The sequence below is a fragment of the Miscanthus floridulus genome, chromosome 7 (assembly GCF_019320115.1).
Source record: "Miscanthus floridulus cultivar M001 chromosome 7, ASM1932011v1, whole genome shotgun sequence".
NCBI lineage: Eukaryota > Viridiplantae > Streptophyta > Magnoliopsida > Poales > Poaceae > Miscanthus > Miscanthus floridulus.
Window position 1 is genome coordinate 129555535 of NC_089586.1, and position 70246 is coordinate 129625780.

Here is a 70246-nt window from a genome sequence, read left to right on the forward strand (position 1 = left end):
AGCACAGGAAATTGCCTTGAAACAGGTAAACCGATCAACCTATCTGATTTTACAATACTCATACTTACCCCTGATCGATCTCCTTGTCTTTCTTTCAGGAACAAGACTCCCCGAACAGCCTATTTTCCTTTGCCATTGACATTTCTGACGACGATGGAGAGGAAACAAGTTCTTCCCTTGCACTGGGAACAATATCGGCAGAGACTAAATCCAAGTTGGAAACCCTCCTGAACTTGCTACAGCAAAGCACTGCCCAACTGGTAGATGACTCGGACCCCGCAAAGGCAATTTTCAAAACAATTCGTGGCCAGGTCCCTGCCGATGTTGAAGAAATACTCTTCCCAGCAGCTCACTTAGAAAGCCGTCAACTGCAATATCAACGGGCTGCCCAGCGCATTGCCGATAGAGCAGCTCAAGCTCAACTTAAAGAAGAGATGCTACAACTGAAACAAATCGCTGATGAGAAGCACAAGGGCATCGTCAACTTGCAGACTTCGGGTGCTGCACTTAAACAGAAAATCTTGGATCTATCGGCAAGGAAGGCAGCTTTATTGGCCGAATTGAAAGACATCGATGCAGCCTTAACTCATGCTCAACAAGAAGAAAGCCAGCTACCCAATGCCGTCAAAGCCCTTCAGCAAGAAAGAGATATCCAAGCTCGCAAAGCTTTAGCCATGAAGAAGAAACTCAAACCTGTGGAGGGTGCTGCCGATGATGATATCAAAGAAATGGAAGAAGCCGACCAGATTCGCCTGCGCGCGATATTAGCTATCCAATCCTTGCTGAACGTGTGATCTTATTTATTGTATCGGCACTTTATGAGACATTGATACCTTTGCATAATTCTAGCCGATAGCATTGTTATCGGCACTTATACTTTTATGCATCTGTCCAGATACTAGGGTAATATTTCTTTAGATATTTTCCATTTAACGCTCTGGGAAACACAACCCCTTCGAGGGTTTCTAAAATATATGCATTACCAGGAATAGACTGATTTATCCGATATGGACCTTCCCAATTAGGAGACCACTTTCCAAACTTTGAACTTTTAGTCCCAATCGGTAAAATCAATTTCCAGACCAGATCTCCATCGGCAAACTCTTTTACTTTCACCTTCTTGTCATACCATCTAGCTACTCTTTTCTTATTTTCTTCAATACTAACTAAAGCCCTTAACCGATGACCTGCCACATCTTCCAACTCATCTTTCATAAGAGTATTATACTCATCGGCTGTCAGCTGATTTTGAGAACGTATTCGTCTAGAGCCAACCTTAATTTCCCAAGGCAACACTGCATCGTGTCCATATACTAACTGATAAGGCGTTACTCTGGTTGCACCATGGCATGACATCCGATACGACCACAAGGCTTCATTTAATACTGTATGCCACCTCCTAGGATTCTCTTCAATTTTGCGCTTAATGAGTTTGATGATCCCTTTGTTAGAAGCCTCAGCTTGACCATTAGCTTGAGCATAATATGGAGAAGAATTTAAAATTTTAATTCCCATACCTACAGCAAACTCATCAAATTCTCCCGATGTAAACATAGTACCCTGATCGGTAGTGATAGTCTGAGGAATACCAAATCGGTAAACAATATGCTCTTTCACAAAATCAATCATATTGACCGATGTCACCTTCTTTAAAGGAATTGCCTCAACCCACTTTGTGAAATAATCGGTAGCAACCAGAATAAATTTATGCCCTTTACTCGATGGCGGATAAATCTGACCAATGAGATCAATAGCCCATCCCCGGAACGGCCATGGTTTGATTATAGGATTCATAGCCGATGCAGGCGCTCTTTGAATATTACCAAACTTTTGACACCCCTGGCATCCCTTAAAATATTTAAAACAATCTTCAAGAATAGTCGGCCAATAGTACCCATTCCTTCTGATCATCCATTTCATCTTGAAAGCCGATTGATGTGCCCCACATACTCCTTCATGAATTTCACCCATCAAGTTTTTCGATTCATCATTGCTAACACACCTGAGTAAAACTCCATCTATAGTTCGATAATATAATTCATCATCGAGGAGCACATATTTGGTAGCTTGGAACCTTATACGTCTCTCAACCTTTCTACCTGGATCCTTTAAATAATCAACAATCTCTTTCCTCCAGTCATCGGTATCAACTGCCGATGTTAGCACTTCCTGAATGATCTGATACCCTGAAGCATGCTGAGCTAGTCGATTAGCTTCCTCATTATGCAATCGAGAGATATGCTCAAGATGAAAATCTCTAAATCCTTTCAATAATTACAAACACCTTTCATAATACGAAACCAAGGCTTCACTTCGGCATTCATAAATTCCAGTCAATTGATTTATAACTAGCATAGAGTCACCAAAGATTTCAACAACATCGGCACGTATCTCCTTCAGCAATTCTAACCCCTTTATCAAGGCTTGGTATTCAGCTTGATTATTTGTCGCTGTAGCAACAATCGGCAATGAAAACTCATATTTCTTTCCTTGAGGTGAAATTAACACAATGCCGATACCTGCTCCTTCACCACATGTGGACCCATCGAAGAAAAGTGTCCAGGGAGCAATCCCCAGAGAATCCACCGTGTTACAATGCTGAGTGACAAAATCAGCCATCACTTGCCCTTTAACTGCCTTAGCTGATTTGTAGCGTAGCTCAAATTCTGATAATGCTAAAATCCACTTGCCGATTCTACCACTTAATATCGGCATCGACAACATATACTTGACCACATCGTCTTTGCATATGACCGTATATTCGGCAGATAACAAATAATGCCTTAATTTGATACAAGAAAAGTATAAGCACAGACACAATTTCTCGATAGCCGAATACCTCGTCTCAGCATCCACTAATCTTCTGCTCAAATAATAAATAACACGTTCTTTCCCTTCAAATTCTTGAATAAGAGCTGAACCGATAACTGTATCATCAGCTGACAAATATAACCTGAAAGGCTTCCCATGTTGAGGTGGAACTAGCACTGGAGGATTTGATAAATATTTCTTAATTTCATCAAGGGCTAATTGCTGTTCAACTCCCCATACAAAGTCCTGATCAGCTTTTAATTTAAGTAGTGGGCTGAAAGCCTTGATCTTACCCGACAGGTTAGATATGAATCTTCTAATGAAATTAATCTTACCGATCAAAGATTGCAATTCAGTCTTATTGGCAGGAGCAATCACCTTGTTAATTGCATCAATAGACTTCCTACTGATTTCAATGCCCCGTTGATGCACCATAAAACCCAAGAATTGTCCTGCCGATACACCAAATGCACATTTATTAGGATTCATCTTCAATCCATGCCTCCTTGTGCACTCCAGTATTTTTCGCAGATCGGCTAAATGTGCTGTGATATCTCCAGACTTAATCACTACATCATCAATGTAGATCTCCACTAATGTGCCGATGTACTCATGAAAAATAAAGTTCATAGCCCTTTGATAAGTAGCACCGGCATTTTTCAAACCAAACGTCATGACTATCCACTCGAACAACCCCACATGTCCTGGACATCTGAAAGCAGTCTTGGGAATATCCTCCTCAGCCATGAATATTTGATTGTAACCTGCATTACCATCCATGAAGCTAATAATTTGATGTCCAGCCGCAGCATCAATCAACAAATCAGCAATCGGCATTGGATAGCCATCCATCGGTGTGGCTTTGTTGAGATTCCTGAAATCAATACAAACACGAAGTTTTCCATTTTTCTTATAAACAGGAACCACATTAGAGATCCACTCTGCGTATCGACATTGCCGAATAAACTTTGCTTCAATTAATTTAGTTATTTCGGCCTTAATGTCAGGAAGTACATTAGGGTTGCATCGGCGCGCTGGCTGCTGATGTGGCCGAAATCCAGATTTGATAGGTAACCGATGTTCAACTATCGATCGGTCTAACCCAGGCATCTCAGTATAATCCCAAGCAAAACAATCTTTATATTCTTTTAACAAATCTGTTATTCGCTGCTTACACTTAGAATCTAACTTAGCACTAATAAAAGTAGGCCTCGACCTATCACCATCACCGATATCTACTTCTATTAAATCATCTGCCGATGTAAACCCTTGACCTAATTTTCCATCATCGGCAAACCTATCCATTAAAACTTCTCTTCAGAACCGACTGCTTGGATCGGTGGAATTTCATAATCAGCAACTCTAAGGAACTCTTTTTTCCCAAGCTTCTCCTGATATGCATTTAGTTCGCTCATAAGTATCTGATTCTGCCGATGCGATGATATAAGAAGAATCACCAGGGACGACTTCAATCTTATCTCCAATCCATTGTACGAGGCATTGATGCATTGTAGAAGGAACACAGCAATTAGCATGAATCCAATCCCTCCCTAGAAGCAGATTATATGCACCCTTGCCGTTGATAACAAAGAACGTCGTCGGCAAGGTTTTGCTGCCGATGGTCAATTCAACGCATACTGCCCCTTTAGCCGGTGACACATTGCCTTCGAAATCTTTCAACATCATATCGGTTTTGGTCAAGTCTTGATCTCCCTTACCAAGTTTCCGATACATCACGTAAGGCATAATATTAATCGCAGCCCCTCCATCAATAAGTACCTTAGACACAGGCTGCCCATCAACTCTGCCCTTCACAAATAAAGCCTTAAGATGCTGTCTCTCGTCATCGGTAGGTTTCTCAAAAACAGCCATCATTGGATCTAGCGTTAGCTGAGCTACTTGATCAGAGAAAACAACTTCTTCCTCATTATCAGATAGTGCCAGAAACTCCATCGGCAACATGAATACCATATTAACATCTGCCGATGGACCCTTATTTTTGTGTTTTACCTGCCACTGCTGATGACCAGGCCTTTCACTGGAGGAATTTTCCTCCTGGTATAAATCCTCCTGACGCTCACGTTGCATCCTCCTTCTCTGTGTCTTTGTCAGACCCTCTGGGCACCATCGAGGAAACTTGGTTTTCCAAACCGGCTGATAACAAGTCCTAGTTAGTTCTACACGACGTATATTAGGGTCCCTGTAGAATATCTCCTCATCGGGAACTCTTGCGTTTGCCATTTCCTCAAGCTCCTCTTGATTCCTTGGAAAATATCCAGCGCGTTTACCAAGCCTCTCATGTACACTAAGTCTGCCCCCCAGCCGATCATGCACTGATACCCTGCCTCTGATCGGCTCGTCGATAGACAAACCCTGATTACTACGTTGAAACCTCCTTTCTGAACGATTGACTCTGTAATAACCATTACACTCAGGGCAATTTTCAACAGTTGGCAATTTAATACCTTCTTCCCAGCAATGGATGAAAAACGGACATCTCCAATGATCTTTATGTCGATTCCACTCTTCTTGATGTCTCATTTCTTGCTGTTGCCGATATCGGTCATTACGTTGACGCCAACCCTCCTGCTGCCTTCGATGAGTAATCACAATGCCAGGTCGAGGAGGTTTTTTGGAACTACTGCTTTCCCCTAGCAAACCCTTACTCTTTGCATCATCGGTAGTTATCCGATGTTGGGGGTCTACTGACGCGTTTTTCTCAGCAGCCTCTGACGTCAATACCTTGGTCTTTCCTTTGGCATCCAACATATTTGCCGGAAAAGGGTGTTGATCAATCTTCATCGGCTTCTGGGTCTTGGAAGTACCAAACTTAATTCTCCCAGATTCAATAGCCGATTGTAACTGTTGCCTGAATACCTTGCACTCATTTGTACTGTGTGAAGTTGCATTGTGCCATTTGCAGTACAAAATCTTCTTCAACTCTTCTGCCGATGGGATCACGTGATTAGGTGACAGCTTAATTTGGCCCTCTTGAAGCAGAAGATCAAATATTTTATCGGCCTTGGTGATATCAAAAGTAAACTTTTCTGGCTCTTTTTTACCAAAGGGACATGATATCGGCTTTTTATTCTTAACCCACTCAGCTAAGCCGATAACTGGTTCTTCATCAGAGTCAGAATCTCCTACTTCTTCAACAAATGATACCTTTTTACTCCAGTTCTTTTTAGGTTCAAAAACCCTAGTATCTTGATCAGAGATCCTTTGCACAAGATGACTGAGGCTTTCAAACTCCTGAGAAGCATATCTGTCCTTAAGATGTGGCAGTAACCCTTGGAAAGCCAAATCGGCAAGCTGCCGATCATCCAGCACCAGGCTGTAGCACTTATTTTTTACATCTCGTAGCCTTTGTACAAAGCTCTCTACCGATTCATCATTACGCTGCCTTAATTTTACTAAATCGGTAAGCTTCTTTTCATGGATTCCAGCAAAGAAATATTTGTGGAATTGTTTTTCTAGATCAACCCAGGTAATAATAGAATTTGGTGGCAATGAAATGAACCATGTAAATGCTGATCCAGACAAAGATGATGAAAATAATCGAACTCTTAATTCATCTCTGTTAGCTGCCTCTCCACATTGAATAATGAAGCGATTGACATGTTCCATTGTCGATGTATCATCTTGCCCAGAGAATTTAGTGAAATCTGGTACCTTGTACCGATTTGGGAGAGGAATTAAATCGTATGCAGGAGGGTATGGGGTCCGATAAGAATAAGTATTGACCTTGGGCTTTATCCCAAACTGATCCTTCATAATCTCTGCTATCTTATCGGCCCAAAAAGCATCAGCCTTCTGCTGACGAACTGGTTGAATTTCTACAGGAGGTGCCTGCTGATATCCTTCCACATATCTTTGTGGCCCACGATCTCCAGCAATCGGCATATTTGCCGCTACTTGTGGTCCATTAACCTGTTGGAAAGGATTCATCGGCTGGGCTGCCGATGCTTGATTCTGGAAACCAGCTTGCACATGACCTTGTTGAATCCCTGCAACCTGCTGATTCCGCTGAACTGTATGTTGAACAGGTAACTGTCCTGACCAATCATTATTAGAACTCATCGGCACAAAACTTACCGATGGCTGGTAATTTGCTGATATTGTTGGATAATTATAACTGGTTTGAGGCATGAACTGAACCCCAGTTTGACTCATAGCAGGGGCTTTCTGCTGCATCGGCAGTACGCTCGCCGATGGACTTGAATTGAATGTTTGAATCATAGGCATCTGGAAACCTCCTGGATTTGGTTGTACAGAAGTAGTTGCGGCATATTGAGGCATTTGAGCCATCGGCGAAACAGCCGATGATATAGGCGCTCTTCCTGCTGCATCAAATACTTGAGGTAATCTAGGATTGAAAGCAGATGACTCTGGAGGCATGCCATATCCCCACCAATTAGTAGGAATCTGGTTATTCTGAGACACAGGGCCTGACATAGCTGATGCCGATAGATCTGTATTAAGCTGAACTCGCCCTCCTGGTAACACCTGATCTGATTGTATCGGTGTAGATTGTATATTAGGTGAACCTGCCAATACTGGAGGGGAAGTAACTTCTGTACCCACAACGGCCGAAGGAGCCGATGGAGTTTTGACAGATGCCGGCTCTGGTTGATGATAGGCAGGCCCAACGTAATGTGGTGCCGCTTGTCCTTCTTTGAGAGTTCGAACCACAGCATTATGAACAGTATTGGACAGCACATTGGAATGATTAATCAAAGCATGATTTACTGCAGAATTAACCATCTCTTGAAGTTTACCAGGATTGGAGTCAAAGGTAACCTGCCGAGGCAACGGCAAATCTTGCTTCTGGATGACTTGTCCACTCTTGTTCAAGCTAAACGATCTCAGACAAAGCTGCTTGTATTCTTCTACAGCCTTTTCCATAGCCTGCCTCTGTTCTTCCTTAAGATCTTCTTCTGATACTGCGATAATGTTCCCTGGATCGATCTCGGAGTTGAACATATTGGTTGAAGTGTCCCACTGGGCGTGCCAAAAGATGTGTTGATGCAAAAGTGATCTGCAAACACAAAGGGCTAATACCCGAATCGATATCCAAAGCGTGCCAGTCGATTTGACCTGTTAATCGACAAGGATGAAGAAACGAACACTTTGGTCCTGACAACAGCGATACGCCCGGAAGCCACGGCCAAGAGGTGCTCACGCGGAACTCGAGAATCGCCGAAGATCGCACTGAAGCGATGCAGCTCGCCGAATCAATGAGAACTCGTAAAAAGAAAAATATGCAAATTGACGAAGTCGCCGAAAAGTAGATGCAAATAGGAGTAAAAGTTGGTTTTGATATTGATTGATATTCCTCCTATTACATTGCTCCTTACTCCATATTTATACCCTGATCTAAAGAGACACAACCAAACACAACTAGGACACCAATCCCATATCTAAGGAAACACGTGACTCTTACACGAATCATAACCTAACAAATACAGAAAAGGAAATTAACTCCTATCTATTTCCCTGTCCGCCTCTATTACGATGGAAATCTCACCGTCCTTTCCATCGGCATACTCCCTATTTCATCGGCAGTAGGCTTCAAGTCTTCCTTCATCGGCAGACTCCCTGCTTCATCGGCAATAGTCTTCAAGTCTTCCTTCATTGGCAGACTCCCTGCTTCATCGGCAATAGTCTTCAAGTCTTCCTTCATCGGCATCGACAACAACTCCTCCAACCTCATCGGCAACGCCCGAGTCCAAATCAACCTTTCCATCGATCATCACCAACTATCGGCAACCATTTTTACAAACTGGCTTTCATTGGCTATCAAAGTATTCAATAACTTTCCCCTTGCCGATTGGTCCACTCCGATTATTCTGACATGTGCAAAAAACGGTGTCAACAAAAACGCCGTAAAATTCACCTCCGTTCACTCTTTTTTTTAAGTAAAATGCATGGTTAGTCCATTAATTTGTCAGCATGTGCCGCTTTAGTCCAAAAGTGCATTTCTAGATTTAAAACCTTGTTAAATGATACGTAAATAGTTCACACCCCTTCATTTTATGATTTTCATCCGACGTGGCAAGCAAATGTGGCTGTGAAGTGGACAGTAGCTCACGTCAAAGCAGAGGTAGGCGCCATAGGTCGCCTGCTGCCACTCTGCCTTACCCAGTTTGGGGCCACCCCAATCCACCTCCGCCGCTTTCATCGGCGGCCGCTCCAGCCACATCTCCGGGCTAAGGGCCCCACACGCCATGCGCTCTGGGCTCAGCTTCGTCGGCCGCGCCATGTGCAAGTGCAACGCCCACTCATCCGCCAGCCGACGCAATCCACGATAAACGCGCTTGCCATCGAGGAATGCGCCGAGCTAGTGCATGTTGTTGTCGTCCTGGATGAAGCAGAGTCGACGGCCGGCGGTGGGCGCGCGGTAGTGAAAGCCTACTGGCCAGAGGGCTGAACAGTCTATTAAAAAAATTCTATAACAACATTAAAACAAGTGATTTGTCAATAAGATGATGAAGCAAATTTTGCGCTAGCACTATACTTTGGGTTGAAAGCCACCTACCAAATTCTAATTTCTATGACCTCTAATATGTCACACAAGAGCTATGTCGCTAAATTACACTTATGTGAACAAAACTAGCTAGATAACTACAACTAAAGAGCTCCACAAGTTACAAGCACTACACAAGGTGAATACAAAGTAATGAGGGAGAAGGGTAGAAGTGATATACTGTCGTGGCAAGTGATCAATCAATGAATATCAATGAATATCGAGAAGACAATCAAGACACAATGATTTTTCCTCCGAGGCTCACTTGCTTGCCGGCAAGCTAGTCCCCGTTGTGGCGATTCACTCACTTGGAGGTTCACGCGCTAATTGACATCACACGCCAAACCCGCAATCGGGTGCTGCACAACCAACACAATATGAGGATCCACAAGCCACGCTCAATCCACTAGAGTTGTATTTGGCGCTTCGTCGGGAAAGACACAAGAACCCCTCACGATCACAATGATCGAAGCCGAAGACAATCACCTTCCTCCGCTCGACGATCCACCAATCACCAGGACGTCTAGGTGTCGACAAACACCAAGAGTAACAAGAACTCCATCAGCCCAAATCACCCCAGCTGGTGCCACAAGATACAAGAACACTAAGCAATGCACTAAAGACTCTCCAATCTCTCTCAAGATAATGAAATCAAGTGTGCAAGTGAGTGGAATGGTGTGCTCAGCTCTCAAAAGGGTGTATGTAGCTGTTAGAAGTGCCAAGAGAGTGGCCAAGGCTAGCCACTAGCTCTATTTATAAGCCCACAAGTAAATAGAGCGGTTACCCCTTTGGAGCAGCTTTCTGCGAGGGCACCGGACATGGCGGTGCCCAGCAGCCCTTCCCCTACTCTCTGGATAAAAGAGGCGGTGCCACCGCTCCACCAACAACGATGACCAGGCGGTGCACCGCCCTCTCCATGGCGGTGAACACCGGACACACCGGTGCTCGTGTCTCCACTGCTGCTCTTGGCCAGAGTCTAGGTAGGCGCCGCCCTAGAAGTGGCGGTGCCACCAGATAGGGTGGCGGTGCCCCCCCAAGGCCAACCCGTTGCTCTCGGCCTCTAGCCGGTCACTGCCACAAGGGTGGCGGTGCCCCAGTGGCAGTACCCTAAGCCGAGTTTCGCCTCCGTTTCTTCACTTTTCTCACCATCTTTGTAAATGTGCTAACACTCTATGTGTTTCACCATCGCGTGCAAGTGTGTTAGCATTTTCACAGTCATTTTTAAAGGTTAAACACTTCTCACCGATTGTGCACTAGGCCTAAAATGCATATGCATGTTTTTCAACACCTAGTGGCACTAGATAATCGAGTTGTCCAATAAAAGCTCCTCTCTTAATAGTACGACCATCTATCCTAAATGTGATCACACTCGCTAAGTATCTCGATCACCAAACTAAAAAACTCCTATTAAGTTTCATCATTGTCTTGAGCTTTTTGTTTTTCTCTTTCTTTTTTTCCAAGTCAAGCACTTATCATCATGATCACCACACCATCATCATGATCTTCACCATTGCTACATCATTTAAAATAGGGGTTAATTGGATTCATGCCATTATAATTTTCGATGTTCGGAGAAACGCCATTACTATTCGTCTATTTTGATTTTTACCATTACAATTTTTCGATTCTTTGAAATACGCCATGGTGTACGCTTACGAAGGACTTAGGCCCACCGGCAGCATACACGACGTCATCTTATTTTTGTATGGACAAAATTACCCTTCCATCTTCCTCCCTCTATGTGCCAATGACATGTGGACCCCACTAGTCATCTCTTTCCTCTCTTCTCCATCTTCTCCGGCAACTGACTCGAGCACGCGCTGGCGCTGGCTGCTTGTCGTGCTCCCGCAGGTGCGCAGGCGAGCAGCTGCCGCATCGCAGGCGCGCGGGCGAGCTGTGCCACCTCCGCTGACGAGCAGCCGCGGCCACGGCCGCCGCCGCCATGAGAAGGCGACCCCCACCTCCCGGTGCCCATCCTTCTCGCCCTCCTCCCTCAAGGACCTCCAGGTGCTGCTCCTGTCCGACGCCGCGACGCCCTGCTCCCCCTCGTCTTCCGTCTGCATCTTCCATTGGGTCCGCGTCACCGTCGACGAGCGCGACCTCGCCATGGACTCGCGCTACCTCTAGGAGCTCGCGGCGCTCCTCCCGCACCTCGCGTCCTCGCGGCGCCTCACGCTGCCTGAGGTCTTCGTCTTGGGGCGCGGCGGCGTGCCGCGTTGCGCGGCCGGCGGCGAGGGAGAGTCTGCATGGCGGGCCAGGGCGGGTCTGGGGGCACAGCGTGCCGGGGTGCGCGGCTGTGGCGCTCCCGTCGCCGGCTGCTCGCCCGCGGCGTGCGGGGTCACGACAGCGGCTCATCGGCTCACCCGCAAGCCCGCAGCAGCCACCGCCGGCAGCGCCCGCCGTGGCCGCGTCGGGAAGGAGAGAGAGCCGAAGAGAGAGATGAGGAGAGGAGGAAGAAGGAGATGACATGTGGGGTCCGCATGTCAGTGACAGATTAGATGAAGTATACGTCTTCGTATATGCCTGCAGCTGGTCCATACGTATTCAGTGGCATTTTTGTGGGAAACAAAGAATTGTAATGACATGGTTCGAAATAGACGAATAGTAATGGCGTTTCTTCGAACATCGAAAATTATAATGGCATAAATCCAATTAACCCCCTTAAAATAGTGCTACCTATCTCATAATATTTTAATAAACTAGGTTAAGCTTTCAGGTAGCACCAGCCGAACTCGTCGGGACGGCAGACGAGGACGCGGGAGCCGCCGAGGCAGAGCGCGACGCCGCGGGCCGGGTTGGTGTGGTCGGACGCGCTGAAGCCCCTGGGGCTGTGCCAGGCGCTCCTCGAGGAGTCCAGGGCGAGGGGTTCACATCCGCGCAGCGCAACGAGGCCGGCGTCGAGGGTGGCGTGCAGGCGAGGGACGTGGCCTTGCGGAGCCAGGCACCCGTGACGTAGTCGCTGTGGGATAGGGTCATCTCGATGACGTCCAGGCTGCCAGACGCCATAGCACTTCTCGCACGCATCCGAGCACCATTGCCGTCACCGTGCACAGCTCACCCCCTCTGCCTCTCGAATTCAACCAAACCAGAGCCTCCCAATCCAATTCCTCGCAACTTGGGCTTCCCAGGGAAGTAAATTAGTAGACCGTGGGTTCTCTCATGGACGCCGGCCGCGGGACCGGCCGGAATTGAAGCTTCACCGACGCCGGTCATTTTCCGGGCAGAAACAGAGAGTCGCTTAAACTAGTTATATATCGTCTCTTGCTTGTAATTACCAACCAGTACTTTTTTTCCCACACGCCCGAGAAGTCCGAAATTGGGTACCAAAGCAACGAAGAAATTACAAAAGCAACGAGAGCGGAGTTTTAGTTGAAGGACGGCCGCCGCTAGAGTAGAGCGGAATGGAATGGAGGAGAGTGGCTGGGCCCGGCCCTGGTTGCATTCGCACGGCGTGTGGGGCAGCGGGGCCCGGCCCAGTCCATCCTTGTTGGCTGTTGCAGTCGCAGGCTCTGATGGCCGGCACTGTGCCAGTGGTGGAAACATGATGCATGAGTATAGTGAGGTAGGAGGAGGAGTATTTGCGTTTGCATGGCCATGGCCACGGCGTGTGCGCCAGCCAGCCAGCACGACGGAGACGAAGAAGAAAGAAAAGCGAGGAGAGCCTGTCTTTATTTGTATGGTTGGATCAGTTGAGTTGAGCCTTTTGGAGAGTGCATGCAGGGAGGGCAGAGAAGTGGCCTGGGGCACGGCGGCTTGGCAGCGTGCCTGCTCTCTGCTGCAGCCACGGCCGGCCATGGCAGAGGCAGAGAGGCTCCCAAGTCCCAAGTCCGTCCGGTCCGTTCCCAACGACGACCACCAGTTCACACCACCACGACCGAGTGCAAGGCCGGTCAATGGCGAGTAGGACCGAGGGGAGGTACTGGAACGACCGTTCCAACGAGACTGGCTGGCCTGCCCCTCGAAAAGGACAAGTTCAGAGCCAGAGCAGCACAGCCGAGCTGCATGCAACAAGCACAATTCCATACACAAGACAACAGAGACGCTGCCCTGCCAGCCAAATGAACACACGCCAGGAGCAGAGTGGAGGGAGAGGCGACGCGGGGCGAGCGGGGCACAACAATCCACCGGTGGCCTTGCGCAGGCGGCGGCACAGCCTCTCCGGGTCCGCCGTGGCCACCACCGCCCGCTCGCCCTTGGTGCTCAGGGCCGACTGGTCCAGCGACAGGATGCCGTCGCACCGGAGCGTCAGGCCCTCGACGGCGGCGCGGATCTTGTCGCCCCGCACCCGTCGTAGCGGCAGTGCATCGGCACCTTCAGCAGCAACGCCGTCGCCTCGGGCACGTCGGCGCCGCGGTTGCTTGGTCAGTCAACTCAGCCATTGAGCTTGGCCGCTTCTCCATGAAGCGCTGCCGCGATGCCTTCCTCGCCATGGGCGCACGCCTCCAGCTCGGGCTCCTCCTGCATGGAGGCACGGAAGTCTGTACCAGGCATCAGAGGGAGTACCGCTGATCTTCACGAATAGGCCCAACGGTCTATTGGGTATTTGGATCTACGTTTTGATCGGGGGCGTTCAACTCTAATATGGTTGGTGAGCCCCTGTCGCACAACACTATAAAGAGAGGTGTGAGGACCAGGGCTCTAATGACGAGGTTGACCTGAGCCGCCGTAACCACCTACAGAGAAACACTAATCCGATCTAAAGAAGGGTGCTGGCAGTGACGGGAAGCCCCACCGACTCCGCCGTCACCTCTGCAGTGCCACCACCGAGACGCTGTACCTCGCGTCGCCGTAGGGACTGCAACTGCACTTCATCTTCGATCGCTGTGGGCGCACTAGCTACCAAGGTACATCAACAAATGTTCTTTACCCGCTAGATCTACACCTAGAGTTTAGAACTTTCTAACAATGATACCAGAGCTAAGGTTGCCAATGTGTAGATCTAGTATGGGGTAGAGAATTAAAAAGAAATCAAAGAGTAACAGTGGGTTCGATCCGATTCGGATTGAAACCTTAACCCTGACTGGGTAAAAGAAAATGAAAAGAGATCGAGGGGTGGCGGACGTCACTCAACTCCCGGTCACCACCGCCACCGAGTGGAGAAAGATGTCGCACCGCCGTCTTCGCCGGTGCGTGGCAAGAAAAGAACAGAGCCGAGGTGACAAATTCTGTTTTCGGATCTAAAAGAGGGTCGCTGAACCCCAACCCTAACATGGTGAAGGAAAGGAGTAAGAAGAAGAAGGACTCGACTTCAAGAAGAACCCGAATCCGAGCTTAAACCCACGAAGAACTCGCTGGGGAAGATGAATAGTGACTCCAGTGAGTCAAACCCTAACCCTAACCCGCGCAAACAGCTCGGGGAAGAAGAACAGTACGCAACCTTAACCCTAATCTCCAATCGGCAAAGCTCCAAGAAGAAAAGAAAGAAGATCCAAAAGAAAAGAAGGGGAAAGGGGAAGAGCTAGCAAGGCGGCTTACCTAACGAAACCCTAACTCGCGACAAGAAAGGGAAAGAGAGTGAACGGACAATGGGACAGGGGCCCCTACCTGGGGTCCACCCGCTCCGTCTCCACCGCCGGCAGTCGCGTGGACACCGCGCGGGAAGACAACCTCAGCCGTCAGGGCAGGAGAAGCGTCGTCGCACGATCTCTGCCTCGGGCTCGGACCAAAGGGCACCACCGTGGTGCCGCTCGACGGTGCCACACGCGTGCGCCGACGAGGGGTGCCACGGTGGAGCCGCCATCCCCGCGTTACATCTCGCTCTCGATCGCTCGCTGTGGCTACGCTGAGAGGGAAGAGGAGAGCGGCGAAGAGAGAGCGAAGAGAGAGAAGCAGAGAATGCGAAATGGAATTAGGGTTTCGGGGTACCGGCCGCAGCGCGTTTTTGATCTCCCAAGACACACGGACGACCGTCGATCTTGATCGAGCGGCTGCGAACGGTCGGGCCAGCTTTCGGCTCAGGCGAGCGCGAGCGCTGGGCCACTTTCCTGGCCCAGGCCCAGGTTGCGGCCTGGGCGCGGGGGAGCGCGAGGGAGAGCGCGCGCGCAGTCGTGGGTCGTGGGCCGTTTTGTCAGTTGGGCCAAAAACAGTGAAAGAAATGAATCAGTTTTCTTTTTTTTTCTTTTTCCAGTAAATGTTTATTTCCTAAAAATTGATTAATGGCTTAAAGAAAATGGAAAAGAGATTTTTTCTGTGGACAAAATTCATTAAATTGAATTAGTTTTTCCACTGCTAAAGAAATTGTTTATTCTCCAGTTATTTTGAACCAACGTGATATTTGATTGGAGAAAAAGAGATTTTGACATGATTATGATGTTGTTATTCTCTGACCAACGTTGTTAATAATAATATCATAATTTTAATGATTTTATGCATTAATTCTATTTCTGCCCAACGGTGATGTAGAATTAGTGATTTTGACATGATTATGATGTTGTTATTTTCTGACCAACATTATTAATAATAATATCGTAATTTTAATGATTTTATGCATTAATTCTATTTCTGCCCAACGGTGATGTAGAATTAGTATATAAAAACAGTTATATGTTTTAATTTTAACCAACGTTGGAATCAAGACATTCAATTGTTTGCGATCCCCACTCTCAAAGGTGACAACTATACGGAGTGAAAGAAAAAGATTGACCTGGCCTTCATCTTGCCTGAGGTGGATTAGGTAGTCACCTCACCGTGTCCCACTAAACCTGTGGCACCGGTGAGGAAGACAAACGAGGCTGATGCCGCTTAGGCAACTAAAGAGAGGGATTTTAAATCCTAAAAGATGTCCTATGACTTTGAGCATAGGAAGTGGGTCACTGCTAACAAGAATTGTTTGGCTGTGATAAAGAATATGATTGAGCCTGCAATTGTGGGCTCAATCCTAGAACGTGACACGGTCACCGAGTACCTCGATAGAATAAAGAGTCAGTTCACTGACTCTTCAAAGACATGCTACACAGCTGATAAAGCAGCTGGTGACAGAGAGGTACTCTGAAAATGGTGGCATAAGAGAGCACATACTATTTGTTATCACTATGTGATAATGTGAATGTTGTATGCGATGATGGGAACATTGCGTGCGACAATGAGAATATATCCTCATATGCGGATGTAAACAGAAAACAAAAGAGAGCTCACGATGCGTCATCGAAATTATGGCACTATTGTTTAGGCCATATTTCGAGGAGGAATAGAAAGACTAGTTAAGAATGATATTCTTCCTCCATTAGAGTTCTCAGATTTAGAACAATGCAGAGAATGCATAAAAGAAAAGTATGTAAAGAAAATTAAGAAAGATGACAAACGAAGCGCATGAATTTTATAGATTATTCACACAGACATTTGTGGTCCGTTTCCTGTAAAGAGTGTGGATGGTTATGATTCGTTCATAACATTCACAGATGATTACTCCCGTTATGGCTACATTTATCCAATCAAAGAAAAAACAGAAGCATTGGATAAATTTAAGATATTTAAGGTAGAAGTTAAAAACCAACACAATTTAAAGATTAATATAGTCAGGTCCGACCGTGGGGGAGAGTACTATGATCGGCATATCCCATATGGCTAAGTTCCTGAACCCTTTACAAGGTTCTTACAGGAGAATGGCATAGTAGCCCAGTATTCTACACCGGACGAACCTTAGCAGAATGGAGTAGCAGAAAAACGCAATCGTACCCTGATGGATATGGTACGCAGTATGATAAGTTACTTCACCTTACCGTTGAGCCTGTGGATAGAGGCATTAAAAACCGTCATTTATATTCTCAATAGAGTACCAAGTAAGTCGGTGCCTAAAACACCGTATGAGTTGTGGATAGGAAGAGTACCCTCACTAAACTACTTACGCGTGTGGGGGAGTCCTGCAGAGGCTAAAGTATTCAACCCAAACATTAGGAAGCTGGATCCCAAAATAGTAAGTTGCCATTTTATTGGCTACCCAGAAAAGTCAAAAGGTTTTCGTTTCTACTGTTCGGACAGACATACAAGATTTGTGGAAATGAGACACGCTGTCTTCCTAGAGGACGAAATGATGAGGGAGAGCATGGTAGCTCGAGAAATTGACCTTGAAGAGAAGCGGATATATGCGCCCACTCCGATGATTCATGAGCTATTTTTCTCACTACCTGCTGTCGCTGCACCAACAGTGCAAGATACTGTGGTGCCAGTACCTATTATTATTCCGCCTGTGGCAACAATAAATGACGATGAGGAACCTGTTCTTCAAGAACCTGTATAACCTATTGCCACACATAAGGGGGAGCAACAACAACCTCAAACAGAAGATGTGCCAAATGTGGAGGCCCCTAAAAGGTCTCAAAGAGTTAGAAAATCAACTATTCCTGCTGACTATGAATTATACAACACTAAGGAATTTCAAATAGAGAATGATCCCACCTCATTTGAAGAAGCCATGAGAAGTGATCATTCATCAAAGTGGTTTAAGGCCATGGAAGATGAAATGAAATCTATGAATGCCAATAAAGTTTGGGACTTGGAAATAATTCCTAAAGGAGCCAAAACAGTAGGTTGTAAATGGGTCTACAAAATAAAACTTAACTCTCAAGGGAATATAGAGGGATATAAAGCGTGACTTGTGGCAAAAGGCTTTACGCAAAGAGAATGTGTTGATTACAATGAGACCTTTTCTCCAGTCTCATATAAAGATTCCTTTAAAATCATAATGGCATTAGTAGCACATTATGATTTAGAATTACATCAGATGGATGTAAAGACGACATTTCTCAATGGGGACTTGGAGGAAAATATTTACATGGCACAACCGAAAGGTTTTGTCATTGAAGGAAAAGAATGAATGAGATGTCGCCTAAAAAAATCCATTTATGGATTAAAACAAGCTTCAAGACAGTGGTACTTGAAGTTTGATCAGACAATAAGGAATTTTGGGTTTAAAGAGAATGTAGAGGACAATTATGTCTATATAAAGTTTAAGAATGAAAAGTTTATCTTCCTTATCCTGTATGTGGATGATATCTTACTTGCTAGTAGTGATGTCAGTCTACTACTAGAGACAAAGAAGTTTTTGTCCTCAAAATTTGATATGAAAGATCTTGGTGAAGCTTCGTTCGTTCTAGGGATCGAGATTCACCGAGATAGAAGTAAAGGGGTATTAGGACTGTCACAAAAGACATACATACAAAAGATCTTAAAAAAATTCAGTATGCACAAATATAGTCCCTCACCTGCTCCTGTAGTCAAGAGCGACAGATATGGGGATTTTTAATGCCCCAGAAATCAATATGAGATTGATCAAATGAAAGCGTTTCCATATGCTTTAGTTATCGGAAGCTTACAATAGGCTTAAGTATGTACGCGTCCTGACTTGGCATTTGTTACCAAAATACTTGATAGATTATAGAGCAATCCTAGAACAGAATACTGAAAATTAGTAAAAAAAGTCTTGCATTATTTGCAAGGAACGAAAAGCCTCATGATGACATATAGAAGATCTGATTCACTCCATATAGTGGGATATTCATATTCTGATTATGCGAGAGATGATAGAAAATCCACGTCTGGATATGTATTCACTCTCGCAGGGGGGCTATTTCATGAAAAAGCTCAAAGCAAATCGTCACTACATTGTCCACAATGTATGCCAAGTTTGTAGCATGTTATAAGGCAACGGGACAGGTGAACTGGCTAAAGAAGTTCATACCCGGTTTGAAGGTGGTTGACGACATCTATAGACCACTTAAGTTACACTACGATAATAATCCGACAGTACAGTATGCTCACAACAATAAGTCAAGTGGTGCTACCAAACACATTAACATAAAGTATTATGTTGTGAAAGATAAAGTCCGGGATCATGTCATAAGTCTTGAGCATATAAGTATCGAAAAGATGCTCGTGGATCCGCTTATAAAAGGCTTACCACCCAACGTGTTCAGAGAACATGTAGCTAGCATGGGTTTAAGGGAAAGCCTATAATTCTTGGACAAAAGAAGGCCCAAAGTTAAGTATCTATTTCAGAACAGAGTGGTATGTTGTAGCTATTAAATCTATCGGCAATTGACTGTGATGATGAAACATGCTCTATACGCTAATCTATAATGGAATGAACAAAAGTAAATGATATGAAATTGAAAGATGGTAGTGAGATCAAGAGGGAGAATATTAGTTGATCTCCACCAATAGGCCCAACGGTCTATTGGGCCCTTGGATTTGCGCCCTGATCAGGAGTGCCCAACCCTAATATGGTTGATGGGCCCCTGTCGCACAACACTATAAAGAGAGGTGTGAGGACCAGAGCTCTAATGACGAGGTTGACCTGAGCCGCCATAACCACCTACAGATAAACACTAATCCGATCTAAAGAAGGGTGTTGCCAGCGACGGGAAACCCCACCGACTCCATCGTCGCCTCTGCAATGCCACTACCGAGACACTGTACCTCGCGTCGCCGTAGGGACTACGACTGCACTCCATCTCTGGTCGCTACGAGCGCACTAGCTATCAAGGTACACCAACCGATGTTCTTTACCCGCGCCTCTACTGCTTGTACAGTGTACTACACTTCACTGTTGTACGCACATGCACATGGCATTTCTTCTTTAGTTTTCTACGATCGAAAATGGCCACCAGACCAAACCCAATGAGGCATGCATGTCCGCACCGCACCGCATGTGTTGTTTTTGCAGTAGAAGAGAGGAGAGGAGACGTACTGCGTGCGCAAGGATGACGACGACCCATTCTTTGGGACAACTTGTTTGACACGACTTCGCTTTTATTTACTAGTACTAGTAAATGGCCCCCCTTAAAATGAAGGAATATTGGCAAAGGAGCTCTAATAAAGGATTCAGATTGCTAAGAAATTTTTACTGCACACCTCTTTTTAGTTCACAGGGCACAATAAGAAACATTTCATAGGATTGTATTCCTTCGACTTGATCTCATAGGAAAGTAAGCTAAGCAACAGGTTAGACCTCTTGGAATTTTTTCATGCGGGAAAGCTTGACTCCTCATGCACGGGTTGTTGGCTCTCCCGTCTTTGCTGCCCATGTGTGTTCCGTTTGGTGGGAAAGCTGACCATTATGCAAGCAACTCGTTCAAAATCAAAAGTTGAGAGAATCATGATCCTCTTTTTTTCTTTTCCTATAGTGCTACCAAAGACCATCTCATCTCAATTCCTGTGTTTTCTATTCTTATAGGGTTGGATAGAATAAACATGTCACCTCAATCCCTATGTTTTCTATATCCTGTGTTCCAAAGGGGACCAAAGCAGGGTTTTTTTTACTTTTGCTCCATGAGCAGCTTTAACGGTGGAGCTAAAGTTGTTTTGGTGAACCATTTGGCAAAAAATAGGTCTACATGTGAATTTCTTTTGAAACATGCTCTCGCAAATCCAGCTGGGGGCCACCAAAACAAGTTGAAGCTATGAGAAGCAACTATTCTCGGCTTGAACCCACACCAATCTCTTTTTGAGAGCATGTTTTAAGGAGCTTCACATGTGAAGTTGTTTGACCAAATACCTATTTGGTACAAAACAACTCGTGAAAATTGCTTGAGAAGCTACCAAACGGGGACTCATTATCCTATTGGTACCGTCAGGTATAGATGCTCAAACAACCCAAGGTCCACGGGTTAGTCTACAACCCAATGTTCTGGTCTAGCTCAGTACATACCGGTCGGCTCAACACCTTACATGCTTAGGCCACCTTTTGTTTGGGTCATGTATGGGACAGTCCCCCTGTCCTAGACCGATTACTAGGAGGCATACTAAGAGCTCATCTATGCCATGTCCACCCCATATATAAAGTGCCTTTATTTTTTTCACTAAAGCCATCGACTTCATCCACTACATCCACTATCTCTTCCACCTACCTGCTCCCCTCCATCCTCAACTTCAATTCCCTCTTCTTCCTTTCCTCTTTGCGGCCCTTTCTTCCCATCCCATCTCTATTAGAGCCACCGACGGCGGCCCAACAACGTAGAGGTGTGGACCTAAGACCATCTCGGGCAGTAACATGTGGACACGACCTTAGATGGCTCATGCAGTGGCGTAGGGCTATGGCGGGCTCACTAGGCTTGCCTGGCACATACAATACAGTCAAAATAGTTCTTCAATCTGAATACATATTTACATAAAATTATCTATATGTGTGGTATCATCGAATAATTATCATTAAGTAGGTTCATCTTAGAATACATATTTATTGTATACCTGTTTAGAATCATATGTAGTGGTTGACATTATTTTTTATAAACTTAGTCAAGTTTTAAATAGATCGATCTAAAAGTACATTCTTTTTAGAACTGAACCCTCTCTCTCTCTTTTGGAAGACACTAAGATCCAAACCCCAACCACCTGCAACTGCCAGCAATGCAAGAGCACGAGTGTAGGACCAAGAGTAGACCAGATCGGGGACCAGGTAGCAGCCAACTGCCGAAGACTCAAGACTACACAAACTGGCCTTTTGCTCGGCGTTTTTCCCCTTTGCCTTGCGTGGTTGACACGCTACACCCAGCTTCCGTGTCACTTCACCCTTCACGGCTTCACCCCACTTTGCACTATATAATACCATTGTTTTCTTGGCGCCAGTCCAATGGACTGCGGATCACTGAAGTACTAGTTTAGTTAGTTACACACGCGGAGGGTGAAGCAAAACATAACCAATCTAGACGTGTTTGGTATCTCCGGACTCCATCGTGTGATAAATAGGTTAAATATAGAATAATTATAGTTTTTAAAGCTACCTATTAGTCTTATTAGTTCATTCATTCATGATTAGTCCATGTTATAAGACGTCCTGTTTGGCATCTAAAATCCAGGACTAATTTTTAGTCCTAGGATCCAAACACGTCCAAAACTTCAAACACGCATCTAAGTCTAATGAAATGGTAATACTCTCCTCAGGGCGTCCGACCCTCAGGACACCGCGCTTCGTGGTCCATGCCGTTCGCTCCTGCTCGTCACGTGCCCCAACTGCGACACTCGCTCCCGTCTGCGCCCACGACGCTCGCTCCTGCCCACGACACCCTATCCCCTTCCTCTGCGGCCTTTCTCTAGCGCAGGGGCGCCACGCTGCGGGCACCGCACCCACCCGCCGCGGCCTTCTCTAGTGTGGGGGTCGCTCGCAATGGGCACTGCACCCCGCCCACCCCCACTGCACCCTCCCCTACTTCGCGCCGATGTCGATATCCGCACCGGCATCGAGCTCTGTGAGACGACTAGCCTCATTTCGTCCAAGCAGTAAGGTGCCATTGTGCTGATAGCGTATGTTGCAAGTGTATGTTTCAAGTATTTTAGATGTTTATGTTGCAAATGTTTTATATCGATGTTGTAAAAGCATATCAGGATGTTGCACATGTTGCAATGGCTATATATGTATGTTTCAAGTGTATGTTCCAAATGTTTTATCTGTTTCAGACGTATGTTGCAAGTGTTTCATTTGGATGTTGCAAAAGCAGATCTGGATGTTGCATATATATGCAAATGTTTCAGATACGTTGCAAGTGTTTCATCTGGATGTTTGCATATATTCGCAATGGCTACACACGTGTTTTCAAGTTTTTTTTTGTGTTTTTGCAAGTGTTTCAGAAATATGCTACGAGTGTTTCAACCGTTTCGGATGTATGTTGCAAAAATAGATCGAATGTTGCACATGTTGTAATGGGACCCACCTATCGCAACTGCCTGTTGCAGCTGCTGGGGTGCCACCATGGGTCATCGTGCGGGCGTCTGAGGCCAGCAAACGCATCACAGCGCAGCATCCACATGTAGGGGTTGGTGACTCAGATCCATGTGAGTTTCTGCATGTGGGGCGTGGTGGTCAGGCGAAATAGCAGCGTGAAGTCCACGCGGTGGGGTGCGTAAAAACATACTGTGTGCTTTTTTCACGTGCGGCGTGGCCTCCCGCGCAAAGGACGGAGGCGTCCAATATTTTAGGCGGCTCTGGACGTCTGGGGTTGCCAGTAACGCCCCTAATAAAAAGGCTCAGACACTCAGTCTTATTATTATTGTTGTTATTATTATTGTTGTTGTTATTATTATTGTTGTTGTTGTTATTTTGAGATAAAGGCTTTTATATTAGTTGGTGTATATAGTATATTGTACTAGGAGAGCAAACTACATAGGCATCTATCAACGGCATCCGCTTCGTTTGACAACATGGGTGGGTTTCACAGCTCGTACATGGCCAATGTCCCGGTGATCTCTGACGCGGCCCACACGCCGAGCGTGCTACCAGGCGCCGCCCATCGGTACCGGCACCGTCGTCTCACTCCATGCATCCTCCTCCTCCGGCACCGGCAGCAGCGGGGCGGTTGCGGGGAAGGTGCTCGTGTCGTGTCGCCGCCACCCAGCAGAATCCGAAGCCACCCAGTCCGACGGCACCTGAAAGTAACGTTCGTTCATTCGGTTTGCGAAATTACATACTCAACCTGTTTACAAAGAAAGATGTATTATAGGATTTTCTATGAGACATTAGTGATGAGGCAAAGTGACCTAGATACCCTTCAAAAGCATCGATGAACAATGTCAAACATTGCGCATTAAACCGATACATTACTATATAGAATGTGAATGTCCTCCTTAATTGGTTAGATAAATTTGAATCTTATTACAAATATAAGTCTTATTTCATGGGATGGAGGGAGTATATTCAGGCCATGGAGATAGATACGGTAGCAGGTGTCTTACCAGCCTGCCTAAGGGAGTTCAAGTTAGTAAGAACCAAATGAGTGGCGTTGGCAGCTTATCTAATCTAACCAATTCGGTACCTTAACTTAATAAGTAATGCCAAAACTTTTCATGGCCTACGTATATTATATACAAATAAATAAAAAGGACAAGGAAGAAGAAGAGAAAAGTGCACAGAGAGTAGCGTGGAACCGTGCCAATAGTACGTAGTAACACAGCACAATCTGTTTCAGGACAAAAATCTTTGAGCCTGACCAGCAGTACTACTTGGCTCGTTGCAACTTGCAAGGCGTATCTGACCAGACATAGAGGTTTGCCCAGGCCTTCCAATGCGTCGTGGTCCTGGCGATGGGACGCTCTCTTCTTCGAGCACTATCCTCACACACTTCTTCTTGGTTGCCTAGCTTCTCTGGGTCCATGTCCATTCCACCTGTAGCTTCTCTCCAAGACATGCAATGCAGCACTTAGTACACAATACATGCAATCGCAATGCACAACTTGTGCTTGACGAAAAGATGCTTCAGAATCTACCGTACATACCTTGTGAAATGCCGATCTCCTTCACCCCGTCCTTGATGTTCTTGACACAGCCGTTGCATTGGCAGTGCATGTCCAGCTTCAGAACGTAAGTCTTTGAAGAGCCACCAGCCTTGCATTGTCCCTGCTACAGAGCACTCCTACTTCTAAGAACCGTTCACCACATTTTTTTTACTACACGAAGAACCAAAATGATTACGCTATATGCAGAGATGAGCTTTCAGATGCTCCAAGAGAAGCTACCTTTCCCATGATCACTTATGCCCTGCCTGCCTTTGAGGTTGGTCTTCAACTCTAGCTTGGCACTTCATTTAAGTAGCCAGGAAGGATGCCACCATATTTTATACTGAGAGCAAAAGGTGGAGGAACTGATAAACAAAAAAGGTTAGCTTCCCAGTGGTTGGCCACCACACCACCTCCCATGACATCCTGTACAGGTGAATGCAAAGCTTCTAATAAAAAATTCAGCAGAAATCATGCATGCTTCACCTGACTTCGGATGCAACTGTTGCACTCATTTAGGTTTGAATTTGTGTAGCTACCTTGATCGTATGTATGGGTTTGTTTCTCATGTATATTTTAAAATGTAATCGATAAAAAAAATGCTGGGCTTCGCTAATGTGATTACCAACTTATAAGCCTGTTCCTGCTCTTACATTTCTGTTGTTTAACAGATCGTTCACTCTGAAAAACGAGATGGGAACAAATATATTCAAACAGTAACTGAAAAACGTTGAAAAAGCATTGCTCTTCCAATTTTAACGGCAAAAAGAAGGTCATTTAAACGGTTTACAGCACAAGGGGGTATCGATAATATCCCGTACAATTCCAAGCAATAAAATAAAAATAAAACAACTAACTACAGACTCTGAAACTAATAACAGTAACCTCAATGCTCCACACCGGAAACAACCACCCGAACCTGACGAACCACCTGCTTGGAGCCTTTCTTTCCAGCTAGTTACCTTGACCGTCTCAAGGAGGAGAGACCTCAACCGGATCCTCTAAGCCCATACAACTAGCCAAAGGAGGGGCACAAGCAAGTATCGAGTCACCACCCCCTGCAACCAGTAACTAACCCACATCACAGCTCACCAGCTGATTCTTTCTGGTATGCTGGCCACCTGCCTCAAATCTAAAACCTTTTGTTCCAACAGATGTCTCCTCTCCACTGAACATATATATTTTTTCTTTTGCACTAGCCCTGCTATCTTCTGTAGCAAAATCGCCATATCCCTCGAAGCTACATTCTGAAAGCATAATAGATTCATTAGTTTCCAAATACCCCAAAGGACGGCCTAAATAAGCATATCTGTTACTAACAACTTATTTTTACAATTTTACTAAGCCATAAATTACCAACAGAACATGATCAGAACCACAAACAGTACCCACGACCTGAAAAACACTAAGGCAGATCCGTTGGGCTACTATACACTGAAAAAATAGGTGATGGATGGTTTCTCTCAGAACAAAAGAGACAAGAAACATCATCTATCTTTCTTCTTTTAGCTAAATTATCTCTAGTCAAAACTTTATTTTGAAAGCAAACTAAAGAAAAAAAATGAACTCTAGGGGGGATTTTGAGAACCATAATCTGACCTGTAAACTGGAATTATACCCCTGAAGTTAATACTCCTATATAAAGATTGAGACGAGTACATTCCATTAGAAGTAAATTGTGAAATCATAGTGTCCTCTTCAGCTGAAAAATTAATGGTTGAAGCTAGCTGAACTATTTCCATCCACATCTGCCGCATAGATTAATCTACTGTTCTTCTAAATGAGCATCTCAAAACTTCCACATCCCAGAGCTTATAGCTCTTTCACCAGCCATTCCCTATCTGCCATCTCATTCCCAAACATTCCATCCACATCTGCCGCATAGATTCATACTGTTCTTCTAAATGAGCATCTCAAAACTTCCACATCCCAGAGCTTATAGCTCTTTCACCAGTCTTTCTCTGTTCTGTCATCACATTCCCAAACATAAGATCAGTTGGCACAAGCGACTGATTAATTGTAATCCTTGCAGCGAATTGAAGACAAAACTAGGTAAGCAGCTGCGCCAGGAAAACAGAGATTAACCTACCATTTCAGAATTTGACTACCAGAGCTTGCACACAAGATTTGAAAATGCATCACCACTGCTCTTTGCAAGGGCAATCCTTTGTTTCCTTTCAAAACTTATCCTAACATTGGAACTAACACCCCTACTTCATATTCTCAGCAAATACTCAGATTGATGAATGGAACCACCACATATACAATTGTTCGTGACTTCTGTTGGGGTTTCAGGAACTGGGTTTATCAAGGGAAATGCTGGAGCAGCTGTCTCTCGATATTCCAAGCAGTCTTCTCCCAAAGCATCATGAAAAAAAAAATGCCTTGGGCATCTTCAGGTATCCAATCAATCACCTTTGCCTGAGGGTGAAGCGGGGAAGCATCAGTAATTGCAATCTGATAAACATTACCATTCGGTGTGACTCCTACTGTGTACGCTTGTGCTCAGATTTGTGCCTTATAGCATTTCTCACCCTCGCAGATAGCTCTTTCCTCTTCTTATCAGAAACGCTTGTGCTCAGATTTGTGCCTTATAGCATTTCTCACCCTCGCAGATAGCTCTTTCCTCTTCTTATCAGAAAATAAGCCAGATAAGGTTAGCTTTTCAGGCTTGTATGTAGCATCTAACCTGAGAATTTGCCTCTCTACAAGATTCTTAATCTTGTTATTTCCATGGATCTTGCATGCTGTCAGAAGAGATGACCATACCACAAGATTTGCTTGGAAAGGCATATTCTGGATAAAGCTGTAAGCGTCGTCGATCCGTCCAGCTCTTCCAAGGAGATCAGCCATGCAAGTGTGATGCTTGACATTTGGTTTGACACCGTACTTGTCCGACATTGATGAGAACATCTTACACCCTTGTTCGACCAAGTTACTGCGACTGCATGCGCACAGGACTCCCACAAATGTGATGTCATCAGGTTGGAGCCCCAGGGTTTCCATTTCATCAAAAAGTGAGATAGCTTTCTCACCATGACCATGGTGAGCGAGTCCATGTATCATAGCATTAAACAACTCCACAGTCTTGAATTCATCAGCGACTCCACGAAACACATCCATAGCTGTCTGTATGCACCCATGCTTTGCATATATGTGCACGAAGCTGGTGGCAACTGTTGCATTTCGGCTAACCAATCCATTCTGGTTCACACGACGATGGAGCGTCTTTGCTAGACCAATCGCACCATGCTGGACACAAGCTGAAAGCACGGTGACGACTGTCACCTCATCAGCCTCAAGTCCTGTTGCTTCCATCTCCTCAAACAACAGAAGTGCCTCCTTGTATCTACCTGCCTGCACATATCCACCGATCAAAACTGTCCACGCAACCAAATCCTTATTGGGCAACTCATCAAACAACTTCCGAGCCATGCCGATATCACCAGCCCTTGCATACCCTGACACTATCACACTCCAAACCCTTGCGTCCTTCGCCTTCTCCCCAGACAAATTAAACACCTTCCTGGCGAGCTGCACTGCACCACACTTAACATACATGTCCACTAACCCAATTACCACCTCTGCAGAGTCGAACAATGTATGCCTCAATGCCCTGCTGGCAAACCCATGCGCAGCTTTGGCCACCATCAAATCACCTAGCCCAGCACAGGCGCCCAGCAACGCCGTGATGGTCCACTCATCCAGCCGGAACCCTCCCTCTACCATGTTCCTGAACATCCCCAACGCGCGTTCAACGCATCCCGACTGCACGTACGAAGCGATCAGGGTGTTGAACGACACGGTGTCCCTCGCCGGCATTTCGTCGAACAGCTTGCGCGCGAGGGCGTGGAGACCGAAGGAGGCGTAGAAATGGAGGAGCGAGTTCGCGGCGAAGATGTCGGAGGCGAATCCCGACTTGAGGAGGAAGGCGTGGGTGCAGAAGCCAGCGGAAGGGAACTCGAGGCGGGAGCAGGCCGCGAGAGCCGCGGAGAGGGAGCGGGAGTCGGGGACGGTCTCCTCCTCTTGGGAAGCGGTGCGGACGGTTGGGGCGGGCTGGTGGTCGCGGAGCATGCGGAGGAAGAGGCGGAGCGAGGCGAGCGGGTGGCCGGCGCGGAGGTGCGGGCGGAGGAGGCGGGAGGCCGCGGCGGGGGGCAGCGGGAGGCCCAGGAGCAGGAGTTGCGCGTGCGCCTGGAGAGAGGGGCGGCGGCGGAGGGAGGCGAGCAGGGAGAGGTGGAGGAAGCCGCCTGGCGCGGCGGCGATGGCGCGGCCGGCACGGCGGCGCAAGGGCATGGCATGGGCAGGCGACGGGAAGGCCTCGCGGTGTCTTTCCGACGTTTGAATCGGCGGAAGCGTTGACGTGCGACGAAGGCGTAAACAGGGAGTACGTATCCGATGAGCTTGAGGAGATACAACGAGGCCCAGCCCATCGACCTAGAGCTGTTGATGGGCTCCGGGGCGGACAGGCCGACACCAATACCAACACCACGGTGTAATTGCTCTCCTCCGAGAACCCTCGCCGCCGCCGCCCGCCGGACCTCCGGTGTGTCAGTTCGCCGCCGAAGGCCATGGACCACGACAGGTAATTGCGCTGACGCCGTTTCCTCCTGCAGCATCAACTCCCCACCTCCTTCCCAATAGTTTAAGCGCCAAAGAGCAAATTACATGGTGAATTGCTACTTGTTAGCAACTGGCGTGAGTGATGGTGGTAGTGATTGCAACTTTTTTCTTTTAGTTTCATGTACGGTTCATGCTGATTACAGGTTGAATTCGCCGAGCACGTCGGCTATTTCGCTGGAGGTGATGGGCCACCGGCTACATATTGCACAGGTGAGGAGAACTGGAGTAGCACCGAATGAATCTAGCTTCTTAAAGAGGTTTTTCTTTTAAGAAAAAGAATCGGGCTTTGCATCACAAGGTGGATCAACTTTAACTTCTGTTCAGGCTGTAGACCTGTAGTGGTGAACTGGTGATACTGAATGGTGGGTGATCTGAATTTTCTTTTGCTTTTGGACTGACAGGATCCAAACTCCAAGCACCTTGGCACCACAGTCTGGGATGCATCAATGGTGTTTGTCAAGTTCTTGGTAATTTCTTTGAGTTCTAGGCCTTCCTGCACAAGTTGATGTGGATAAATATAATCATATGAGCAAAAATATATTTTTTGAAACTGTGTCTGTCACATCCACCGTACATAGACTTTGGGTTGTGGGCACCTTCGAAGCTAGTACTAGGATTTGCTTCTAACGAAAATGCCAGCTTACTTTTATTACCATCATCATGACTGGCATTTTATGGTTGATCTGTACAGGAAAAGAATAGCAGAAAAGGTCGGTTTTGTCCATCCAAGTTAAAAGGAAAGAGAGTGATTGAATTAGGAGCTGGCTGTGGTCTAGCTGGGTTCGGTAAACTCAATTCAACTGCCCATCAGATGTATTTCTGGATCCTAGTCCTACTGGCTTTTCTCTTTTAAAATTGTTTGCTTCTCCTTTAGGAATGGCCTTGTTGGGTTGTGATGTTACAACAACTGACCAAGTCGAGGTGCTCCCACTGCTTATGAGAAATGTTGAACGCAACAGATCTTGGATTTCACAATCGAACTCCGACTCAGGTTTGTTAAGAAAAGATGCCATTCCTAGTTCAGTTTCAGTAGTTCTCATAGCTGTAGTTTCGGATATAGTCATATGGTATTGTAGTTTTTGAAATAATCAAGACGTAATTATTACATTGGTGACTGTAAATGCATAGGGATCATGTTAAGTAAATTGTTCTTTAGTTCTGACAAATATAAATTGGCAAACACAAAACAGATTCCATCGGCTCAATTACAGTTGCAGAATTGGACTGGGGGAACAAAGAACATATCAAGGCCGTTGAGCCTCCATTTGATTACATCATTGGAACTGACGTTGTAAGTCTTTGTGCAGCGTCTTGAATCATTTCTGAACTCTTCCTCTCAAATAGCAGATCCTTCTTACTTCTGGTCATGCAAGCTTTCACGCAACATGCCATTTCACTATTTTCAATTATTATTTGGTACATTATTTAGTGAAAGTTTACTGTCATGGCAAATACATAGTTACACACGTAACCTTGCTCTGAAACATTCGTTTTAATTCGAAATTTATTTTTAATCTTGTCATATTTTTTATACTCGTCAAATTCAGTTATAATCCTGCATCATTGTTACACAGTAGACAAAGCAGCAATGCAATATGTTTTCAAGATTTCATAAATTAGTGGCATACCAAACAGTTTCAAATCTAGATCCAGGGAGCAGATGTTTAGTGGAATAGCCTTTAGTTGAGTGTAGCAGGATCGATGATTCAGTGATAACAAAGTGACTTACTTTCTCCTTCATCTGTGCATGTTCAAGGTTTATTCGGAGCATCTGTTGCAACCTCTAATGGAGACAATTACTGCATTATCTGGTCCCAAAACAAAAATATTGGTAGCTCATGTCCTCTTTTTCAGAAGTTATTTCTGCAAAGCAGTTGTTTGGGAACTACTGAACTGTTGCCTGCTATCCAGCTAGGATACGAGATCCGTTCGACCACAGTCCATGAGAAGATGATGGAAATGTGGAAAAGCAATTTCATTGTGAAAACAGTCTCTAAATCAAAGGTATGGAAATGTGGAAAAGTAATTTCAGATAACCCAAATCTTATATTCATGTTTGCGTCAGTTCCGGGACTTATATATATATGCTTATGATGTGTATTCTGAGACAGATGGATGTGAAATATCAACATCCTAGCATACATCTCTACATGATGGACCTGAAAGCACCATTGATCCCTGAGGTTGAGGCTACCGATAATGGGAACGACGAGGAAGAGGTTGTTTCGAATCCAGGGGAAGACGAAGATCCTGGAGTGAAGAGCGAATCTTGTTCCGGCTCGTCACCAGAGGCTAAGAGCGTCGGTCTGGATGATTGGGAAATCAGAAGGTGTGGGGCTATGGCTGCAAGGCTTCTGAAGGATGTGAAACTGTAACACGAATTCGAAGCACGCTTTTTGCCCCCCTGTTTTCATTTCAGTCAAGGAGAACCCTAGAGCTCGTTTTTTCCTTGGCGGAGAACTCTAGAGCTCCTTTATGTTGTTGTCCTTGATCATTTTTCGCTTTGACATTGTTGTACTGGCCATGGCAGTCTACGTTATTTTGCCTTGTTCCATCAGTGGATATTGATATCCTTTCAGAAAAAAAGAAATTGCCCTTTCTTGCTCGCTCCCTGACATGTGGCCGGCAATACCCCCCCCCCCCCCCCCCCCCCCCCCCCCCCCCCCCCCCCCCCCCCCCCCCCCCCTTCGTAGATGTGAGGGGTGCTACCAGTCGGTTGGAGTTTGGACGGTAACGAGTTGAATTGTTCTGAAGCTGGGATCTCTAGTTGTCTTACATATAAATAAAAACTTTTTTTTGAGAGGATAAAAACAATATTTTTGTTACAGATAAGGGGGGCTCTTGCTTGCGCCGGCGCCGGCGGTAGAAACAAGGTAAATGAGTGGGTGAAGAAACAAGGCCGTCGCTCTGGTTGGTTGTGTTCACGACAGGAATCGGAGGCTTTCACTTTTCACCGCTGTCGACGCGAGGATAAAAAAGAAAAAAGAAAACCCCGCCGTCTCTGGCTTGGGTTTTCGCGGCAAGAACGTACTCCTACACAAGATGCGGAGATGAGCGATGATAGCTAGCCGGATGACTGTGCTGTGCTGTGGCTGCGTCTGCTCGGATGCCAAAAATGACGGAGATGAGCGATGATAGTGGCCATGGACATGGACATCACAAACCATTCCCCTAGCATGCTGGCCTCCTTGACCGTTGTTTCCTCGAATGCCAATAGGTTGAAGAGGACGATCACGTCATCTATGCCTGCTTCTGGTTGGGCTGCGAGATTGCTGCTGCTACTGGTGGTGACGGGAATGGAGTGAAAGATGCCGTCGACTAGGGGAGACAGATTCCGTCAGAGGAGCCAAACGGACGGCATCCTTCCGGCCTCCGTCCTCCGCGCAGTGCTCTCGGCTCGGTTTCGTCGTGTCGTGTCCCGCCCCCACCCGGAACGCAACAAACGGGGGGAGCACCAAACCCCACGTGGCCACCTTCTCCCGCTTGGCCGCTTCTTCAGTTCTTCCCACCTCAAGCTTCTTCCATTCCCACCGCTTCCTTTTCTCCTTTCCTTTGTCCCCGCACTTTCCATGTCACTGCACCACTGCCGCGCTGCCACGACGCCCGCCATGCCCGCCGCCGCCAGCGCCACCGGGCTCTCGTCCCCGGGCGCTGCCCCGTTCCGCCTCCCCGCCTCCGGCTGCGCCCACCAGGGCCACCTCCGCCTCCCTCCTCCTGCTGCTGCCGCCGCCTGCCGCCGCCGCTTGCTTCTCCGCTGCGCCGCCTCGTCTGGCGGTGGCGATGGCGCCGGAGGCGGCGGCGGCTCCGATCCGGACCTCGAGGAGCAGCGGCGCCGCCAGGCCGAGCTCACCGCGCGCATTGCGTCCGGCGAGTTCACCGTGCAAGGCCCCGGGTCAGCTGCCGCCCCTGCTACTCATTTCTTTGCGTTTATCTATTTCCGGTATTGATTGATTGTTTGATTCTGTTTCGAATTTGGGTTTCAATTCATCAAGGTGGATTGCGCCTCTCGTGGGGAAGCTCTCCAAGCTGGGCCCGCCGGGGGAGCTCGCCGCCGCGCTGCTCACAAGGGTGGCGGCGCGCGGCGGCCCGGAGATCCCGCAGGCAGTGGGGTCGATCAACGCCGTCGTGGGGCAGGCCTTCTTCGTGCCCCTGTACGACCTCTTCCTCACCTACGGCGGCATCTTTCGCCTCAACTTTGGCCCTAAGGTGAACGCAGAACGCCGGCACGCGATCAATTAATCAACCAGAGCTTGCTCCACAACCCTCTAGTACTATTAGCGTGCTCCGTATGATGGTTTAAAATTTTAAATTTTGTGTTCCTTCCAGTCGTTTCTTATTGTCTCCGATCCGGCTATCGCTAAGCACATCCTGAGGGAGAACTCCAAAGCTTATTCCAAGGTATGGTTATCAGTATCAATCTGGGCATACACGTTTTCCAGCCCTCGGAAGAAAGGTTTTCGATCAATGAACTGAAGTGAACATGTCGTTGTGGTTGATGCAGGGAATTCTTGCAGAGATACTGGAGTTCGTGATGGGTACGGGTTTAATCCCTGCTGACGGGGAGATTTGGCGTGTTCGGAGGCGTGCTATTATTCCCGCATTTCATCAGAAGGTCTGACCTATCTGCTGCCTACTGTGTTCTACTGTATTGGTTTCTTTGTTTACTCACCTCAAGTTTGCTCGTTCTACAGTATGTGACTGCAATGATTGGTCTCTTTGGAGAAGCTTCAGATCGTCTCTGTGAGAAATTGGACAAGGCAGCAGTGGATGGGGAGGACGTGGAGATGGAGTCGTTGTTCTCTCGACTCACGCTGGATGTCATCGGGAAGGCAGTGTTCAATTATGACTTTGACTCGTTATCTGACGATAACGGGATAGTCGAGGTTATTGATTCAAGTTTCCCTCTCTTTCCAGTTTCATTTATCTACGGTTCTTCGCGCCTGAAACCTTTTTCCATTGTGGAACCATGATCAGGCAGTGTATGTAACACTAAGGGAAGCAGAGATGCGTAGCACTTCTCCTATACCAACCTGGGAAATACCCATATGGAAGGACATTTCCCCACGGCAGAAGAAGGTCAACGAAGCTCTCAAGTTGATAAATAGTACTCTCGATGAACTAATTGCCATATGCAAGGTAAATCGTTCTATCGTTTCTAATACTTTCACACATTGTTGGCCTGTTCGCTTGTCTGAATTCTGGAGGAATCTGGATGGTTTGGAGAAATGCTGGATGAATTTGTGAGAGAAAAACACTATTCCGGATGAAAAAATAAGCGGATCAAGCCGGGTTTAAGGGCACGCGAACGGGGCTCGCTTGTCTGAATTCTGGAGGAATCTGGATGGTTTGGAGGAATGCTGGATGAATTTGTGAGAGAAAAACACTATTCCGCGTGCCCTTAAACCCGGCTTGATCCGCTTATTTTTTCATCCGGAATAGTGTTTTTCTCTCACAAATTCATCCAGCATTCCTCCAAACCATCCAGATTCCTCCAGAATTCAGACAAGCGAACAGGCCATTGTGATGTCGTACATGTTTGGGTTTAGAAAAATCATGACAGTGCTATTGCCTATTGTTATTAACGCAGAGACTGGTAGAGCAAGAAGATCTTCAGTTTCATGAGGAATACATGAACGAGCAAGATCCTAGTATTCTTCACTTTCTTTTGGCATCTGGAGATGATGTATGATGTAACATGCAAAAAATTATTTTGTCTATTTCAGCTTCCTCATCCTCACACAGCTTCATTCCATCTGTCATAGGTATCCAGCAAGCAACTCCGTGATGATTTGATGACCATGCTCATAGCTGGTCATGAGACTTCTGCGGCAGTCTTGACATGGACGTTTTATCTTCTATCTAAGGTATATGCTATATCAGTATCGAAAACTCACTTCTGTATTAACTTATAATATCAAATGCAGTAGTGTTTTTTTTTAGATTGTCTTTGTAGCTTATAACCATTAATATCAAGCTACTTACCTTTTCTATCCAATTGGTACCCTGCAGTATCCAAAAGTAATGGCCAAGTTACAAGATGAGGTACACTCATGTTTTTCACTTATATAGATGTTTTTTTCTTCACTGCTTCTGAAATTTCATGAATGCCTCTATTTTCACACAACTATCCACAGGTTGATAGTGTTCTAGGTGATGGTTTGCCTACAATTGAGGATGTGAAGAAACTAAAGTACACGACTCGGGTTATTAATGAAGTAAGAAACTAACAATGCTGGTGCATGAAACAATGATTGATCATCTCAAAAGAACATGACCAAATCATTTTTGTTGCAGTCATTGAGACTATATCCACAGCCGCCGGTTTTAATTCGTAGGTCACTTGAGGATGATATGCTCGGAGGGTACCCAATTGGCCGGTAAAGTTTTCTAGCAGAATTTAATATATTTCAGACACCGATGTCTGCAAATACTCTTTAGCATTAAGTTTATGCAACTCCTGTTGTCGGAGTTATATGAAAAAGGTAGTTTTATTCTCGAATGACGCAGGAGAGTTGCATGCCATTTCATTAAGGAAAAAAGCTAGCTTTTGTATCATGTCAGTTGTTGTAGATGCTGTTTAGCACCATAGGGGTAGCTTAGTTACCTTAGATTTCTTCTACTTTTTTTGCGACATTTGTTATATTTTTTTGAACTCCTCAACGTTAATAGCTATATTAGTTTAAACAGCTATGTATAATATGCAAGCCTACTGCTTCTTTCCAATCTTATGTGGTCTATTTAATGCAAAGTTTTTTTCCTGCTTTCCAAATTCCATTGCTTGTATAAGTAATTTGATTTATTGGTTGCCCTAGGATATTTGGATAGTGATAGCATTTATTCGTTTGGTGTTACCATCTGAAACATTTTTTTTCTTTATTTGTTTCAGAGGAGAAGATATTTTTATTTCTGTCTGGAATCTTCACCACTGCCCAAAGCACTGGGATGATGCAGAAGTTTTCAACCCAGAAAGATGGCCTTTGGATGGACCAAATCCGAATGAGATAAACCAAAATTTCAGGTTCCCTCTCTATCACTGCAAAATGCAGTTATAGTTACACTTTCTTGTCCCGTCAAGTTGTCCATATGTGAATTGTTTTGATTGCAAGAAGCCAAGAACAGGGGAGACATTTGTTGACAGGAGATTGTTCTCTGAAGAAAACTTTGATTCTTTTTAATACTGCAAAGCCATTATCATTCTAGAAAGATAACCAAAGCACAGCTAATTCCTATTTTTAACTTCTTTTTTTTCGGGGCATGAATTGAACTTTGCATATGCAATTCCTATTATTTGTGGAGTTCTTAAATAGCACATAACAAAAGCCTATTGTAAACTGGCGTACCAGAAACATAATAAGATCAATTAAATGGATAAAATTTTAATTATAGGCTTAACTGACTCTGCTGATTGAGATTTCGTGTCTCTCTATTGTGTTAGCCTAGGTTAACAAGATGGAATATTTTATATTTCCTTTCAACTGTGTATCTTTCAAATAAACAACAAAAATAAAGATTGCATTCAAGGTAGTGGCAGATACGTTCTTACTACCTCCATCCTGCAAAGAGTGACATTTTGGTTTTGTCCTAAGTCAAAGCACCTTATGTCTGACCAAGTTTATAGAGAAGATTATCAAAATTTATGACACCAAATAGGTTTACTATGAAAATATATTTCATGAATCTAGTGATATTTATTTGGTATTATGAATATTGTGGGACGGTGGTAGTATTGTACTTGTGCCTACCTCTGTCATTAATTAACGCAGTGGGATTCAAATAATCTGTTGAATTTTCAGTTACTTACCATTTGGTGGCGGACCAAGGAAATGTGTAGGTGACATGTTTGCCACTTTTGAGGTAACCTTTTTATACAATTTATATATATGGCTCTTTTTCGATTTTGGGCTTTTACAAGACCAATATCTCATTTCATTTGATTAGCAATAAAGTGATCACTATAGAAAATGCTAGATTTCAAACTCAAGTAACATAGGCATACTGTGTCACTGCAGACGGTGGTGGCAACAGCAATGCTTGTCAAGCGATTTGACTTTCAGATGGCTCCAGGAGCACCCCCGGTATGTTTCAACCAGATTCTGATTCATTATAGTTAATAGCCATGCCCCATTATTTATATGCAATATAATAGGTTGACATGACAACTGGAGCAACAATTCACACGACTGAGGGATTAAAAATGACTGTTACTCGAAGGACAAGGGCACCAGTAATTCCAAACCTGGAGATGAAAATTATTTCTGATTCACAAGAACCCACACTCTCTACCCCATCGATGGTTGTTAGTGCTGCTTCTGTTGCTTCAGGAGAAGATCAAGGGGGCGTCTCCTGATTTAAGCTGTTTCAAGCTGCGACAACATACAGAACAAGTATGTTCTTTTCATTCTGCTTGGTGTTATAATTCAATTGCTTGTCTGTTTGAATTATTTCCATGCAGTATGTGCATTTACTGGTATTTTCTCATGTCTCTTCCAAAACATTGTTTTAGGCATATCCATTTATATTGCTCTGGAAGTATTTGGCTAGTTTACAGCATTTGGTTGCGCAAGCAATACAAAACAGAGATGGAGTCTCCTGCCGTGCTACTTTTATTTACAACGAAAAACTCTCAACCCTTTCGGACTTATTGTTACTGATGGCACAGCACACTCCTATAGACTATAGATCTCCATGCTGCTACTCAAAACACCATGGACACATCTACATATTTACAAGAAGTTCTGACTTGCAAGCATGGATTGCTGCGCTCCTCAATCTTCAGCATGCCTTCCAACACACGGAGAACATCAGCACGGGTAACTATACCTGTTGATAGTGTTTAGAACCCCATTAGGCTTGTAACCTACTCTGTGTTGTCAATGTTAAGGATAATACAAATCAAGTGTATACATGCAGTTTTTTTTTATCTCTGGCTTGTCGGCATTCTGATACTCACCTATTACTTGTTCGTCCTGATTTACAACTGGTAATCTGTGGATCTTCATCTTGAGCATCAGAACCGCAGCATCTGTAGACGTTAGGCATGTACTGTTAGATTTAACTTATCGTAAAAAAAAGCATACATGAAAAGAAAAGGTGATATGAAAGCAAAGATTACCCATCACAGTTTTGTCAGAAGATAGTGTGATGGCTGGAGAGGTCATCACTTCTGAGACCTTTGTTTTTTACTGTTACAAGTAATAGATCAGCAAACAAAATGGATGTGCTCCTTTCCTGTTGTATTAAACTAGCAACTTGATGTGTGTGCGTGTGTGTTATTTGTGTGTGAGAAAGAGGGGAAGAGAGAGCTGACCCCATGAGCAGCTCTGGCCCGGCCATTCTTGACGACCACCCCAACACATCTGAGGCTGCTGTCTACAACTGGAAGCCCTGACACGGCCTCAAAGTGGCATTCAACCTCCTCCAGTGTCTGATCTGCTGTGGCCACTAGCACAGGTGTTGACATGGTCTCACCCAAGAGCGCCACGTGCTGTATTCACATCACACACACACACAAAAAGTACAGAGTTCAGCAAGAGCTGAAGGAGTTGAAGAGAGGTGGAAGGAGATGAAAGAGAGCCAGAGAGGTAGTAATAATGATAGTAAGAAGAAACCGAGATCAAGTACCTGATCATCTTCTACATGGGCCGTCTTCTGTGACTCGAGGTAGGCGCGGAGATCGTCGTAGCTCAGAAGGGAGACGTTCTCAGGCCACACCCTCGAGATGATTGCCTCAGGGTTCTCGTCGAGCTCAAGCCATAGGCTGGCGTCCACGAAAGTCGACGCCCTGCACTGAAAGGTCGGTGACCCCTTCCCCCCCACTACTGCCCTACTAGCCCTTGTGCTGATCTTTGCTCCTCTGGCAATGGAGCAACTCTGGAAGGTGCTGTTGATGCATGCCATGGATGGATGGATGGATGGAAGGGGACTGTTGGTGATCACTCTCCTGTGGGCGTCTGTCTCACTGGTTTCTGTATCTCCTTGCACTTGCAGAGGAGGGGGTTTATAATAACAAGACGACTGTCAGGGAGCTGAGCTGAGCTGAGCCGAGGTGGATAGGAATGCATGGATAGCATGTCCCACCAGTGACTGGCACTACTGATGGACTCTGACTGGATGCTTCTGATTTTCATCTTCTGAAGGTTAGGCTGCTCACTGCAGGTTGGCTGATACTTGGGAGTTACTTACAGTAACTGTTATGCTGAGCCTAATAAGTGGCTCTGACTTGCTGTTAACAAAACCAACGTGGAATTACTGGAGGTAATGATGATGATAATGCAGCTTCATTTACCCTGGGGGCTGGGGCAAGTAAGAATTTTGATCTGGATACGTGCCCAACTCTGAGGGCGACATGGGTGAAGGACGCTTGGTTTGATTTCTGTCGTTGCTCTGAATCAATCTGCCCCGTTTCGGATGTGGATTGACGTGGAAATTTGGATGAGCTGCCTGCCTGCCTGCTGGAATTGGAGCTTCCCCTCCAAGCTCCAATGATGGGTGGGTTCTTTTGTACAGGGACAGGGACGGGGGCGGCCGACGTGGTGTGCCACCACTGGCCGCCGAGATTCCTGCGGGCCCCTGTCACGTGGCAGCGGATAAGGTGACGTGTCTCTTGGTACACTTTTTGAGTTGGTGAATTTTGGAGTTGCAGATTTTTCCACTAGCTAGTTTCGTGATCTGTGGCCTGTGAATTTGTCCTGGATAGGTTGGCCTCTGTTTTGGTAACAAAGTGATACACTTGCAGAGCTCATGGTTTCCACGGAAGCCGCGGCCGCGGTGGAGGTGATCACTGATCATAGTGGTCCCCTGGGTTTTGGGAAAATTGCTGCTGTAGCAGTTGTAGCAGATGTATGTTTTGGTCCATTGCTGTGGTAACTGGTATGCCAGGGATGCTAATTTCTCCTGCTCTCCCCTCTACTGTCGCCACGCAGAAACAGGTGAATTTTTATTTCAAAACCTATTTCGCTAGTTGGTTTCTGAGCTGATTAAGTCCGGCTGGTGCTGGTTTTTTTGAGAGGAAAACATTATTGGCTGGCTGATAAGGCCTGGCTGAAACCAACAAGCGAACAGGCCGATAGTATATTAGTATAGTCATGTACACATGTACATATAGAACGTGATTGGTACCATGCTTCTGCTCCAAGTGCTAGGTCATGCTCATGCATGTACCTCGCCTATATCTTCATCCTCAAACCAATCAAGCTCACCTGTAAAAGATTGAGTCGAAAGATATTAAGATTGACGAAGTGCGCCCGCTGTCCATAGGGACGTTTTGGTTTTCAAAGACTTACAAAAGTTATTGACTTAAGATAACCCTTGTGAAAACAACTTTTTTTTGTGACAGAGTGATCTGTAATGCTTTTTTTTCATCTTCGTGTAAAGAGAATTTCCAAAACATGGATTGAGTTGATTGATTTTTCTACAAATTTATCTGCAAAATCTGGAGTCGCCATCAGAATGCACACGTACTTCGGTGGGCCTTTACCTCATTTATTGGCTCTTTTTGCTACTTGTTCTCAAAAATTTTGAAAAAGAAAAACTTACTAGGAAAGCTGCGTAAATAAATAACAAAGTAAAAGCACGGTCTGGTTCACCTTTTACTTTTTCATATAATTGAGGACAGTGGCGATGTCAGGGGAAGCTACATAAAAACTTGATATTTTCTCGTGCTTCCTCGACTGTTGTCACCACAAAGAAACAGATGATTTTTTTTTTCAAAACATGGACACGTGCGCACGCTCATCCTTATAAACATGTACATATAGATATAGGGCGTAATACCCTGCTTTTTCTCTGACCTGGCCTGCCGGCCTCGCCAGCTGCATGCACGAGGCTTGCTGGAAACACAGTTGGAATCTTTTTTTTTATTATTGCCTGGCTCGTGCGAGTGTGCGCTGTCTCCCATCTGAGAGAGAGCGAGTGTACAAATAGGCAAACAAACAAGCAATAAAGCAACCAAACATGGGTGTGTCTCATCTCCCGTCCGAGAGAAAGCGTGAGTGCACTAATAGGCTAAGGCTGGGTTTAGTTCTAAAAACTTTTCCAAAAAGTGTTACAGTAGCCATCATATCAAATCTTATGATATGTGTATGGAATATTAAATGTAGACGAAAAAAAAAACTAATTATATAGTTTGGTTGAAAATCGCGAGACAAACGTTTTGAGCCTAATTAGTCCATAATTAAACATTAATTATTAAATAAAAATGAAAATGCTACGGTAGTCAAATTTTTAAATTTCGCGAACTAAACCCAGCTATCAAATAAGCAACGAAGCAACCAAACAAGTGGTGGGCCTTGCATGTACCTTGCCTGTCCCATCTCAGCCTGGATGCAGGAACGAGCCAGGCTCTCTTCATCATCAAATCAATCACGCTAAGAGGTAGGCTCAAAAAAAAAATCACGCTAAGAGGTTGAGCCACAGGGTATTAATATTGACGAAGGGCGCCCGCCAGGGATGTTTTGGTTATCCAAAGACTTACGAAGTTATTCGGCCTGTTGGCTCGTTGGTTTCAGCCAGCCCAAACCAGCCAGTCAATAGTGTTTTTCTCTCACAATAAACCAGCACCAACCAGCCCAAACCAACCCAGAAACCAACCAGCGAACAGGCCGATTGATATATGATAGCCCTTGTGAAATCAACTTTTTCGTGACAGAGTGATTTATAGTGCTTTTTCATGTTCGTGTAAAGAAAATTTCCAAAACGATGGATTGAATTGATTGATTTTTCTACAATTTTATCTGCAAAATTTGTAGCCGTCACTATAATGCACGTGTGCTTCGGTGGTCATTTATTACCTCGTTGTTATAGGCTCTTTTTGCTACTTCTTGTCTATAAATTTTGTCGATTGAAAAAGAAAAACTTACTAGGAAAGCTACGTAAATAAAGTAAAAGCACGGTCTGGTCCATCTTTTACTTTTTCATATAAACTAGGTAGTATGTTCGTGTGTTGCTACGGAACAACTAAATCTTTTATACTAAAAACATACGGATCGCACGATAAAATAACAATACTGTTAAATTAAATACCGACGTCAAAGTGAAATTAACATGGTCATGAAGAGCGCGATGTCGCAGGCTCACAAACTCTACTGTATAGACTTTTTCGTGATACGGCTAAGATAATATTTTATATCGGCAAAAAGAATTCTACGATATTCATTTCTTTCATGCGCCAATAAATCCATGAATAAGTTCCGTTGTATCTCCATATAATCATGTACACACAGGTTCGAGTATATATACAAATAGGTTTGTGCCCGTATGTTGCTACGGGACAGCTAAACTTTTATACTAAAAACACACGGATCGCACGATAAGATAACAATACTGTAAAAATATATGACCGACGTTAAAGTTACATTTAATCCAAAAAGCTAAGTTCGTGAAATTTACATAGTCACAGAGAGCGTGGCGTCGCAGACTTATAAACTCTACTGTGTAAATCTTTCCGTGATGCGGCTAAGATCATTCTTTATACCGGCAGGAAGAGATTTCCGATATCCATTTTTTTCGTGCGTCAACAAATCCACGAATAAGTTCCACCACATCTCCATAGTATCCTGTACACGGCGCTGGCAAGCGAATTAGCTACAACTTATGTAATTAGTTTTATAATTAGCGCATGTTTAGTCCTCCTAATTGATATCTAAAAATTCAGTGTGACAGGGACTAAAGTTTAGTCCTGGGGTCCAAACACTCCCTAACTCTCAACTTCTGCTGGCTGCTCACTTGCACCACTATGCCTATATGCCTGCACGTATATACTCTAATGTCAGAACGTCTAAGATAGTCTTTATTGTCTATCATTTGAAAATATCATAACTTTAAGGTTGTCATTTATGTATGCTGTAGGATTAGAATGTTTTGCACTGATCTATGAGGGTATCCATGAGAGTCGAAATTTTTGATGCCATTATGATGTCTAAGGTTACCAATCAGACCGAGACGAACTTGATTGTTAAAATATTTTCAACACTGCTTTCATATACTCTATCTGTCCCAAAATAGAATTCATTCTCGCTTTCCGAGAAGTCAACTTTTTTTTAACTTCGACCAATTATATATAAAAGAATATTAATATTTATAATACATAATTAGTATCATTACATAGACAATTGAATATATTTTCATAATAAACTTATTTGGAGATATAAATGTTGCACATATTTTTTACAAACCTAGTTAAAGTTGAGAAAGTTTGACCTGCACGCATCCCATAACGACTTATATTTTAGGGCAGAGGAAGTATATGCTAATGGGAGTAGTCAACTGGAAGTCGTGATGAACACAACAATACTTTTATATTATATGCTAATGGGTGCACGAAGAAATGCAGGGGAATGGACCTATGTACTAATGGTAGGAATATTTGTTTAGGAAATTACAGAAGGTTCACCAGTCTCACCATGTATAACCTGCACATCTTTTATTTGGCACCATTGATGTTCTCAAGGAGCAGCCACTTTTTAATTTCAGGTCTGCATGCTGGAAACACTAAAATTAAGGGCCAACTTCAGTGAGTCGTCTTGCTTGATCTTTGCTAATTGTCTTGCTTGAGCTTTGCGAACAAATTATACCATTGGCAAAGACCAACACATAAAGAGGTAGAAGTTACAAGAATAAAGCTAGGTGGTCTACTATGCACCTAGCATAAATTTAATACCCTCCAAATTATGGACAATACCATATGATCTAGTTTACGTGGAGATGAAAGATATCTGACTGAGCGAGAGAGGGGCACCACATGATTGTTTCATTTCATGTATGATTATTGTTTCCTTCCATGCATGTGGCCTCAGGGGATCGATTTGTTTCCTTCAAAGCAGGCGGGGATCGTAGGGATGGCAGTTTCTTTTTCTATCGCGCGGTGCATGATTATTGTTTTCTTCCATGCATGTGGCCTCTGGTGATCGATTTGTTTCCTTCAAAGCAGGCGGGGATCGTAGGCTTGGGCAGACGGACGAATCAAAATAAATATCGCACCAAAAAATATCCACACTTTGTTCTTTTTTATTGTAGCAGATAAGGACAGTGGTGATGTCAAGGGAAGCCGCAGAAAAGCTTGCTATCTAGTTGTTAGTTTCATCTTATTTTAATTTTAGCCATAAACAGTTTATAATTATAGGTTGTACCAAACAAACCTATATTGGCCCTGTTCGTCTCCCTAAGACTTGGCTGATGCCACTGCTGATGATGATTTTTTTAAGAGAAAAACATTGTTTCTTTGTTAAAAAGTACTGCTGAGGTGGTGCTCAAAAACTGGATGATAGACTAGTGACCGGCGTGCATCCTTATTCCCTGAGCATGTCTGCATGTGAGACAACATGTTAAAATCTGAGCTAATAATAGGAGTCCATCGCTGAAGTTACATAGGTGGCTTTATTTTTTTTAAGCCACGTAGTTTGAAAATATATTATACAATCATACACGCAAGCACGTGAGATGAAATTATTATATAATCATAAGCGGATTAATAATATGGTGAAGCGGCAAAGAGAGTGAAATGAAAGGAGATGGGAGTAAACAAATAAGTTTAACATTCCAAGCACGGCCTGGTTATATTGGTTCTCAGTTATCTTGGCGGAGGTTCAAGTTTAAATCTATAACAAAAACAGTAACATGGTATTGATAAAAATGAGGGAGCAATTGTGTATCAAACAGTACATGTTGTATGGTCAAGTATGAATATATACATTCAGTTGAATGTATGACCGAAGAATATGGTGATAAAATCAATATGGCATAGGAAAAGGTGGACATGTTTGATTCCTCTGAGTTCTAAGAGGTGACATATAAGTTGGCACATAGGTTTAACAAAGTATAGGTAGGAAAATAATTAGAGCAACTCCAACAGCTCGGCTATTCTTGTTTTGTGGGTTATTTTAAATTTTTATTTAGCAAAAAGTAAGCTCCAATAGATATGCTATAAAATAGGAGCTGGCTATCCCTTAATTTTCAGTGGCCTTATAAAGCCAACCATAGGAGATAGCTATCTAAAGATGAGAAATGAGAAATAGTAAGATTGTGGTGGGCTCCTTCTTTTTTTATGAGTTTCCTATTTTATAAAATGGCTTAACTATTGAGTTTGACTACTAATTTTAGCGAAGCGATTAGATAGTATAGGAAAGGCAACCAAGAACGCCACGACACCCGTCGAGCGAACATCAGGTGTTGCATATTTTGTTCCGCAGCAATATGACCGTGAGCATCCAAAACCCTTTGCATAGATTTGAGGTGTGATGGGCCGTACAACACTCGATGGAGTAGTGGGCTTCCGTGGGCCTCCATGGAGCCCAACAAAGGAAGGGAGCCAGGCCATGGGAATTTTTTATCTTTTAGCCTTTTTTGAAAAAAAAATCACAAATATGTCCTTAAAGGAAAGATTTTAAAATCTAGACCCTTAGCTTAGCGCCATCGTTACTGGCGCCGAGCTCATGGGCTCGACGCTGACGTGGCGATGATTTAACAGGCAGCTCGACGTCGTGGTTACTGACGCCAAGCCTGTGTTGGTTTGTACGAGTAAGGGGGTGTTTGGTTCTCTAGTCACTCCTAAAATTTATGTCACATCGAATGTTTAGATACTAATAATGAGCATTACTTACAAAACTAATTATATAGATGGAGGCTAATTTTTGAGATGAAATTTTTAAGCCTAATTAATCTGGTGTTAGCATATGTTTACTGTAGCACTAAGTTGTCAAATAATGGACTATTAGGCTTAAAAGATTTGTCTCAGTTTCATAATTAGTCTATATTTAATACTTCATGCATGTGTCCAAATATTTGATGTGACAGAAATTTTAGAGAACCAAACATGGTCTAAAACGCTACACTCACTGCCGTCTTCGATCAGACTGTTCAGGAAAAACACGCACCATCGTGTGGCGTCGCGTCCACTGTCCACGGCGGGCATCGCTGCCGTGGGCGCCCATACCGCCGGACACCTGTCGTGACCCTGACCGTAGCCTCTATGTGCCGTGCGGCCAAGCAAAAGCAAAAAGGCATCCTGCCGCATAGCTGCCGGCCTGCTTTTGACGTCTGCCACTCTGTCCTGCCCTCGTGTCGTGGGTGCGTCATCCCTTGTTAATATTTTTTATTGTTATTGGAAACATCCACGCTATCACTTACTCCCTCCGTCCAATAATATTTGCACGTCTAGCCCTGGACACGCAAACCAATATGTATGCAAAATTACAGAAATGCCCTTGTGAATATCAGCCCCAATACATCCTCCCATGACCCGTCCCACCACACCACTCCCTCGCGCTCTCGCACAGCTCTCTATTTCTCTGGCCGCCGTCGGCGCGTCGGCTCTGCCCCCTAGCCACCGTGGGTGTGACAGAACCGCCCAATTTATACAAGATCAAGTACGGTTGTCCCCGCTAACACGTTGACACACCTATACTTTCACTCATATAAACCCGGTAGTCCGCCGAGTGTCCCGAAAGACCTCGGTAAATCAACATCACAACCAAAATCGTATGATTAAGCAAATACACATCACATACACAGGGTTGCAGCGAAAATAATATTACAAATGGATTCATAAATAATAGTACAAGTTTGGGCTTCAAAACCATTTAGTGAAAACAACATAGCTTTCAAATGAATACATTAATATAAGTTCTAAATATATGGCTAGCATAAGTGACATCATCCGATAAAAGCATATAGATGAGAAGTAAGTATAGAATCACCGAGCCCACCGGTGGTTAGCCACCATCATCAACAGGTCGAGAACTTCACCTGCAACAAGGTGGGATAAACCCTGAGTACTCGAATGTACTCAGCCAGACTTACCCGTCTTAAACCAAAATAAAACGACACCAAGGATTATGCAAGGCTTTCTTTAGTGGGCTAGCTGACTCGTTTGCGAAAAGCATAAGCTATCATGAAGAAATCATTTTAAGTACTTTGCATCATCTTTATTATGACCTATCCATCTAGGTAAGCACCTGTACTATAGCAATCACTTGATTAACCAATAACATTCAGTTACCAATTTAGATTTAGCATATCCCATACCATCCAGATAACCATCATTATTTCATAATAATTACTATGATGCCGTAACTCGAGTCAAGTGCTCACTATCCAGGAGCGATGGCGATTCGAATCGATTCCTAACCAGCTGGTGATTTATTCCTTACACAAACCTCACTCACCCGCTAAAGTGAGGTATCGGTCACTGAGTCAACTATCTAGGAATCTTGAGTTTGCCAGGAACCACATGTACCCGAAGGCCGATCGATTGCCCTTTGGTCTTATCATCGCGCCCCCATGTCCTACCACACCTGCTCCGGTACAGTGCGCTGCGGGCAATCTACTCGGCTCGAATAATCTCCCAGCTTCGTGGTCGAATGGTACTTTCTTCGGCCAGCTAAATATAAGGCATGCGTTCAACATGACAAGAGGTACGAGCAACGGTCGGTCCTTAATCGACACAGACGGAAACTAACAGCACCCCAGAACCCTGTCTGGTTGCCTCCAACTTTTTTTTCGTCCGGTCTCCAATTATCCATCACACATGGTTAATTCCAGGATATCATTCTTTCCATAGCTAAACTCTTCCAATAACCACCTATAATGTAGGTGACCGGATATCACCGATCGCTACCGGTCTAAGCAAGGCTAAGCAGTTATTCGATCATGACCTAACAGGGTAATAAGGTAATAAGGTAGACAAGGATAGTAATAAATGCATCAACGGTTTCAATCAACTCCTATAACTTAATGCAACAATATATAACTCATATATAGAAAGAATTGCTTTTATAAAGTAGGAGACTTAGAATGCTCCGGGGCTTGCCTGGGATCCGACACAAGTCAATTCAGTTAGCTTGCACCGTCCTGGTGATGTCTCGGGTCCTTGCACTCGCTTAGTCCTTCCATCTTCGGGATAGATCCTCCATACACCGTCTTCGGGTTCGGCTCCAACATCACGTCCTTCATGTGGTTCATCTAGCATACCTAGATGAGATGCAATATGCAAGTGCATAAATATGAAGAATAGTACCATGAGACGCATCACAAAATAGCAAGCAAGACAAGCATAGTTTACACTAACACACTTAAGTACTTTACGATGTTTAACTTAAACATCACACAATCTATCATGCTAAGATGGCAAAGAAGAAGACAACACCAAGCATGACACAAGTTTCCCAAGATCTCAAGTGCTCTAACTCAGTCATCATTCAAGGCATACGTCACACTTAACAATATACAAGCAAGCACTATAATTAGAATCTGCCAATTTCTGGACATGCAAACAGCAGCTACAAGATTTAGCTATAACTGGAGTTACATAAATCCAAATGACTTGCAAGAAGACATTATGGAAAGCTTATGAAATTTTATACAATTCATCTTTAATCATATTAGCATAATTCTCAAGTTAACTAAGTCAAATATATCCATTTATAGAAACTGGTCCACAATTGACAGAAAGCAGTCATTTCTGAAACCCAACTTCAAACAGTTGTAACTCTTAAACTACTTGGCCAAATAACACCAAATTTTAATAGAAGCTAGATACATGGATTATCTACAACTTTTGTATAAACAAGTTTCACAACAAAGCACATTATCATGAAGAACTTTGCTAAGTTCCTAGATCTGTTCATAAACCACATCGGCAAGAAAATAATTATTAACTTATGTTGCAAATACATAATTGGGCAAAACCAACTTTACCAACATTTCACACATGACTAAAGAACACCAGAAAACCTAGTGTCCATGACCAAATAAATTCTTTTAATGCATTTCTTAATTTATTTTAGATAACAAGGTGACTTAATGAACATATATCAAAAGTGCACAATAACTTCTACAAAAATTACAGTGGCTCACATATACTCTCAATAGTCTAATGTACAAATTTTACTCCATTTAAATATGTATAGCAACCTCTATGAAAAGGACAAGTTGATAAAGCAAAAAATCATGTGAGAGCAAGATAAACCAATAACTCACTCATGCAGCAACCAATGACCATGAAATTTTTACCACACATCAAACATCATATGAGTAGCATGCCACAAAAATTTCACTTCATTTGGAGCCCTAGATCTGTAGTGGTGGAAAATAACAAATTCAACTAGCATTACAACCTTACTGCACAAATCTATTTTTACCGCAAAATATTTAAACTAAAACATGCCATATTATAGATCTAATGCATAGACAATTTCTCAAGGATTCCAAAAAGTCCTTATTTGATATTTTACGAATTTCCTATGATTTATTATGATTTTCCAAACTTTCAGCCGATTTAAAACAAATAGGTCCCTAATGGCACTATTCACCTGAGTCACGGCTTCGCAAAACGACCCCTGCCCTTCTTCGAATTGCTGTAGGAGGTCCTTGACGCGAACATGAACAGAGGAGGCATTGGAGCTTGTCGATGTCGGCCAGAGGAGGCTTGTCGGCGGCGGGGGAGTGATGGGGAAGCACCAAGGGCCTAGCGCGCATCCATAGGGCTGCCCAGCTTGGCCCGAGGCAGCTTGTGGTGGTGCGGCCACGGCAGCCAACGGCGGCGATAGCAGCGGCTCCGAGGACGAGTAGCACGGCGAGGGAGGGAGGTGGCTAAGGGGTTCGACGTGCACGGCAGGTGAAGGCGAGGGCACTGAGGCTCATGGCTCTGGCCGAGGAAGGGTGGAGTGGCAGAACACGGTGGCGGCAGAGCTCGGCCGGCCGGCCATGGCGGATGCGGCTACGTGCGACGTCATAGTGCGAGAGAGGGAGAGATTGTGACTGGAGAGAAGCTTGGCGAGCGCTCTGATGCTCCAACATTGACGAGCAGGCTCAGGGCACGGCAGGTGAAGGCAGACCATGCGGCAGTGAGCAGGGCACATGGCGGCCATGTCCACAGCACGTGTCGCCGTTCGGGCAATTCCCCGAGCACGTGGCGGGCGTCGGTGAGGGCGACGTGGGGAGCCGATTTGGGCCGCTTTCGGGCCGAATCAGACAGTGGGCTAAAAATAAAGTTTGCTCAACTCTGATTACTCTCCAACTTTTATTAAGGCCACATAGTCATTAGAGCTCTTCAACAGTGGTTAATTAAGCCACAAACTGCTAGTGTCAGCGTATTGACAGCGACAAGCAAACGTTCAAATTGATGGTGAAAACAAGGTCAAACTGGTGCCATCTTTTTACATGCCCTTCTCCATGAACTTAGCTCCAACTTCCATTTTGGTGTCAAGTCAAGTTACTTAACGAAATTTGGAGAACGCGAGACGTCAATGCCGATGGCGATGAATTGCTAGACTTAGAATATTTCTAAGTGCTGAAATCAGCAGCAAATTTGATCTTGTGACCTCGATTTGACTTACTTCCAAGATGATCTAGCTCTTTGTCCAAAAACAAAGTTTGTTCTACATGATATGGACTACAACTTTCATTTAATGTCCAACCTCAAAACTGGTATAGATCCTGCTGTTCTACTTTAACCAAAGTAGGATCACGATGAAGCTTAAATTATCCTTTTTGATCCATTGGAGCATTTTCTTGGCATTTGCCCAACATGAACCTTCCATGACTTTTGTTGTAGAGCTCATCTAGAGTCATTTGGGCATGGTTGCAAGATTTGGTTGATAATCGAGAATTCCATTCACTTTATAAAATAATTCAAGCAAGGACATAACTCGTCATTTCATATGACTTCTTGATTCCAAACTTCACGAAACTTTTCCATGGATTAATATAGATGGGTATTGATGTGAGACACACGAAGATATCTCAATCACACCACCCAAGCATATATCTTGAAAAGGGGTCTATAGGCGAGCAAAGGTGCAATATCCAAGTTTAGGTTGGGGCTCGTTTTTATAGGTTTGACCTTGACATCTTCATCATCACTTAATATGCCATGTTTGAGCTCAAACCCATTGCTTAACTGGTGGCAAACACCTGGGGTGTTACAGTGGGCGTCCAGGCCGCGTGCCACCATCGACGTCAGGCGTGGCCTCCATCTTCCGTGCCGACAAGGACAAGCTCTTTCCGCTCGCGCGCGCCCGCGTTGCCGTGGCTCTCGCCGGCCGGAGCCGAGCCCCTGCGTCAAGCGCCAGTCGTGTTGCCGTGGCAGTCGAGCCGGGGCTCCATAGGCCGGAGCTGAGCACATGTGGTGGTGTTGCGAGGTCCAGCCACTGCGCGACAGCGGCGCAGAAACCCGTGCACAGTGGCGGCCTGGCGAGGTCCAGCCGTTGCGCCTGCGCGATGGCGGCGCGAAACTCCTACGTGGTGACGCCGTGGCGATGCCCAGCCTCTGCGCGACAGCGTAGCAGAGCCTCGTCCGTGGCGGTGGCGTCGGGAAGCCCCTGCACAGCGGTGGCGTCACGCCGACGGGGCCCAGCCCCTACGCAGCGACACGGAACTGATTGAATGGGGGGGAAAGGGGACGAGTGGACGGTGCAGCGGAGGAAGAGATGCGCATGCGAACGAGTGGATAGTGGAAGGAGCGCTCTCACACCAGTGCTGTAGACTGGGAAGGGATGAGCAAGAAGCCACGGAGTGGGTTCTGGAGTGGGTTCTGGAAGCCTGGTGAACGAGTGGACGAGAGAGTTTTCCTTTTTTTTATGTCGATTTTTTATTTCATCGGTTTGGTCCACTGGCAGCTGCAGCTGCCGGCTACTGCTCTCTGCCAGTTCTGAGACCCTATAGCGACCGTTTATTTTGGGAAAAAATTTGAACGGTAAAGGTGCGTTTAACATGGGACGGAGGGAGTAGAATCTAGCGAACAACAGCAATAAACGACTTGCGATAGAGGACGCTAAGTGCATTAGCGGCTACTAAATCTGAACACGCTGTCTTTAGTCCGCTATCTTGTAGCGATGGCTACAGAGAATCGCTAGTACTACAGCAGCCGCTATTGTGGGTGCTGTGCTACCAATTATTTAGTACTGTGATAGTGGTCGGCGTGCATTGTTTAGTGTTTGACCTCAACAGGTAGAAACTCAAATCTCCCTGCTGGTTTGCAGCACTAATTCGTACCTACACGTCACTTGGGCTGCTGTCGTCCCGTTGCTGGCCTCGTCCGCCGGATCGTGCGTGCTCTCGTGCTCGTCGCGACACGCCGACGACGGCGACAGCAAAAGCACCACTCAAACTAACGTGGAGACGTTACCTGTAAACAATCATCATTTAACTATGCCCAGCCAACCAACGACGGATGGATTAGAATATGTATATACTACTAGTAGCAGCTGATGGATGTACGTGTACGCGGAAGGGCATACTAATCATGCATCTGCACATGGACATCCCTCTTCTTTGCGATGCAAGCCAAGCAAGGAGGAGGAGGAGGAGGAGGAGGAGGAGAAGAAGAAGGAGAAGAAGAAGAGCATTGCGTGCCCAATTCACAACTTTTTTGCAATAAAATATGGCGCTAGGAAGCAACGTACAGGAGGGCAGTTGAGTTGAAGTTGAACCCCCAACAGCTAGTAGCAGCTAGCTTAGCTGCAAGCTAGGTCAAAAGAATTGCCGCGTCGCGCGCGTCTGTCTGTCCGTGTCCGGTGCCCAGCCACCAACTCCGGCCGTCTGATCTGCCTGTCTCTCTCCCTCCAGTCAGTGAGGCTTCATCAGGCGTAGGCTCTGACGACGACGACCGCCACGCCACCTTGCTGTCCATTGCATGCATTTCGCATTCCCCACGATGCATTCAAAGCATGTATTCTGACGCCGAGTATGCATTTAAAACGTGCGGTGAGTAGCAGATGCGGCGGGTAGCAGGAATAGCAGATGGGGACTGGCCAGTCGTGTGTACTGTAGCACCTGAAGGATGCACTGAAGCAGCCGGCTGGTCTGAAAAAATCAGCCCAGTGAACGGCGTCTAAGGGCCTGTTTGGTTGGAGACCTGGAGGACTTGGCTAGTAAAAAGTGTTGCCTGGAAAATTGATGATTTTTGCCTGGCCAGGCAAGTCTGAAGAAGGTCTGTTTGGTTGGAAGCCTGTGCCTGGAAAGGCTAATAAAAGAAATGGTATATATTTAAAAGCTAATAAAAGGTATAATACCATATTTAAACTTACACGGTTATGGTTATAAATAATAATAAATAAATAAAAGCATCCATATTTTCTCAATTAATAATATATTTGAAATTACAATTACAAATAAAGTTAATAGATTTCCTAGCTATTTAAAAAATATCATAAGGAAAGAACGTATGAGGAAGAAAGATAATTATAATTATAATTATAATTATACTGCACACATTATGCTAATTTTTACGTGAACATGATCAACCAAGGGGAGAAAGACTAGAAAATATAAAATATACAAAAAGGTTTTACACATGGCTGTGAAAAAAGAAATAGAATATGCCTGAGAAGTTTAATAAAAAAGAAAATATATTTTCTTCTATATAAAACTTTAGCATCATTCGAGTAATATATATTATTATAATACAAAAATAATATAAATAATACCTTTAATAAAGTAATATAAAATATAAATACTTTTAATATTTTATTTTTCTAATAATTCATTCATATGATTAAGGAATAAACAGAATAAAATATACTAAATGTATCAATTGAAAATAGAAATATAAATAATATAGCGTACAACAAAGTAATAATATAAATAAAGGAGAAAAAAGCACTGACAAGACAGTACTACAGTAGCCCACCCAGGCAACATCGACGCTGCACCCAGGCGCTCGTTTTCGGTCGCCTGGCTGAGGCAACCCCTGCCTGGCCCAGTCAGCCATCCAGGGTCCCAACCAAATGGAGCACAGACAGCACCCAGGCACCTCTTCACCCAGGCAAATTTGGTCCAGTCTTTGAACCAAACAAGCCCTAAGTGCATTAGCCAGGCCGTCAGGAGACCGACCCGAGCCCGGTCAATGAAGCCTGCGTCAGGCGTGACGGCAGCTGCGTGGAGGGCGACAAATTCGTGAGTCACGGCACGTTCCGTTCCATACGGAGTAATGGCCATGACAGTACTATATATCGGGTGATACGCAGTATATCCTGTGGACGAAAAGAAAGAATGATGAAAGATTTATTAGATGAATTTCATGCGGGTAAAACTCAACACGTGGGAATGTTGAAAATTGGACATGAAACCACTGCAGTGCCGGATCATCTCTTTTTTAGTCGGCACAATTATTTTAATAAACATAGAAACCATCTATTTTTTTTAGGATTGCCCTCGTTTCACAGACAACACTGCTGTTTTTTTCTAAGAACAAATAAATAATGCTCCAACATACTTACAGGTGGACCCAAAAGATGATAAGAAATCGGTATGAACCATTGTTTGTGGAAAATCTGAAAGGGAGAAAAAAATTAATAAACCCTACGGAACATGAATGAAATAAACAAAGTGATACTCCTACTACATATATAAAAGTGATTTCCTAGATAGAGGATGCAGAAAGAGTATACACCCATTCGTTTTCGTTTTTGTTTTCGTTTACGTTTATGTGCAGTTGGCATCAAGCTTTTATTATTTTCATAGTAGATGACATTTTAGTTCTGATCATAGAAGAATATAAAGACAGGAAATGAAAATGTGTAAGATAGAGACAGTGATGCATTAAGAAAAAGAAATATGCTGGGAATTAAATTAATTTATTATTAGGATATAAATGTAGAATGGTAGGGGTGGAGGGAGTACCGATAACTAGCCACCCAACGCCTTGGTTACCGTTTTGTGTGCTTTGAACAATTGTACTGAAACAAAAGATTGGATGGTCAAAGCTGCTGCACTAGTAGAGATAATAATAATAATGTAACTATTGGATGGGGCACAACATGAAGGTGGCAAAGAGATACATATATATATAGTAGACGAGTATACGTACGTGGTACGTACTAGACTAGCAGCTTCTGGCCTCCTGGCGCCGATAAGAAAGAGGGAGAGGAAGCAATCAATTTTCCAGACTCCTCGGCAAGCGAAGGCGCGAAGCGAGTCAGCCATGGAGAAGGCGATCGATCGGCAACGGGTCCTCCTGGCGCACCTCCTCCCTTCCGCGTCCCCCTCCGCCTTCTCCTCCACGCAGCCTCAGCTTGAGGTGAGCGTCCCGATCTGCTGCATGGTTCGTCTCTCTCTTCCTCACGGATTGGGTTGGCTGATTCGATTTTCCTGCTGCGTCTGCGTCTGCGTCACGGTCCAGGCATCGGCGTGCGCGGCCGGGGACAGCGCCGCGTACCAGAGGACCTCCTCCTTCGGGGACGATGTCGTCGTCGTCGCGTAAGCCTCCTTCCCTCCCTCCTACACTAACTTTTCCCCTCTCTCTCTCTGCATCCTCCTTTCTTCCTTCAGTACTGTATAATATATAAGACGATTCCCGGACATGTGGTGTGCTAGCTACCCGATCTTGTGCCGCGCGAGCTGAAATCGCTGCTCGCCCCTTCTAATCCTGCTCGATAACTCAGGCCTGGCTCGGCCAGGGGGAAACTCCATGATTTAGTTTGCTTATTATTGTTACTGCCTTGTACTATACTATACTCCTACTTAGCAGCAGCAAGAACGCGTCGCAAAGTCAAATTAATTTACGAGCATGATACATGATAGCGTCAAGGAAACCACTGATGCACAGGCAAGCTAATCCAATCAATTCAATTGAGTCCAACAAAATCAAAGTAGACCTACCTTACCTATGCAGAAACCAAAAACGCATACCTTTTGTGAGGGACTCACAAGGCTCTGCTGTTTTAGTCCTGGCACTATCAGTCTATCTGATCTATCAATGAAATAATTACGGATACCATACCACTTCTTTTCGTTACCGTTGCTGACTTACCGTGTCACTGCAGTGCGTACCGGACGCCGATATGCAAGGCCAAGCGAGGAGGCTTCAAGGACACGTACCCAGAGGACCTCCTCACTGTTGTTCTCAAGGTTCCCTTCGCTCTTGTTGCCTTATTTCTCTGCTCCCTTTTCACATCAAGTGGTTCACCATGCTTAATAAACATGCGCAAGAGTTCCCATTGCAAGCGACTGGGTGTGCTTTAGAAAAGTGTCGCGCGCTCATTGTTCTGTTTCCTTTCCTCCGTTTCCGTTCCGTACAGGCTGTTCTGGACAACACTAGAATCAATCCAGCTGACATTGGTGACATTGTGGTTGGTACGGTGCTCGGTCCTAGTTCCCAGCGTGCGATCGAGTGCAGGACGGCTGCGTTGTTTGCTGGATTCCCTGGTAATACCTGTGTTTGCGATCATGCGTCATAATACCCTAATCTGATGAGGATTGTTATCTGTTGCACAAAATGTTCACTGTCCCTTCTTTGTTGTTGTAGAAACCGTTCCCGTTAGAACTGTCAACCGCCAGTGTTCATCTGGGCTACAGGCAGTAGCCGATGTCGCGGCTGCTATAAAGGCTGGTTACTATGACATAGGTACTATCTGAACATACATGCTAGTTTTGCTGTTGTGCTTTAGTTTGACTGCTGAATCGCCGTTTTCCCTCCAAACAGGGATTGGTGCTGGTTTTGAATCCATGTCCATAAGTTCCACGGGTTGGGAAGGGCAAGTTAACCCAAAAGTAAGGATTATAAACCACACTGTAAATTGAAATAGATTCTTCTTCTTTTTTAAAAAAAAACTTCCATAACACATTTTCCTCTGCAGATAAGTGCATTCCAGAAAGCACAGGATTGTCTTCTGCCCATGGGAATTACTTCTGAAAATGTGGCCCATCGATATGGTGTAACCAGGCAAGAGCAAGACCAGGCCGCTGTGAGTTCCTCATTAAGCATGGACTGTATTAATTAATTAATCAATTGATTAATTTCGGTCAATATAACTAAAGCTATGGTTTGTCAGGCTGAGTCTCATAGGAGAGCTGCTGCAGCCATGGCTTATGGAAAATTCAAGGATGAGATCGTCCCCGTGCCAACAAAAGTAAGTCGGATTGAAACTCTGTTTTCTTGCACCCCCCCCCCCCCCCCCCCCCCCCCCCCCCACACACACACACACACACAATTTCTTTCAAGTAGAAACTAGCAACAACTTAATGTTAACGTTGTTTTTAACTATGTCAACATATACAAGTAACTAATGTGCTTGTTGTCTGACCAAATTTTCAGTCTAGTTATCTAGGAACAACAGAGTTTTTTAATATTTGTTATTTTGAGCATTTGCTGACACTCCGTATTCTGCGGCCTAAAACTGGAGAGGAGAAGAAAGTTGTGATATCAGTTGATGATGGGATTAGGCCAGGGACCACAGCATCTGGGTTGGCAAAACTTAAACCAGTTTTTAAAAAGGATGGGACTACAACTGCAGGTATTGCAGAAGTCAACTTTTTCTGGTGATGTTCCCTTTGCAGCTACATTTTTTTTTCGCTCTCTGCCTAAACATTATCTGATAAATCAATCAAACTGTGTAGGCAATTCTAGTCAAGTGAGTGATGGTGCTGGAGCTGTTCTTCTCATGAAAAGATCTGTGGCTCTGAAGAGAGGGCTTCCTATTCTTGGTGTTTTCAGGTGCCTAATCTGCCTTCCCATATATTATCTTGATTAATTCAGGTTGTGTTTGTCGTCGTTGTTCAGACATATATTTCACTCGATTCGTTGTTACATTCAACGTTGCTCAACATCATCTATTAGGAGCTTTGCCGCTGTTGGAGTGGATCCAGCTGTTATGGGCGTTGGTCCTGCTGTGGCCATTCCTGCTGCAGTGAAGTCTGCTGGCCTTGAGATTGGAGACATTGATCTGTTTGAGCTGAATGAGGTCTGTGTTAATTGCCTTGATCTGCACCCTCTTCTCTCACCTATTTATCTGTAATATCCAATTACTGAATCATCCATTTGTCTGTAGGCCTTTGCCTCTCAATTTATTTATTGCTGCAACAAGTTGGGGCTGGACCGTTCCAAAGTAAATGTAAACGGAGGCGCGATTGCCCTTGGACACCCTGTGGGTGCAACAGGTAATGGAACATCTACTTTAATTGCTCTACTATTGCTGTTGGTACCTATTACCACATCTTTCTGAGCAAACTCGTCTAAACTGGTGATTTGGCGTTCAGGTGCCCGGTGTGTGGCTACTCTTCTAAATGAAATGAAGCGCCGGTATTGCTGTTGGTACCTATTACCACATCTTTCTGAGCAAACTCGTCTAAACTGGTGATTTGGCGTTCAGGTGCCCGGTGTGTGGCTACTCTTCTAAATGAAATGAAGCGCCGGGGCAGAGACTGCAGATTTGGTGTTGTCACCATGTGTATCGGTTAGTTCTATTACTTGCGGTGCTTGTTATCTCATTTTCTCACATGTGTACAAGACTACAAGCAACGAATGTCAATGCATAAATGTAATTTGATCTCTTCTGTAATTGATCATGTTGTGCCGTGCCAACTGCAGGATCTGGAATGGGGGCAGCAGCTGTGTTCGAGCGGGGAGACGCTGTGGATGGACTCTCCAACGTGAGGGACACCCAGACACATAATTTTCTGTCTAGGGATGCAAAGTAGAGGTGCAGAAAAATCATCCATCCTGGAGCAGCATAAGCCTTCTACATTAGCACTAATACGAAATCCATATTTTTTCTTCACAAAAGACTACTCTGTATACGACGAATAAAAGGGCGTCATACAGTATCCTCTTGTAGCCACCTAAGATGTGAAAGCAGAAAAGAGAAGGGCCGTGTGTTGTAAGACAGCTCAATGTTCTGAGCTTGTTCTGTTATTGCCTTTTTTTTTTTAAACAAAGGCAGGAGCTCTGCCGCTTAATTAAGACAGAAAGAATTTATGTACCAGAGGGCTAGCCAACGGGATGTCAAAAGGGCACCCGAAGGCTAACCAACCCACACAACGCAGCTGAGCACTAACACGGCATATTGCCATGGGTTATCGTTGCCGAGCATGGCAGAAGACGCCAGCAGCTCCGACTTCTCATGGTAGTCCACACACAAGCCACCCACCAACGAGCCCGAAGCAAGCAGCCACAACCGGTCATCGTTGTCAAGCTCAAGCACCCCGCAAAGAGCAGCTCCGACTTCCGATCACGGCCACCCGCCTCGCCTCCCGTGCTTGCCGACCCCTAGCAGACCTCAGCCAACGATGAAGGAGGGTGCTCGCCGCGTGTCATCGTTGTCGAGCCACGTCCCTGACGCAGCAGCTTCGACTTCTCGCAGCAAGACCCACCTCCACGCATCATCGAGGCGCCAAGAAGCGAAGAACAATCACCGAGGAGACATCGAGGCCAAGACGAAATCCAAATGCGACGCCTTCAGGAAGGTAGCGACGCCGATGGCGCCACCGTCGCACGTCCAAAGTGGACCGGGCTTTCACCCTTGGATGATAGTGCTAGAGGGGATATACGACGCCCCCAACAGGGAAAGCGGCACCCACAGGTGTCGCCGTCGCTAGGCTTTCGCCCAAGGAGTCCTCAAGCACGAACGTCGGGCCAAGAAGCAAGGCCTCTTGCCATCCGTCACTGCCTTCACCGTTGTCCTGCCGCTCCACAGTAACCCCTTCAGAGGGGCCTTGATGCGCCGGCTGCACGCAGCAGCCGCACAGCTGCGTCGGCCGTCACCCCCTCCGGGCGAGCAACGCGGAGCCGGACCTAACTCCGCTACTCGCGAAAACACCGCCGCACGACCAACGCCTCAGGCGGCCGCTGTCGCTGGCTCTTGGCACGTGCTGCCGACGCTGCGATCCAACGTCAGCCACCACCAGACACGCGCCCCACCCCTGTGGGCGCCGCCCCCTGCCTAGCTGCGTCAGAACCGGCAGTAGAGCACCGGTGCCGACACCCTTTGCTGTCGCCGCCGCCTCCGCCTTGGCCAGCCACCGCCCTCGCCAGCCCTTTGAGAGAGTGCCGGGTCCAGGTACCGAAGCTCCAGATCCGGCCGCGTGGGCACCGGATCCAGCCGCCCCGGACCCGATCCAGCGATCTGGGCCAACGCAGCCGCCGCCGCCAAGACCGGAGGAAGGGACGGGCGAGGGAGAAGGGGGTCCGCCGCCGTCCCCACGCGCCAGCCGGGCACCTGCCGGCGCCGCCAACAGCCGCGGCGGACGCCCCCGCCGGGCTCCACGCAGCCTGAGTGGGAGGAGATCCGCCGGCTCGCTGTCACCTGCGCCACTAAATCGCGAGGAGAGGAGGAGCCCCGCCACCGCCATCCCGGCGAGCCGCGTGGCCATGCCAGCGGCCAGCTCCGGCGGCGGCGTGGCAGGGGGAGGGGGGAAGGGGCGGCTGCTAGGGTTTGGGAGGCGCGGCCGCTCGTGTCGCCCGCGTGGGGGAGCGACGTGGAGCCTTCTCCCGGAAGGACTCCCAGTCACATGCTCCTTTTGCTCCAATAATGCCCTGTTATTGCCTTTTGTCTCAGATTGAACAGAGCAAAAATCTTGCTCATTGCCTTTTCTGTATTTGAACCAGAAGGATGAAGAGAGCACCTTTGTGCACTAAACTGATTAAAATTCCCATTCTGCTGAGACGCTTGCTTGCCACCACTGTTGTCTGGGAATAGTAGTTGACAGCATTTTGTTCAGTTTGCTTTTTTTTCAGTGTGCTGGATGAACTGTTTCTGATTCAGCGGTATAGCTTATATAGTTATACTGCGCTATAGTACTGTTTGTTAAGATAGGCCATGCCTGAAATGGCGGCCATCATCTGTAAATTTTGATCTATCCAAGGCAGCCCATAAGAGGCGTGGATGCTAGAACAAGAAAAGAGATCCAGATTCAACCTGTCTTAACGAAGTGAGATGAAACTAAATTTCATTTAAAATCAACTATTTTGATTTCAAAAGAAAAACCAGTCAAATTGTAACAATTTTGGAATGAACCAACTTAACGATTTCTTTTTGGTCTAGCTAGGTTAGTGGCCCCAGTAGCCCAACCATCTATGACTCGCCTTCCTTGTCATGTTAATGAGAGTGGCAATTACTTGCACCGCAATGGCAAAGGCATCAAGGGCGCCTCTTCTACAACATCGACTTACTCAGAGCCTTTAGACAATTAACTTCTGTAATGTTTAAGCCAGCGATTAGATTATATTTTACATACTACTAATATGCAAATGCTAAAAGGGGCTTCCAACATGGTACTCTTCCCATGTTAATTACTAATTCGGGCGTCCAGCCAGCACGGGAGTAAGGACTCGTACATTCATTTTCATTCATTGCCAATAAGGAGTAGGGAAATTCTTGATTATTTAACGCCAGATCGAATCGTATCCAACGGTCATTGGAATTGTTTCTATCCTTCTATTCTTCAAGATAATTCGGATTTGTTGGCGAAAAAGCGAAGAAATAGGTTCGTCGTTCCATTACAATATCATCAAGAACAAGAAAAAGAGCGAATATCCTGTTTGGGTATTTCAATGGAAATACCCTTTATGGGTGTTTTACGTAGAAATACTATTTTTGCTTATTTTGACGATCCACGATACAGAAAAGATAAAAGGGGTTCAGGAATTGTTAAATTTAGATATAGGACCCTAGAGGAAGAATATCGGACCCAAGAGGAAGAGTATAGGACTCGAGAGGAAGAATATCCGAGGAAAAGTATAGAACTCGAGAGGAAGACTCAGAAGACGAATATGAGAGCCCAGAGAACAAATATAGGACCCGAGAGGGCGAATATGAAATCCTAGAAGACGAATATAGGACTCTAGAGGACGAATATGAAACCCTAGAAGATATATGGGATCCTAGAGGACGAATATAGGACTCTAGAGAAAGACTCAGAGGAAGAATATGGGAGCCTAGAGAACAAATATAGGACCTGAGAGGGAGAGACGAATATGAAATCCTAGAGGAAGACTTAGAAGAAGAATGTGGGAGCTCTGAAGATGGCTCATAGAAGGAATATGGGACTTTAGAAGAAGACTCAGAAGACGAATATGGGAGCCCAGAGGAAGATTCTATCTTAAAAAAAAAAGAGGGTTTTATTGAGCATCGAGGAACAAAAGAATTTAGTCTAAAATACCAAAAAGAAGTAGATCGTTTTTTTTTTCATTCTTCAAGAACTGCATATCTTGCCGAGATCCTCATCCCTAAAGGTACTTGACAATACTATTATTGGAGTCGATACACAACTCACAAAAAATACAAGAAGTCGACTAGGTGGATTGGTCTGAGTGAAGAGAAAAAAAAAGTCATACACAACTCAAAATGTTTTTCGGAGATATTCATTTTCCTGAAGAGGCGGATAAGATATTAGGTGGCAGTTTGATACCACCAGAAAGAGAAAAAAAAGATTCTAAGGAATCAAAAAAAAGGAAAAATTGGGTTTATGTTCAACGGAAAAAAATTCTCAAAAGCAAGGAAAAGTATTTTGTTTCGGTTCGACCTGCAGTCGCATATGAAATGGACGAAGGGAGAAATTTAGCAACACTTTTCCCGCAGGATCTCCTGCAAGAAGAGGATAATCTCCAACTTCGACTTGTCAATTTTATTTCTCATGAAAATAGCAAGTTAACTCAAAGAATTTATCACACGAATAGTCAATTCGTTCGAACTTGCTTAGTAGTGAATTGGGAACAAGAAGAAAAAGAGGGGGCTCGTGCTTCTCTTGTTGAGGTAAGAACAAACGATCTAATTCGCGATTTCCTAAGAATTGAGTTAGTCAAGTCTACTATTTCGTATACACAAAGAAGGTATGATAGGACAAGTGTAGGACTAATTTCCAATAATAGGTTAGATCGCAACAATACCAATTCCTTTTATTCCAAGGCGAAGATTCAATCACTTAGCCAACATCAAGAAGTTATTGGCACCTTGTTGAATCGAAATAAAGAATATCCATCTTTGATGATTTTGTTGGCATCCAACTGTTCTCGAATTAGTTTATTCAAGAATTCGAAATATCCCAATACAGTAAAAAAATTGAATCCTAGAATTCCTATTCGAGATATTTTTGGGCTCTTAGGCGTTATTGTACCGAGTATATCAATTTTTTCTTCATCTTACTATTTATTAACGCATAATCAGATCTTGTTAAAAAAATACTTGTTCCTTGACAATTTGAAACAAACCTTCCAAGTACTTCAAGGACTTAAATACTCTTTAATAGACGAAAATAAAAGGATTTCGAATTTTGACAGTAACATCATGTTGGAGCCATTCCATTTGAATTGGCACTTTCTCCATCATGACTCATGGGAAGAGACATTGGCAATAATTCACCTTGGACAATTTATTTGTGAAAATTTATGTCTATTTAAATCACACATAAAAAAATCTGGTCAAATTTTCATTATTAATATGGACTCCTTTGTTCTAAGAGCAGCTAAGCCTTATTTGGCCACTATAGGAGCATTGTCCATGGTCATTATGGAAAAATCCTTTACAAAGGAGATAGGTTAGTTACGTTTATATATGAAAATTGAGATCCAGTGATCTAACGCAAGGTCTTCCAAAAGTAGAACAAATCTTCGAAGCGCGTTCAATTGATTCACTATCGTCGAATCTCGAAAGGAGAATTGAGGATTGGAATGAACGTATACCAAGAATTCTTGGGGTTCCCTAGGGATTCTTGATTGGAGCTGAGCTAACCATAGTCCAAAGTCGTATATCTTTGGTTAATAAGATCCAAAAGGTTTATCGATCCCAAGGGGTACAGATCCATAATAGACATATAGAGATTATTATACGCCAAGTAACATCAAAAGTAAGGGTTTTCGAAGATGGAATGTCTAATATTTTTTTACCTGGGGAATTAATAGGACTATTGCGAGCGGAACGAGCAGGGCGGGCTTTATATGAATCGATCTATTATCGGGCAATCTTATTGGGAATAACAAGGGCTTCCCTGAATACCCAAAGTTTCATATCTGAAGCAAGTTTTCAAGAAACTGGTCAAGTTTTAGCAAAAACTGCCCTACGAGGTCGTATTGATTGGTTGAAAGGCCTGGAAAAAAAAACGTATTTGCTTTCATATGTTCCTTTTTAACATGCCTTACTTTTGTTAGATGTTTATATAGATGAAATTGCTCTAAATACTCTTGACCCGAGGATAACAAATTCTTCGTGCCATGAGAGCAACTACAGTGTGTTGACCCCTCGCAGAGGAAGACATCCACGTAAAAAACGATGAATTAATTCTTGTTGTAAAAAACAAGTTGACCTAGTACATGAGGCAAATGTATTTTTTACTCACCACAAGAGTCAACTAAAAAAACATGCACCGAACATTTTCTATTCTCTCCGTGGGTCACTTCTCTAGTAGTAGGTTTAATTCGGACGTGTGTGTGGTGGTGTGAGTGTGTGCGGTGGTGTGAGTGTGTTCATTGGAAATGCTCTAGCCCCTAGCAGTAGGTTGGACTTATTTGTACTTCATTGGAGATGCCCTAGCCCCCTAAGGGCAACCACCACATTATGAACTAGACAAGCGTAAAGTAGCAACTACGCTTTCATTGCTACAATGTGAAATTTCGGTGTAAGGCGCTTTCAGATGCATTCTCGATTATCGTGGATCCCCAAATCCTTGCTTCAGATCGGTGACAGAGCCGCTTGCTTCGCAGCGGGGATCGACCGGAAGGCGGACAGCCAGGCGGCAGGTGGCGGCGGTGAGAGCACCGGTGGCACCGCCTGGACGGACGCCGTGGATCTCGGCGGTTCTTCGCGGGCTTGCGCGAAGCGCGTGCGCGACGAGCTCCGCCGTCCAACTACCTGCGCCTGAGGCAGGCGGCACGGGCCGGTGGCGATGAGCGGCGGCGGCGGGAGCCCCAACAACACGGAGTGGCGCTTCAACCAGACCCTCCGCAACGTGCAAGGGTAAGCCCGATCTTTCCTTCCTCGCGCCAGGCTCGGTCCGATTGCTGCGAAATGAGACAGGCTCGTGGATGCGGCTATGGCTTTGCTTATCAGACTGTCAGTACACTAGAGTGCAGTTCCTATGTTGCAATTCCGAAGAAATGCTCTTGATATGTTTCTTTTATCTACACACCACGGGTTCTGAATTGTAATCTGAAAATAACCAAATTGCACTTTTATAACTTGTATCCTTGCTAGTTCTGTTGTTTCCATCTAGATCTCAACACGATGATCTGGTTACCATCGCTAGACATTATATACCCTACCTGCTTGTAACCTTACAAATGATCACCGGTTGCTTTTCCAAACTATCAGAATGCTCAAAGGACGCAGCTTTCCTGGGAAGGTTTTGCTAACCCGGCGATCTGAGCCTCTTTCCCCTCCTGATTATTCTCCAAGATTTGAGAGTGAGCACGACGAAGATGAGCGCAAGGAGGGTTCTCAGGAGGTAATGTGCTGTTAGTTTGATTGCTTTTGGCATGTAAAGATGTATTGAAACTGATGGAGTTGTAACTGTCAAACTGTGCAGGGAGAAGGTCAAGCGTCTGGAAATTCATTTGACAGTGCAAGTTCAAAGAAATCAAATCTCCTGTCAACAAGTAGTTCAAATTCATTGCCAGATGCCCAAGGGCTAGTTTCTGGGGCTAGAGCTACCGATTCTGCAAGAATTGCTAAATTCACAACGGAACTATCTAGGACAGCTGTTATATTAGGTATGCGGATTATTCTTTGCAGTGTATCATTTGGAGTTCAGTGTCAATTTTGCCTGAAGCAGTTTGATCCCACAAGTAAACATTACGTTAATGTTCCTATATTAAGCATGGCTGATCATCTCTAAAGTCTAATTTTCTATTACAATGATAATCTGACAAGTGAAGTGCTTCTGGAAACTATGTTTTTTCACTACTATTTATCAATAGAGTTTGCTTTTGTTGATCCTAAAAGATTATTTCAGATACAAGGAAAACTAGCGATTTTAGTGTATCAAGTGCAATTAGTTTTTAAACATCAATTTCTATCTCAGTTCAGAGTTGATAAATCATCAATATTTAATATCTTTTGATTCAAGGTTACCTAGAATTTAGTTGATATCTACTGTCTATCCTCCATTCTGTAGACAAACTGCGTGAATTATCTTGGAGCGGCGTGCCCCCATATATGCGACCTAATGTATGGAGGCTTCTTTTGGTGAGTAGGCGAGAAGGTGTAAAGATCATATAGCTTCTTTTGAATATGTCGTTTCAATATTTGAATTTAATATAGCTGGCTACAGGGATATGCACCGCCTAATAAAGATAGACGAGAAGGTGTTCTAACAAGGAAAAGACTGGAGTACGTGGAATGTGTTTCTCAATACTATGATATTCCGGATAGTGAACGCTCAGATGAAGAAATTACTATGCTTCGCCAGGTAACCGTTTTGACTTGTAACTTGCTGACTTATTCCCTCACCCTATTGTCTTGAAATGAATCATCTTACACCTTTTTGACTTGTACATCTTGTTCTGCAGATTGCAGTTGATTGCCCAAGAACTGTACCTGATGTTACATTTTTTCAGAATCCTCAGATTCAGAAATCTCTTGAGCGCATTTTGTATACATGGTAAGGTGTGAACTTAGCTGGCTAGTTTTCTTTATGTGGGATCATCAACATAAAAACATGTCCTTTCACCCATTTAAATGCATATTTTCCTGCAGCTGTTAACCTGCCTATGCAATTATGCTTGTTGTCAGTTTGGAAATTACTGCGTTTGCAAAATTCATCTTTACCCATTGCAACTCAAAAAAAAAAAAAAAAACTCCATGTGCTATGCGGGAAAACTTGGTTAAATGGATGGGATTTTTGCACCAAACATGCTCTTGTATTAATTCCTTAAGTTTGTTTGCGAGAGATCGAGTCTTCTTTGTCTTGATGTATTATTGTATGGATCTCTTTTTTTAGAAAACGCAGGAGAGCTGCGCTTCATTGCATTAGAGAGAGAAAAAGGTCCCCATACAACTCCCTTCTCTCGTACGGGGACCAAATATGAGAGATAGTTCAACAGAACAAGAACTAGCCTATGAAACAGAAAAGTACATGACCAAAACTTGACCTAGCTGTTTAAATTACACCAGTTAGGCCTAGGCCTTGCAGCTTCTTAGCGCCGGCCAGATACCAAAGGCTGTGTTCGTCTTTGAGGTCTCTCATAATGGAATCGACCGAGGGAGCCATCCCCTCAAACACACAGGCATTTCTATGCTTCCATATCATCCAAGCACCCAAAATTATTAGGGAATTTACCCCTTCTTGTATTCTTTTTTCACTTTCTTCAAAACCTTGCGCCACCATTCGGCGAAGCTGCGCTCCCGCTGCCTTGGAATGCAATCACCCAGGTTCAGGGGTGCTAAAAGCTTGAACCAAACCTGTCTTGCCACCACACAAGATACTAGCAAGTGTTGTACTGTCTCATCCTCCTGATCACATAGGGGGCATTGCTCAGGATGAGGCAGCCCTCTCTTTTCAAGTCTATCTGCCGTCCAGCACCTATTACGAATTGCTAACCAAAGAAAAACCTTACACTTATTTGGAGCCCAAGTTTTCCAGAGTCTTCTCCAAGGCTCAAAGGTTACTGATCCCTGTAAATAAGCCCGATAAGCAGATTTAGAGGAGTAGCAACCCCCAGGTTCCAATTTCCAAATGTGTCGATCTTCAAAATCATTTAACTGAAGGCCCTGGACACAGTCCCATAGTTGCAGAAACTCCCTGATTCCAATCCAAGAGAGACTCCTGCGTATTGCAGAAACCCATTTATTATTGTCCAAAGCCTCAGCCACTGTTAAGGAAAGCGTTCTGCATTGAGATTATTGTATGGATCTCAATGCAGAACGCTTTCCTTTTTTTTTCTCAAACACGCAGAAGAACTGTGTATCGGTAAATTAAGGAAGAAGAAGAAAGGGTAAAGAGCCCCGGTTACACCCACACACACGCGCGCGCAGAACCCTTTATTTGTTCTTACACTGGCTTGATTCTTTGTTTCCTTTGATATAGATTCTCAATTTCACCCACATGTACACCAGTTCTGTTAGCGCCAGCATGACTTCTCCATCTTTTTCATACTTCCATATCTTTAGCCTCTACTAGTATATCTCCTGTAAACTGAACCTCTTCCTTTTTTTTTAATTTATGCTATAGGGGTGCAAACCCCTCCAGTTTATATATATATATATATATATATAATAGTATATCTCCTGTATTTTTTGTGCACTTCTCCCCACTTAGATGTATTATTATTTATACACTTACATGTATTATTATTTATTCTAAGTTTGTCTTCTTGATTTGGTAAAGGTTATTTTAATATAAATATAATTCTCATGCAGACCTGTTTTGCTGGTGCAACCATGACTTTTGCTAATCTATTTGGCCTTTGACTATGTTATCCATACAGCATTAGGGTTGTGTTTAGTGGCTTTTCTTCATTATTCTTTGGTATGGTGATTTCAGGGCTATTCGTCACCCAGCAAGCGGCTACGTCCAAGGAATAAATGACCTTGTTACACCCTTCTTGGTTGTGTTCTTATCAGAGCACCTAGAGGGCAACATGGACACTTGGTCTGTGGACAATCTTTCAGCACAGGATATTTCTAACATAGAAGCAGACTGTTATTGGTGTCTCTCGAAGTTTCTTGACGGAATGCAGGATCATTACACCTTTGCGCAACCAGGAATTCAGCGCCTTGTTTTTAGATTGAAGGAACTAGTTCGTCGTATAGATGGTAATGTTCCACTGATCCCATATATTTCCACTTCCGGCTTCATTTCACTCTGAAAACACAAATGTAATGGCTGTTCCATCTCAAAAATTGTGGTGGGATAGCAGAAACTTAAGGCTTTATAGGGCCCTTCTGCGGTGATAGATAATGCATTTTTTTTATACATCAGTTTGAAAGTGCCTAGTCATTGTGTTAGAGTACGTCAGGGGCCTATTGGGCCTGGGTTGGCTGTATAGCCCATTAGTGTTAGGGTTAATTAGAGATAAGGGTCGCTTACTTAAGGGTCAAGTAAGCCTTGCTGGGGAGAAGTAAACCTCTCTATATAAGGACCCGTGGGGGTACTGTAGCGCCGCGGGTACTGTATCTCCGCCGCCTCTCCCCCTCAATCCTAGCAGCCACATAACACATTGATTGCTTATACATGGGATTTGCTCATAAAACTAGAGTTCATTTTTCCATATATTGGAAAAAACACTTGTCTTTTACCTCATATTTTGGGTTGTATATATGCAGAACCTGTATCCAAGCACATTGAAGAACAAGGATTAGAGTTTCTTCAATTTGCCTTCCGTTGGTTCAACTGCCTTCTGATACGAGAGGTTTGTCTTGTAACACTTGATGTGATATTTCTTATACACACCACAAAATTGCCAATCTGTCTCATATCATTGCAGGTACCTTTTCATCTTGTAACACGCCTGTGGGATACATACCTTGCTGAAGGAGACTATCTACCAGATTTTCTTGTGTACATATCGGCTAGTTTTTTGTTGACTGTAAGTCGCCTTTGAATGATGTTAATGTTTTTTTTTCCTGTGTTATTATACCAACACCAAACCGTCTGTCATGCTTGTGAGAATTTCAACTTCCTTGTACTGATAGTTTCAAACCCTTTTCCCCCTGCAGTGGTCGGACAAGCTGCAGAAGCTGGATTTTCAAGAGATGGTGATGTTCCTTCAGCACCTTCCCACAAGGACCTGGGCGCACCACGAGCTCGAGATGGTCCTCTCGAGGGCGTACATGTGGCACACGATGTTCAAAAGCTCTCCCAGCCACCTTGCCAGCTAGGACCCACCCAGTTCATCATGCCTGTAAGCAGCAGTCTTCTGTTTTTGTGAAGCGCATGCATACCATCAGTTGCATCGCACCGATTTGTATATTTTTTTCCATACCGAGGAATCATGATCTATAATGAACACCAAAGGACAAATATTAGTGCTCAATTTGATACCCGGACTGCCAGTTGTATTGTTTGTCCGCCGCTTGGTGGCGCAAGGCATGCACTCAAGAGTCAAGATCCCCTTCCCATTGTAGCTGAGACACAGTGCCTTTTTCCAACAATATGAGATGCTTGCTCCCTGTTTTGTGAAAAACGCAGAGAAACACTGACCCTTAGCTGTGGCTTGGGCGATGGTCCGTTGTCCCTTTGTTTTCATTTCATTTCACGCATTGTGAGCATGTGATACTGATACTAATAAGTGGTGGTAGCACTAGCGCATACATCGGCGGAAGCACATCTCTTTCCGAGCTGTTTTTCATTGAGCTAGCAAAGCTAGTCAGGGCTGTTTGCTTGCTTTTTCCTGGAATAATCTCAACTGAAGGCATGCGGTTCCTATGTTCGTTCAGTTCAGTAGGCTGG

At 44.7% G+C, this 70246-nt stretch overlaps 5 protein-coding genes and 2 pseudogenes across 9 annotated transcripts; 4 read left to right on the forward strand and 3 right to left on the reverse strand.

Moving 5' to 3' along the window:
- Window positions 1–23478: 23478 nt before the first annotated feature.
- On the reverse strand, window positions 23479–24787 carry LOC136466275 (uncharacterized; annotated as a pseudogene).
- A 459-nt stretch (window positions 24788–25246) lies between these two features.
- On the reverse strand, window positions 25247–28924 carry LOC136464774 (pentatricopeptide repeat-containing protein At2g22410, mitochondrial-like). The gene is made up of 2 exons (XM_066463723.1): window positions 26138–28924; window positions 25247–25785 (listed from the first exon to the last, which is right to left on the reverse strand). The coding sequence occupies exon 1, from the start codon at window positions 28829–28831 to the stop codon at window positions 27101–27103; it is 1731 nt and encodes a 576-aa protein (XP_066319820.1). The 5' UTR covers window positions 28832–28924; the 3' UTR covers window positions 25247–25785; window positions 26138–27100.
- Window positions 28925–28974: 50 nt separating this feature from the next.
- Window positions 28975–31756, forward strand: LOC136464775 (uncharacterized). Its single transcript, XM_066463724.1, has 9 exons — window positions 28975–29120; window positions 29302–29368; window positions 29560–29625; window positions 29850–29943; window positions 30033–30149; window positions 30349–30449; window positions 30915–30989; window positions 31070–31162; window positions 31270–31756. Exons 1-9 carry the CDS (start codon window positions 29107–29109, stop codon window positions 31531–31533), a joined length of 891 nt encoding a protein of 296 aa, XP_066319821.1. The 5' UTR covers window positions 28975–29106; the 3' UTR covers window positions 31534–31756.
- An 848-nt stretch (window positions 31757–32604) lies between these two features.
- Window positions 32605–38102, forward strand: LOC136464776 (protein LUTEIN DEFICIENT 5, chloroplastic-like). 2 transcript variants are annotated; one of them, XM_066463725.1, is made up of 16 exons: window positions 32606–33050; window positions 33151–33364; window positions 33485–33556; window positions 33660–33770; window positions 33850–34041; window positions 34133–34294; window positions 34746–34841; window positions 34921–35022; window positions 35168–35200; window positions 35293–35373; window positions 35453–35535; window positions 36045–36176; window positions 36952–37012; window positions 37168–37233; window positions 37305–37542; window positions 37662–38102. In XM_066463725.1, the coding sequence occupies exons 1-15, from the start codon at window positions 32728–32730 to the stop codon at window positions 37503–37505; spliced, it is 1929 nt and encodes a 642-aa protein (XP_066319822.1). In that variant the 5' UTR covers window positions 32606–32727; the 3' UTR covers window positions 37506–37542; window positions 37662–38102. The 2 variants fall into 2 exon arrangements, with proteins under 2 accessions (XP_066319823.1, XP_066319822.1); XM_066463726.1 differs by lacking the exon at window positions 37662–38102 and having other exon boundaries at window positions 32605–33050; window positions 37305–37655.
- Window positions 37946–39120, reverse strand: LOC136467949 (uncharacterized; annotated as a pseudogene).
- Window positions 39121–54977: 15857 nt separating this feature from the next.
- On the forward strand, window positions 54978–58768 carry LOC136464777 (3-ketoacyl-CoA thiolase 2, peroxisomal-like). 2 transcript variants are annotated; one of them, XR_010761269.1, is made up of 15 exons: window positions 54978–55169; window positions 55272–55348; window positions 55915–55999; window positions 56170–56296; window positions 56397–56495; window positions 56574–56641; window positions 56728–56835; window positions 56923–57000; window positions 57186–57384; window positions 57488–57584; window positions 57708–57831; window positions 57919–58027; window positions 58127–58169; window positions 58240–58323; window positions 58458–58768. XR_010761269.1 is itself a non-coding variant. In XM_066463727.1 (14 exons), the coding sequence occupies exons 1-14, from the start codon at window positions 55074–55076 to the stop codon at window positions 58565–58567; spliced, it is 1461 nt and encodes a 486-aa protein (XP_066319824.1). In that variant the 5' UTR covers window positions 54978–55073; the 3' UTR covers window positions 58568–58768. The 2 variants fall into 2 exon arrangements, 1 of the variants encoding a protein (XP_066319824.1); XM_066463727.1 differs by lacking the exon at window positions 58127–58169.
- Window positions 58769–64397: 5629 nt separating this feature from the next.
- LOC136464778 (GTPase-activating protein gyp1-like) lies at window positions 64398–69997 on the forward strand. Of its 3 annotated transcripts, none has more exons than XM_066463729.1 (10): window positions 64398–64477; window positions 64563–64815; window positions 65170–65302; window positions 65384–65567; window positions 65972–66042; window positions 66128–66265; window positions 66366–66457; window positions 68339–68610; window positions 69121–69383; window positions 69514–69997. In XM_066463729.1, the coding sequence occupies exons 2-10, from the start codon at window positions 64745–64747 to the stop codon at window positions 69673–69675; spliced, it is 1386 nt and encodes a 461-aa protein (XP_066319826.1). In that variant the 5' UTR covers window positions 64398–64477; window positions 64563–64744; the 3' UTR covers window positions 69676–69997. The 3 variants fall into 3 exon arrangements, with proteins under 3 accessions (XP_066319826.1, XP_066319825.1, XP_066319827.1); XM_066463730.1 differs by lacking the exon at window positions 64398–64477 and having other exon boundaries at window positions 64489–64815; window positions 69121–69206; window positions 69282–69383; window positions 69514–69996; XM_066463728.1 differs by lacking the exon at window positions 64398–64477 and having other exon boundaries at window positions 64488–64815.
- The last annotated feature ends 249 nt before the right edge of the window (window positions 69998–70246 follow it).

Coding starts and splice junctions, on each gene's coding strand:
- LOC136464774 (XM_066463723.1), bottom strand. CDS start 28,831: ATGCCCTTGCGCCGCCGTGCCGGCCGCGCCATCGCCGCCGCGCCAGGC.
- LOC136464775 (XM_066463724.1), top strand. Junction 29,626..29,849: donor TGGTGTTTGTCAAGTTCTTG/GTAATTTCTTTG, acceptor TGATCTGTACAG/GAAAAGAATAGCAGAAAAGG. Junction 31,163..31,269: donor AAACAGTCTCTAAATCAAAG/GTATGGAAATGT, acceptor ATTCTGAGACAG/ATGGATGTGAAATATCAACA.
- LOC136464776 (XM_066463726.1), top strand. CDS start 32,728: ATGTCACTGCACCACTGCCGCGCTGCCACGACGCCCGCCATGCCCGCC. Junction 34,295..34,745: donor AACTAATTGCCATATGCAAG/GTAAATCGTTCT, acceptor TTATTAACGCAG/AGACTGGTAGAGCAAGAAGA. Junction 35,201..35,292: donor TGGCCAAGTTACAAGATGAG/GTACACTCATGT, acceptor AACTATCCACAG/GTTGATAGTGTTCTAGGTGA.
- LOC136464777 (XM_066463727.1), top strand. CDS start 55,074: ATGGAGAAGGCGATCGATCGGCAACGGGTCCTCCTGGCGCACCTCCTC. Junction 57,001..57,185: donor TCGTCCCCGTGCCAACAAAA/GTAAGTCGGATT, acceptor CCAAATTTTCAG/TCTAGTTATCTAGGAACAAC. Junction 58,324..58,457: donor TGTTGTCACCATGTGTATCG/GTTAGTTCTATT, acceptor TGCCAACTGCAG/GATCTGGAATGGGGGCAGCA.
- LOC136464778 (XM_066463729.1), top strand. CDS start 64,745: ATGAGCGGCGGCGGCGGGAGCCCCAACAACACGGAGTGGCGCTTCAAC. Junction 66,043..66,127: donor ATGTATGGAGGCTTCTTTTG/GTGAGTAGGCGA, acceptor AGCTGGCTACAG/GGATATGCACCGCCTAATAA. Junction 66,458..68,338: donor GAGCGCATTTTGTATACATG/GTAAGGTGTGAA, acceptor TGGTGATTTCAG/GGCTATTCGTCACCCAGCAA.